This window comes from Saimiri boliviensis, chromosome 10 (genome assembly GCF_048565385.1).
Source record: "Saimiri boliviensis isolate mSaiBol1 chromosome 10, mSaiBol1.pri, whole genome shotgun sequence".
In the NCBI taxonomy this organism is placed as follows: domain Eukaryota; kingdom Metazoa; phylum Chordata; class Mammalia; order Primates; family Cebidae; genus Saimiri; species Saimiri boliviensis.
Window position 1 is genome coordinate 104,352,622 of NC_133458.1, and position 72,089 is coordinate 104,424,710.

Genomic DNA, 72,089 nt, shown 5'->3' on the forward strand with positions numbered 1-72,089 from the left:
TCTGAACTAGGAATTGGCAGAAAATTGAAACCCAATAAACATTTTAAAGCAGGTTAGCAGAATGAAAAAAAAACATTCGTTTTTTCAGGTGCTCCTGAAACTGTCAGAAAACAGATCACTAAGAAACATTCACAAGTTTAAGTTGCAAGGAAGTTAAAATCTTACAGGCAATATTCTTTGATTCAAATTCAATGAACTTAGATATTAAAACCGACTTTCACCTAGCTTTTAATGTTATTAAGAAACTCTTGGACGAGAGGATGATGTAGTTTGGATCTGTGCCTGCACCCAAATCTCAGGTTGAACTTAATCCCCGAAGTTGGAGGTGACTGAGTCCTGGGCGTGGCTTTCTCATGAGCAGCTTAGCACCATACCTTTCGTGCTGTTCCTGCGCTAGTGAGTTGTGACATCTGGCTGTTAAAAAGCTTTCTCTTTTAAAGAGACACCTTCTCTCTCTGTCTTTTGCTCCTGCTCGGGTCATGTGACATGCCTGTTCTCCCTTCACCTTCAGCCGTGAGTGTAAATTTTCTGAGGCCTCCCAGAAGCTGAGCAGATGCCACCACGCTTCCTGTACAGCCGGCAGCGCCACGAGCCAGTCTAATCTCTTTTCTTTATAAATGATTCAATCTCAAGTATTTTCTTTACAGCAATAAAGGAACAGACTAATATAGAGGGTGAAAATAAACAGAAATAACAGAATTTCTACCATTTAGAGATGTACTTCTAACATTATAGGGATCAGAACACTATACATCAGTTTAGATGGCCTTAAAGTAGTAACCAGAGAAAAACCTGAGAAAACTTGAAAAATGCATGATAATAAACATACACTAATATAAATAAATGAATTTGAATTCTTAAAGGCCCAAAAAATGAACAAACATGAATAACCCAAAATAGAACACAAGAAAGAAAATAATAAATGTAAAAACAGAAACTAATTACATAGATAATGACAGACAGTATATTAAGATTATAAATCAAACCTTCATTAAAAACAATTACAAAATGAATAAATTATTATTTAGTTTAATCAAGAGGATGAAACACAAGTATAAAAATTAGTAAATGCAAAGGAGGTTATGACTATCAACATAGAAAACTTAAATTAAAAAACCTTTAAACCATTACACCACACCTATGTCGAAAATAATTTGAAATTTTACATGAAATAAGTGATGTCTTAAAAATTATGGCTTAAATCACTTTTCATTTTAAAAAGAGATAATAATAAAGACAGTAGCCTCAGTTGCTGTCACAGGAGTAACTATTCTAACAAAAGGTGGAGCAAACAGTTTCAATGCCATACAAATGGTTTCAGGTAAAAGAAAATAAAACTGTCAAGTTCATTTGAAAAATTAAATATAATGTTAATACCTATATCTGATAGAGACAGCACTCCAAAAGGAAGTTTTAGCTGAATAACTCTCATAAACATTGGTGCAAAAATTGTAATTCTAAATAAAATACAGTGTGAATAGATTTCAGTGGAATATTATGAGAACAGTACATCATGACAAACCACAGAATATAAGAATAATGTCCAAAAGTTTCAATATGAGAAACTCTCTTTGCATACTTCATCATATCATTAGACCTAAGGGGGGGCTATAAAAAGACTTCCACAAAATTCAATAAACTTTCTTAAGAAAACATTCAAAAATATAGAAATGGAGACATTTCCTTAACATAAGGAGAAGTGTGGGGCATTCTATATATAAAATAACATATATGCTATACTGTGCATGCCAGCACAACTGTGTGTGTTTCCATCCTAAGGCCAGCATCTTACTGAATGGTAAATCACCACAGCCATTTCCATTAAGTCAGGCACAGTGTAAATATGCTCACTGTCCCAGTTACCAACTTAGCCTTGTACTGAGAAAACAATTGGAGGAATGTTGGAAATTCAAAAATTAATGAAATGTATCTCTTTGGCAGATTATGTGAGAATGTATCTGGGAAGCCAACTAATCAATAATAGAAATAACTCAAAAATATAATTATTCTGCAAGATGGCAAGAAAAGAATTCATAAGAAATGACCAACTCCTTTCATCTATCCAACTAACCAATTAGTACTAAATTTAACAAAGTTTTAGTAAAGAACAATTAATAAACTTGACTTTAAGAAACTTAAAATATATTCATGAAAATACACAGAACTCGGTGTGAACAAATGGAAAGTCATCGCTTGTTCTTTGATAGGTTGTCTCAATATCATCGATTAATTTGAAAAATTAATGTAATCTCTGTAACCATGCCAACAGCTTTTCTGGAGGTAGATGATTTCCTTCGAAAGTTATATGGAAAATTAATCATACAAAAAATAACTAAGAAAATAGAAAATATTTGAAGGGGAAGTAGTGAAAATGTAAATGTTTAATGATACACTTTTGTGGCAAGGCTTTGGGGCAATCTTATTTTGAACTCATATATTATGACAAAGGGCATGATATATATATGTTGGATACTAAGGATATACGTTGACATAATACCTAGGGAACTAAACTTAGCAATGTAAACACAGTTGCACATGCACTTACCTGTGACCTACCAATTCTACTTCTAGGAATTTACCCTGAATATATACCTTCAAAAATATGAAAATGCATATGTGTAAGTTTATATGTCAAAATATTGATAATTCCCTAAAGGCTCAAACATAGAAGATTGTGATATAAGCATGCAGGGTAGTACTGTGAAGCTTTAAAGGCAATGAAAATGTCTAGGTTGCATATGGGAAGATTGACAGGACATTTGCAAATTTTAAAATGATATATAGTATGTGACATATTACCTATTATCTAAAAAAGAAAAGGGTTAAATAAACATACACAAACCTGATTATTTTTGCAGAAAAACACGTGAAGCATAATGCATTGCTTACCCACAAAACCTAATGAATTGTAAATCATTGATTACAATAGGAATTCATGAGTTTATAGTTATAGTGAATAGATAATAACATCAAAAGATAAATAATAAATAAAGAAGCACACAAGTGAATAAATGTTGGAGAGGAGAGGAGTCCTTTGTATTGTAGATTTTCAACCATTTGCTGATAAAATGTATGCTGGAATTGAAAAATTCCCATTTTGCACCCATTATGATAAAGATGAACTCACTCAAGAATCATCAGTAGATGCTAAATTGGAGGCAAGGGAGTTGTTTGATTTGACTGAAGATTAGAATTTTGGACAGTCTCAAAGTGTGTCAATACAGATTGCACGCTATTTTTAATAGATAACATAGTAAATACTTTCCACAACAATAACAAAATACAACACAAAACCTTGACCAGATCATCAAATGTAACATCACCAGAAAATGACCAAATAATAACATGCGCCTCTGGACATTTTGAAAACATACTATTTTAATATACCAATGGGCCCCATAACCTACATCTAACCAAAAGAAAAACTTCAGACAAACTCAAATTGAAAGACACTACAAAATAAATGGCCCGTACTCTTTTAAAATATCAGTATTATGAAAAACAAAGAAAGGTTAAAAACCTGTCTCAGTTTAAAGTGTCCCCCAAAGTAGAAAACTACACGCATTACATAATCCTGAACAGCATCTTCCATTGGATGAAAAAAAAAAAAAAAAAAAAAAAAAAAAAAAAAAAAAAACATGTGAAAGACATTACTAGAACAATTTCAGGAAACTGTAATACGGAGGGTACATTAGGTGATAGGATGATCTCACATTAAGTTGCCTGAGTTTGGTAACTGCTCTGTGGCATTTGGAAAGCACACAGGGACATATTACGGGACAAAGGGCATGATATATTCAAGCTCATTAAAAGATAAAAGAATTCTAGGCCGGGCGCAGTAGCTCACGCCTATAATCCCAGCACTTTGGGAGGCCGAGGCGGGCGGATCACGAGGTCAAGAAATCGAGACCATCCTGGTCAACATGGTGAAACCCCATCTCTACTAAAAAAAAAAAAAAAAAAAAAAAAAAAAATCAGCTGGGCATAGTGGCGCGTGCCTGTAATCCCAGCTACTCAGGAGGCTGAGGCAGGAGAATTGCCTGAACCCAGGAGGCGGAGGTTGCGGTGAGCCGAGATCGCGCCATTGCACTCCAGCCTGGGTAACAAGAGCGAAACTCCGTCTCAAAAAAAAAAAAAAAAAAAAAAAAAAAAGAATTCTACATGTGTATTTTACTATTTAATATGGTATATGTATTACCTATCTGCTTATGCATCCTCTTATGTCTGTTTGGAGCGGATGGAAGAACAATTTTGGCAAAAAAGGAAAATTTGGTGAATCTGGGTAAAGGGTTTCTATTATTCTAGCAGCTTTTCTGCAATTTTTAAATATTCAAAAAAAAGATATTTATTGTGAAGCATGAACACAAACAACAGGACAAATTTGCAAAGGCAGTTTGGCAGAAATATTAATATATAATGAGTTGTTATGATTCAAAGAATTTGTATATACTGATAGAAAGGACAATAAATGACATGAATGGAAATGTTATGAAAGAAATCAAATGCATGTAACATCATGTTTTTTCACTACAGAAATCCAGTATTACAAAAAGAAAAAAAAAAATTGTCAGTGAAACTCACTAATTTGTTGTTCGCTTTATTTGTCAATGCTAAAATGTCTGTAAAGGTGCAGGTATATAATGCTCGTGGGAGCTTAATTCGCTACAAGCTTTGAAGAAAGCAATTTGGCAATATTTATCTGGATCATTAAAAATGTTTATGTACTTGAGTCAATCCCATTTCTGTAATTATTTTTTAAATAAAATGATCTAGAAGGCAATCAAAAGTCGGTTTACATAAAAACGTTCATTCTACAACTTCAATAATATGGAAGAAATGAAAATATACTACATATTTGTTGATCAATTATCTTATTAGGCTGTTCTAAAACAATGTAAAATAAAGTTGGAAGGAGATCAACAGATACAGCTGTATCTAATTTTTTGACTAAAATAATAGAATATTATAAAAATTCTAAAATAGCCTTTATATATAATAGTTATTCCTATAAACAATTTATTTTTTTGTGAAATAAATGACATAGTATAAGCAAACTATGTATATTTGTTCCTCCATATACAGAAGTACTGACTGGAAGGCAAAGTTGCTTCACTTCAGACAGAAGTATCAGGAAAAATTTAAATAGTAGCTACATGTGATTGGACATACTGTGTCTATTCCACAGGTAGAAATACAGCTCCGGTGGCTCAGGAGGACTTGCCATGTTATCTGCAAGAAACAGGTGAAAAGGGGGGTGCCGCATTGTATTAGCATTTTTGCAGCTGCAAGTGTAAATATAGCCAAGATCACAGGTGACACTCAACCAATAGAGTTGAATGCCCTCAAGGATGAAATTCTGACAACAGTTCAAGTTGCCGTGGATGCATGTCTTCCTTCGCTTATCACTGACTGTATAATGTATAATCATAACATAAAGCGAACGGAATTGCTGATGGACAACACCTGGTAGAGTCAGCATCTCCTGGAGGAAGGTCAGATCAAGAGTGTGGGAGGAGCTGGTACAGTATACAAAAAGTACAGTGAACTTCCAAGGTGTTATAGCTACCTTGGAAGAATTATAGACAGGAATGTTGTAGAGCTTACTCTTCTGATGTATGTTTTATTGATTGGTTTACTAGCACATGTAGCAAGATTGTGCTTTGACTATTCTCCAACCATTGGCCCCACCAAAAATACTTGAATCCACAAAAGGTAGGGCAAATGATTGGGAGAAGACCAACAGATATACCTGTATGTAAATTTTTGATGACCTATAATTCTATATTATGTGTGCTTGTCACACATGAAAATAATTTAAAATAGGTGATTTATTATGAATTGACTATCTCCAAAACTGCACTGTTTAATCAACTAATTTTTATTTAATTTTTAGTAGTTTCGCATTTGTAAAAAATTGAAATTTAAACTTTATGTAATATCCTAATGTCTTGACCACGTTCTCATTGCATCAATATACCCATATAATCATAAACATAGTAGAAGGAGACTATCTTCCCCATCTGTCTTCCCCCACTCCTGTCCCCAGAGAACCAGGCAGGAGGTGATGAGGAAATTTCCAGTAGAGGAACTCCTCAGCTTCACAATATGAACAAATCGTAAATTTTTAATCTGCTATTCCTGTTCCTCTAGTTCTTTACTTATTAACTCAGACACAGAAGAAGAGGAACAACCTGTTTTTGTATAAAAAGCAGTTAGCAATAGTGTATTTTATTTCATTATGCACAGGATTTAAAGTCTCATACAATGTTTGCTTTGATCCATTAATTTTTACTTCACAGGCAAGTGACATCTATTTAAAATTAGATTCTAGAATGGTGTTGTGAGACAGGTTAATCAGAAAGAAAGACATTTTGTAAGTCATTCTCTAAACTATGGCCCTGAATATACAGAGTCTGTCAGTTTCTTTGCAGTGACCTCATTAAGAATTATATTTGGCATCCGACCCGCACCGGATGACTGCCATTGCTGTATTCACATTGCCCCTCGCTCCCTTGCATATTTACAATTCATGGGGTTTTTGTTTTGTGAAATTCAATCCGATTCTTGTACAGCAGCCTATAAACTACAGTGTAGATTGTTTTGTCACTTGCGGCAATCAGTGCCTGTCCCTAGGGAGACATTCCACTCACATGTCTGTTCCTCGGTCTCATACATTGAGACTCTTCACAGTTCAGGCGCCAATGATTTCTGCCACCAAACCCTTATGTTAACACCATTTTAAAGGCAGATTTAAATCCTTGGGCAATTGGTCAAATGCTTCTTCTGGCTATTTTCTTGATAAGTAGGTTATTTTTCAGGAAAAAGGGGCTCAGAATCACATCATGTACTAAGAAAATAATTTTTTTATCCTTAACAGCATTACGAAATCACATACATACACACACATAAATTGAAATTTGCAGTAGCTCAAAATTACAAAAATGTGTTTGACTTTTATTATTATTGTGATATTTTTAGTGAATCTCTATAGAAATGGAACAGATGGCTTCATGTTATAATGAAAGAACAATTATCATTAAATGGGTAATGATCTACAACATGTGAGAAAGAGAAAAACATAAAATTATTTTTATAGGTTTTGATGAGACATTTCTTTCATGTATAGGTAATAATTCTGGTCACTGCTCTATAATTTTGGGGGGGTAATAGCAAAAACGGGATTGAAAATACGTGCAAAGCTTTACTCACAATGGTGTGAGTTGCCACCAATCTTCACACCCTCTATTACGCTATCACCGCAGCTTATGTTCTAGAGTCATTCAAAGAAATAAGCACAGGACAATGTGAGAATGGTGGCTGAAACCTTGTACAAAGCAGAAATACAGCACAGAGGAAAGATTCCGTCTGTTACAGGTTGTTGGCTGGGTGCAAGTCATGGATAACATTAGGTAGAAATTTGGAGGCAGCAGGGTGGAAGAAATCAGCTTAAGAACATTCAGTCAAATCGTGTTCAGTAACTGCAAATCGCAGGCATTGTTCACAGAGCATAGAAACCAAGGCTCTCTGCAGAAGAAGAGGGGAGCAAGAAACTGATGAAGCTGGAGAAGCAGTTCTCTTCTCAGTATTTCTCTGGGCTTAAAAATATTCTTGGCCCTCTTTCCCCACTGCCAAGTCATTTCTTGGCTACTGTCAAAACTTAACCTAGTTCTTCTGGCCCGCAATACCACCCGGAAGCAGCAGAGACTTTCCTCTGGAACCCACTGGGATACTAAAGCTGTCTGGGCCACGGCTACAGGCCAGGAAAACCATTTGCATATTTCTAGGGATTGGCATTCCAGAAGGAGGTAGAGGGAATCCATGGAGCCTGGAAAAAATATTAAATTTACCTAAGTGGGATTTTTGTAGCTCATGAGTCTTATGACTGTAACCCTTGGGCGCTGTCCAAATGATATGCTTTCCAAGGACTAGTCATTTTATAATCCAGAGTGCACTGTCGTTTCCCAGCTGTAGACTTTACTCCCAATCTCTAGTGTGCCCCAGGGAATGGTTATTTCACTCTAAGCAAACTTTCCTGAACTTTCACCTCTTCAGCAAATTTGAGACTTACGGCTTCACCTAAACTGAAACATTTTGACACCTTGCTTGAAATAAACCCTGTTTTCTCTAACCCTCCTGTACCACCTGGTGGGAAACAGGGCTGCCCTTTGCTGTGTGGGTCTCGACACAATGGAGGATTAATTAGGAGGCAAGCTAATGCAGAAATATCAACTTCTTGCCTTGCATATTGTTGTTTATTATTCGTGGACCATTTTTCTCTTGGTCACTTTTCTCATGCCCAGTCTTACCTTCCACTTTAATTCTTGAACAAGCTTGTTGACTGAATATCCAACATCTCCAGCATTTAGAAATCCTTAAATTGCATTTTCTAAACCTATTTTCAGAGCCACTTTGTGGATTTTGTTATTCCAAGCCTGTTCCACCTTTCAGATGTTAAATTGCTAAGTATTTCAGCCCTTTCTTCTTTCTTCAACCTTCAAAATGCTGCAATCCTATTTCAACATGTCCCAGGACTTCCTGAAGACACTCACTCCATTGCCCCTGTGATTTTTTTCCTTCCCTTCCTCCACAAGTTGGAATGGCATAACAGCTATTCGAACTATTCTCTTGCCTTTACCACTTTGATGATTTTTTGACATATATCTTAAAAACCTAAACACTGCCAATACCTGTGTGTTTATGGAAAAAACTGAAATAACCATTCAGGCTGTGGCCGCTGCAAATTATGCCCATTCTGAGTTGGGCATAATTACCTATTTGTCATTTTCTAAATTAATACACACTTTTCTCAGTCAGTTGTCCCAAATATTTTTGACACAAATTTCTCTACATAATTTAATGTTCTTCACCAGGCATCCCCAAACTTTTTACACAGGGGGCTAGTTCACTGTCCCTCAGACCGTGTGCTTGTCTCACTGACCACCAATGAAAGAGGTGCCCCTTCCTGAAGTGCGGTGGGGGGCCGGATAAATGGCCTCAGGGGGCCACATGCGTAGTTTGGGGACGCCTGTTCTTCACTATGACACAGATTAATAAATAGTTCATCTTCTAAGAACTATTTCACCTGCATGCAGGAAAGGCTAGGTACAAAGTCAATTAATATAATCCATTATATCAACAGACTAAAAACAAATTACAGGTAATTTTCTGTATCTATCATGTCAATAGATACAGAAAACAACGTGTCAAAATCCAGCACCTGCTCATGATAAAAACTCTTAGTAAACTAGGAATAGAGTTTGAATCTACAGAGGGGAACTTTCTCAACTTGATAAATAATATCTACAAGAAAACTATAGCTAACATCATATTTAATGATAAGAAACTCAAAGCTCCTTCTCTAAGATAAGGAACAAAGCAAGGCTATCTCCTGCCACCAATCTTTTCAGTATCATGCTGGAATACCAGCTTATACAAGAAGGAAAAAAAAAAGAGGGAAAATATAGATTTGGAAGAAAAATAAAACTGCCTTTATTCACAGAAGACATAATCCTCTGTGTAGAAAATCTGAAGAAATCAAGATCTAAACTCTTAGAATTAATAAGCCATTATTGCAAGACATATCAGCATGAACAAGTAGAATTTAAATTGAAAAATGCAATGCTGTGTACATTAGCACTTACACTAAAAAGAAGCACTTGTGTATGACAAAATACACACAAGAGATATTTAAGGAGAACTACAAAATTCTGATGAAAGAAATAAAAGAACTAAATAAATGAAGAGATATTCCATGTTTTGGATAAGAAAAATCATGATTGTCAAGATGTCTGTTCTTCCCAATGTGATATATAGAGTCAATGTCATCCCAATAAAATTTCCCACAAATCATTTTTTAGGTATCCACACATTGACACTAAAGTATATAAAAAGAGAGAAAAGACCCAGCATAGCCAACACAATGTTGAAGGAGAGCAAACTTAGAGGCTTGACACTATTGGGCTTTAAAATTTACTTTAGAGCACTGGTAATGAAGGCAGTGTAACACTGGTAAAAGAATAGAAAAATAGATCAATGGAACAAACTAGATATCCTAGAAACGGATCCACATTAATACAGTCTTTGTATGCATTATAATGATCTTTGACAAAGGAGAAAAGACAATATAATGCAGAAAAAATAGACTTTTCAACAAATGATGCTGGAATAAGTGGACATTCATATGCAAAAAAGGAAATTTAGACACAGGTCTTACACTCTTCACAAAAATTAACACAAATTGAATCAGAGACCTAAATGTAAAACACCAAGTTATGAAACTCCTAAAATATGACGTAGATGACCTAGAGTTTGGCATTTTTTAGATACATCAACCAACATACAATCTATGAAAGAAATAATAAACTGGACTTTATTATATATATATATATATATATATATATATGCTCTTTAAAAAACATTTTTAAGAGAATAAAAAGAAAAGTCACTGCCTGAAAGAAAATACTTGTAAATTACATATCTGATAAAGGGCTATTATCCAAAATATGCAAAGGGCACTTAAAACTCAATAATAAGAAAAACAGCTCTATTAAAAATTGGATGTAAGTCCTCAACAGACTCCTCACCAAAGAAGTTATACAGATGACAAATACACACATAAAAAGATGCTCCATGTCATATGCTATCAGGAGAATGTAAAACAAAATAAAAATAGAAACCCACTCCATACCTATTAGAATGACCAATATTCAAAACACCGGAAAGAGCAAATGCTGGCAAGGATGTGGAACAGGAACTCCCAGTAAGTGCTGATGGGAAGGCAAAATGGTGCTACTACCTTGGAAGACATTTGGTTGCTTCTTACAAAACTAAACATACTCATATATCACAATCCAAACATCATATTTATTGATATTTACACAAATAATTTAAATACTTATGTCCACATCAAACCCTCTACATGGATGTTTATAGCAGCTTTACCTCTAATTGTCAAAACTTGGAGGCAACCAGGATGTCCTTTAATAGATGAATGAATTAAACCTTGGTGGTACATTCAGAAAATAGAACAGCATTCAACAGCAAAAAGTGAGCTATCGTGTAATGAAAATACATGGAGGAAACTCAAATCTATATTGCTAATTGACAGAAGCCAATCTGAAAACGCTATATACGTATGATTCCAAATATATGACACTTTGGGAAATGCAAAACTACAGAGACAATAACAAGTTCAGTAATTCCAGAAATTAGGGATGAGGGAGAGAGGAATATGTAGAACACAGAAGACTTTTCACACAGGGAAATCACTGTGATGCTATAATGGTGAATACATGTCATTATACATTTGTTCAAACCTATAGAATGTACAACACCAAGAGTGACCTTCATATAAATTGTAGACTGGGTTTGAATGATGTGTGAATGTAGGTTGATCAATAGTAACAAATGTACAACTTTAGTGGGCAAGTTGATAGTGAAAGAAATTGTGCATGTGGTTGCAGGTGGTACACGAGAAATCTCCGTACCCTCTTCTCAATGTTGTTATAAAATTAAAACTACTCCAAGAAGCATTCTGTTAAAAGTAATAATTGGCCAGGTGCAGTGGCTCACACCTGTAATCCCAGCACTTGGGAACCCTGATGTGGGTGGATCACCTGAGGTCAGGTGTTTGAGACCAGCCTAGCCAACATGGTGAAACTCCATCTCTACTGAAAATAAAAAAATAGTGGGGCATGGTGGTGCATGGTTGTAATCCCAGCTACTCAAGAGGCTGAGGCAGGAGAATCACTTGAACCCAGGAGGCGGAGGTTGCGGCGAGCTGAGATTGTACCATTGCACTCCAGCCTGGGCAACAAGAGCAAAACTCTATCTCAAAACAAATAAAACAAATAAAATAAAAGTACAATTATTATAAGTGGTGAGGTTAGAATCACTAAAATGTGAAGCATCATATTGAGATTTAGTAGAGAGAGTACCATGCAGTCATCTCCTGATTCCTCTGTTGAGCTGCTGGAATGTCACTCAGTAAATCTCACTCTGGGTTAGAGATCATAGCTTTAGGAATATTTGCAAGGAAAGATTTTGAGTACTCTCGGGTGTATTGAATTAATGTACCTAAAGTGTCCCAATGTAAATGCACAGTAATCTACTGGATGTGCTCAACACATAATTGTCAGTTGCATACAGACAATTGAGATTTATAATAACTAATTAGGGCTTCATTTTGTCAGTGAGGGAAAGTTCATCCAGGAATTGTACATACAGTGAAGAGACAGCTTAATACAGAACTCTGAAGGTAACTGGCATTTAATGTTTGAAAGAAGGTAAAGGAGGTGGCATGGTGGTTCACCTATAATCCCAGCATCTGGGAAGGCTGAGGCAGGAGGATTGCTTGAGCCCAGAAGTTTGAGACCAGCCTGGCCAAATCCTAAATCCTATCTCTGAAAATTTTTTAAAATTAGCTGGCCGTGATGGCATGCACCTGTGGTCCCAGTTACTTGGGCAGCTGAGGTGGGAGGCTGAGGGCTTGAGCCCTGGAGACCCAGGTTGCAGTGAGCTGAGATGATACTACTGCACTCCAACCTGGGCTACAGAGTAAGATTCTATCTCAAAAACCCCCCAAAAAAAGAAAGAAGGAAAAGCACCCTACAAATGAGAGAGAAAAGTAATAGAATTAAAACCAAGAAAAATAAATTTGCATTACAATAAGAGGGAAGAGTTTGAGGAACAGGAGTGTCTCTATACAGCACCGAATACTGGAGGAAAGCATGGAGTTTTGTTCAGGACCATTCTTACTTTTAGCTATTCATGAGGCTTCTAGTTTGATATACCAAATAAAGAAATGAAAACTCAGTTCTAGAAATCTCAGCCTTTTGCTTTGAAATAATTTTGTTTTTTCAGAACAGATGCCAACATAGTTAAGAGTTTCTGTAAACGTGTCACCCAGCTTCCCCTGATGTTAACATCTTACATAACCCAGGAATATTTATCAAACTGAGAAATCAACACTGGCACAATATTAATGCAATACTAGCACCTTTATTCACATTTCATTTTTTCCACTAACGTCCTTTTCACTGATGTCCTTTGATGACCCAGGACACACTCCAGGATGAAACATTGTATTCACTTGTTATCTTTTATTCAGCTCTGTCTTTGCCAATCAGGCTGCCTTAAGAAACGTACCAAAGACGGAGTGTCTTAAAAAACCAACAGTTATTTGTCTTAGTTCTCGGGGCTGGGAAGTTCAAGATCAAGGCCCTGGAATACTTGGCAACTGGTGAGGACACTTTCTGGTTTGCAGATAGCTTTCTTCTCACGTTGTATCTTCCTATGGAAGGATCTGGTCCTGTCTCTTCTTTATAAATGCACCAGTCCCATGACCACAGTCATGACCACCTTACCCCTGCAGATCTCACCTCCTAGTGCCATCACACTGGGACTGAGGATTTCAGCATATGAGTTTGGGGGTGACATATTCAGTCCAGTTAACACCCTCCTGGTCTGTTACAGTTACTCTGTCTTTCCTAGTCTCTTATTGTTGATACTTTGGATGAATATTGGTAAGATATTTTGTAGAATGTCCTTCAGTATGGATTTGTCTAGTATTTTATAATTATTAGACTGAGGTTATGAATTTGGGGAAAGACAATCAGAAGTTGAGTGCTCTTCTTGTCATATCACATTCACATATAGGATATCAACACGTGTCACTGGTGATATGAACCGTGGTCAGCTGGTTAATGTCATATCTTCCAGCTTTTTTTCATTGTAAAGTTACTGGGGTTTTGTTTTGTTTTGTTTTGTTTTTTACTTTCCATGCATTATTCTTTGGAGTTATGTCATTAAGGAAGGGGTACTGATTTTATAAGCTCACTTTGAAATTATGGAATATGAACAGGAGCCAGAATACTATTTAAATGTGAAGATCTAAGCAGATTTCTAGCAAAAGAAAAAAATAAAGAAAGAAAGAAGAAGAAGAAAAGAAATAGGTTTTAAAAATAAAGAGAAATCTGGAATTAAGTATGAGATTCTGATTATGGAAATTAAACTTGTAATTACCAAATGAAAAGAAAGTTTCCTTCAAAGACAGGAAGATGAGCTCCAGATGAGAAAGGAGAATGCCCAGTCCCATCCCAAGACACTTTAAGATGTAAACCAAGAGTCACCAATTAAATGAATGCTGCCCAAGCATTAGAAAAATTTTAACCACATTGCTTAGGAAGAACCACAAGGAAACAAAGAATGGGGCCACTCAGTTAACAAAATATGTTAATTCTGTGCTCTCTTTCCCATTCCTTTACTTTTTACCTTAAACCATTTGATTAGAAAGAGGATTTTTTTCCAATGTTAAGGATGACAGAGAGAAAAAAAGTAATTCTATGTTTAGCCATTAAGTAGTTTTCTTGATTCTTTGGAACTCTAAACTTAAATGGTATTCCCAGTTTCTGGGATGATGTATCTTTATTACTCAGCCTTCTTATTACAATTTACCAGCTTGATTTTCATTTTCAGTGAAATCGACAATTCAGTTACAGACAATCATGGCCTGATGGACCATGTAACTGACAGAAATAACCCACCATCTAAAGATTTTGTTCTTCATCAATATGTATCTGATAATATCCTCTTCTGTGTGCATAGAGCCGTTTACTTCTAAAAAATCTCTATTCCCATGAGTTAACTTTATCATTTCTCCATAACTGGACTGAGGAAAACTATGAATCTCCTGTGGGTCACTAGGTGGTATTTCTCAGATTCTCAGTACAGACCACCACACAGGCTCCTGACCCGTTCATTCTCATCTGTCTGCAAATCTCAGGATGAAACTAATATCAGTAATTTGGTCAAAAACAATAATTCTAATATTGATCATATTTCAAAATTTTTTAACACAACTTTGTTCAAAATAAAATATTGCTTATAGAAATTTCAGAACCAAACTCATAGAACCCCTGACTAGTACATGAATTCACTACGCTTCATTGTATAGTAGGACTTTAATTTCCTTTTTTCTCCCCCCGTTTTATTTCATTTATTAAAGTTTACCTTGTTACTTGCATATTTACAAATCATCAAAAATCTGCATTTTGTTACAAAGATGAGTTATAAAAATAAATGAATAATTAGATATAGTTGAATAGATATATTGACACCACTGAATTCATTTAGATCAGAACATATTCTAATAAGATTGTGCTAATTAACTTTTCTTCTGAGGAAATCACCAGTCAGATTTCTCATCAAGGAGAAGTTAATTTAGTTCCCTATGGCCATGTTTAATGACCCAGTGCCATTTGCTTTAACATTATGGGCTTAGATATTCAAGGCTGGTGTTTCAGACGGTGGTTTATTTTTTTAAAAATCATTCTAACTACATCTTGAGGAGTAAGAACTAAGCAATAATTTTGTTTTCTAAATTAACAAATTGAACATAATTTAGCATGTCCTATGCAAATTGAGTTTCTAAAAAATAATGAAAAATGGCAAAATTATTCCTGTAACTAACACTTGTGGGAGTTTGTTTTTTTGTTTGTTTGTTTTGTTTTGTTTTCTTAAACACATTTTTTATTAATCTAGTCAAAGTCCTGCAAAGTCCTGATCTCAGATACTAGACATGGGCTCCAATCCCAGGACTCTGCTCTTACTTATTACACCTCCTACGCATTTTCATTCATCAGTGGTGGTCTGACTGATATGAGCAACATGTAAAATATCACTCATGATGCATGATACAGTACCTAATAAGGAGCTGACCACCCATTGTCTGCCAATCCTGCTGTGTTTATTAATGTATCACTCTATGTTGGCATTTTCTATTCAGCATTATATTTTCATTATTAATTATAATTTTCGCGTTCAGCTAGAAAAAAAATGTGTTTGCTTTTTAACCTATTTTGCAAATATCCTGTAGTGACTCCTTTTCATCTGTACTCTTATTTCGGAAGAAAGTAGTTACTTCATGACCCATGGTAGCACCTCCTGGCAGTTCTAAGGCTGAGAAACTGTCCTTGAATGCAACATGGATTTGGCCCCGTGGAATGTTTGGTCATGCATTCAGTCTTACACCTCCTAATTTTCTGACTCTGCAGGCCAGACCTCTTCAACTCTCTGGTCCACATTTGACAGGAAGATGGAGGCTTCCAATCTATCCTCTGCTCCAGGTGCCTTCATAATTTCTGGAATTTCTCCTTAAACTTCCTCTCTCAAATGGATAATACAATCTGTGCATGCAACACCTGAAATGGTACTAACTTTGAAAAAGCTGGTGACTTTGTCTACATTATGCCCCTGAGGTACAAGCTGTCGCTTAAACAGGCATAAGGGATTTTGCATGAATAGAATATTCGGAAGCAGTTTGTATGACACAACTGAAAAGATAACTTCTTTAAATGATGAACATGAAGTAAGTATCTGCATGACTGTGATCAAACCGTAAACCATTTTTCTCCACAACAGAGGCGAGTTGATATATTTTTGAAAATATGCAGCAGTTCTTTTATTTGAACTCTGGGGAATGCAGAGGTTAGTTACAACTGTGTTTTTCTTCCTTTTCTTAGTTTGTTTCAGTATCTTCATTGTTGACCTGGAATCACTGGGATGCCCATGGATCCATCTCAAATATCTTCCATCTCTCAAATCTAACTCAATGTTTTCACTTTTCCAGTGCTACTGACAATTTTTGTCTTTTACATTTATTGACCTGCATATATTTTAATGTGAAGTTGAGACTGTCTTTTTTTCGGAAGACAATTTCAACTGTAATTAATCTGATGCCTAGCTTCAGATTCTGCCTTTTTCTTGGAATTGTCCTGCATCCACATTTAGATTTCTTGGGGTGCAGTCAAAAAGGCTTGCCTCAGGGATTAAAAATTTGTTCTGAGAACCAGTCCAGTGTGCCTGATGGGCCCTGGCACACCCTCACAATTTGAAGCTATTAAGCTTATATTAAACACCTTGTATAGTTTAAAATAATTTATGTGGGGTTTTTATTTGCTATGTATATCAAAATGTATCATTGTTCTTAGAATCATTTAGTCTAAATATCAAAGTGAAAGATGAAGAATATTAAGAAACTGTGGGTAGCTCTTACTTCAGTATCAATTTTAGCTTTTCCAAGGAAGTGAAATTGCTATTGGATATTAGAGTAAATGATCTCTTACAGCGTAAACAAGGTGAAACGAAAATGACAACATTTATATAGTGATTTTTAGGATATCAGGGCATTTTCATAATAATAAAAAAGTGCAGTCATGTTTTGTGCAAAGATTAGGTCAGGCTCATTTATTTAAGCTGAATTTGGAATACAAAAGGATCATATCAAATGTTTTGATCAGTTTCAGTGCTATTTTTAATTCTTGTCAAGTACCCTTGGACCTTTGCTTTCATTTCATAAATGATAAATTCTAAACGTTTCTGCAACTTCATATTTTTTTCTATTTTTAAATATTCTCTCCAAATATATATTTTGTTTTATGCTAAGAAAATGGAAATTATTCACAGCAAATACTGTTGCGAAATACATGGAATCAATGTTTTGTTAATACTACACCTGATTTGATAACTAAACATGATTTAAGTAAATAAAGCCCTTGATAACTAAACATGATGTAAGTAAACAAAGGCAGAGGAGAACATAATGACTATTTTACAATTATTTAAAAGCTGATCTCTTACAGAAAATAAATAACAATTTGGCATAATAAAAATTATAATGCAGGGTAATTGGGTTGGAGTATAAATTTTTTTAAACAGTGTGTTAGTTGACTATTGCTGTAATAACAAATTACCACAAGCTTAGTGGCTTAACACAGCATGAATTTATTATCTTGCAGTTCTGAAAGTCAGAAGTCTGAAGGGAGTTTCAGAGGTTAGAATCTAGGTGTCAGCAGATCTGTGCTCCTCCAGAAGGCTCTACAGAAGAGCATCACCTTCTCCAGCTTCCAGTGGCTGCCCACATGCCTTGGCTTGTGGTCACCTCCTCACCCGCTGCCACCATGGTTAACTCTCCCACTGTGACTGAGACCTCCTGCCTGACTCAGGTAAGGACCCTGGTTACTACCTTGGATTCACCCATATAATCCAGAATAATCTCCCCTTTCCAAACTTCTTAGACTACTCTCATCTTTGAAGTCTTTCTGCCATGGAAGGCAACATATTCACAGGTTTCATAGATCAAGTTATCTTTGGGGGACGTTATCCTGCCAGTCACATAGTCAGCATATATTATCTCATGCATTATTAAAGGATGTCCTAAGAAAAACAATTGATTTATATGGGTGATATTATATGTGAAAGTTGGACAAAAGTCAGGGAAATAAATCAAACATATTTGCAAACCTTGATTTTAGATTTCTACCATTATTGTTATTTCATATATTTGTTTCACTTTCTTGATATGATTTTACCCTTTTAATTTATCATTTACCACGTTTATGTCCTAAAATATAATCATTTTGTGTTGGTCAGTTTGTAAATGAAAAAGTAAAGTGAAAATAAATTAAACATTTATAAAATAATATGAACAATCTCATTATTCTTATTTTTTCTTTAATTTGTAATTAACCGGGCTTCCATATTTCAGTGCCTGTTTTACCTTAAGAGTGGATAGAATCTCAATTATAATGAATAAACATGAGTTAATCAAATGTGCGAGTAGAGATTTTACTTTTTTGATGATATTGAGTTATTGATTTGCTAGTATTTTAACATATATTTCTTAAACTTTATCTTAGGAATAGTCTTAGTAGCTCAAGTGATCTATAGGATTAAGGATGTATTCCTTACTAATTCATTATTCAGGATTCAACACAATGCCACACATCCCAAATAGACAGATATCTGTTGAGACCATGCATGTGAGTCCCCAGGGGCAGGGGTTTTCCACTCAATTCCCCATTTCCTTCCCCTGTCCCTTAGGCTGTGCCTGGAACTCAGCTGTTGCTCTCAGATATTTGTTGAATAAAATATATCAAATATGATGATAATTCCACAAGAATATTTCGTTTTCTCAGTTCTTATTCGGTTGCTAGAAAACATTTTTTAAATGCTGTATTAACGAATGTATAAGTATTTCCTTGAGAAGAGGCATTTTTACTTGACAAAACAATGGCATATATTAAAGGTTTCAGCATAAATGCTGTGCTTTCTTTGAGCAGGTTAGAGTAATATTTATTATGGCTCATACCACTGAACAAAGACTTGATGTATCCTCAGTACATTCACAACAATAAACCCTACTTTTCTAAAAATGACTAATGAGATTTCAAGATATAATGGAAGTGCTATTAGTTCACTAAATGCCATGTTAACTCTTAAGGACAAAATACAAACAAATACAAAATTCAAAGCTGATATCCATGTTTGCATCATTTTCTGGTTCTTAATAAGGTGCTAACACACTTAGCAGGACACATCTTTAGGACTCTCCTGTGATCAACTGCCAGTTATTCAGCAAGATGTTTTATTACTGTTAGAATAATTGGCAAATAAAACTTTGTCAACGCATGTTGTTAGCATATATAAAATCTAACAGTAAATAAAGAGAACTGACAGTTTCAGAATGATTAGATATATATTCCTGTTTACTCTCAGAAGGCATGATTCAGTTATCTTGAAGTCTTTATTTCACAAGGATTTTGTCATTTTGTTTCTCTTATCTTCCAAAAGTTCTACATATTATAATATACTGTCAAAGCGTATCCTTGAGGAGAGAAATGTGGGATGCATTTAACTCCACTTGGTACTTAAGCAGAAAATTAATATGGCATACTTCCTGTAGCTTAGCAGAAGAAAAATACCCCACATTGTATTATTAGCTGAATAATGTAAAGCAATGCATCTTTCAGTAAATTGCGTAATTATTAATATCAAATTTAAACCAACAGTCTTCAACATTGTAGCAGAGAAGTTAAACTGTATCTCAATAAGGATACAGAATAAATTGGATATGACAGTTTGTCTTTAAAATAATTAATTGCAGAATGTCAAATAGTATGTTCTTGATTCATATTTTGAGTTACTGTTATATGCTCAAGAAAATATCAGTAAATGAAGGTTAAATAAATATATAACAAGCATTTTGAAAAGTGGGGAAGTATGGAATTCATCTATTTATGGAAATAGCTGATTTATTAACTTATGTTGTTTTTCATGGCAGACTGAATTTATTAGCAGATCCAGTTCATCAATTACCCAACACACACAATGAAAATTAGTTAACATTTGTAAGAGGAGTTTTGAGAGAAAAATAATTTTATAAAATACTTTGTCATTAGTTAGTGGTTATTTGTGGTATATCTTCACAGTATTTAAATAACTATTAATGAACTAAACAATTATGACAAATAAATTCATGGCACTTTTTTAAGTAGAAGGTGGTATTATTGTCCTTTCTATTTATGATGCAATAAGAACAGGTTGAAAGATTGCCTGTCCTTAAACATTGACTTCTCCAACATAATAAGCACCTGGTGTTTAACTCTTGCAAATAAAGTCAAATCTGTCAAATAGTAAAATCCTTTGAATACATAAGTGTCTGAGAAGAAGCAGAGTAAACAAGGATTAAGGGTCAGTGGGAACAACCCCAAGAGTGGGAGTGTGCTTGAATAAATTGTTCAATGACACAGCACAGACTAGGGCAGTTCTGTTGCTGTGGTGCTGGTGCGGGTGGTTTGCATGGAGGTACAAACTGAGCATGTTGGGGGAAGGGTGAGTGCCTTGGTAAGCACTTTTTACATATTGTCTCATTTAATATTTTTCAAAAGCAAGGTAGGTATCATTATTGCCATTTAACAAATGAATAAAGAAATATTCTGAGACGCAAAGCGTGTTGGGCAAGTTGCTAACCCATATTTTTAGGGTACACACAGATCCTTTTTAACAATTTCTTATTATTCATGGCTCTTCAGTTGCAAAGTCCTCATATCCAAGTTGAACTTGTTTGCATAAAATAACTTTGGTTTAAGTAAGTGGAACCAAAGAGCTGAAGGTTGGGGATCAAAGCAGACTGCGTGGACTCCCCTTCTCATGGCTGTTTCTTGTCTCTGTTTTCCTCAGCACATGAACTACCGTTCATGCCCATGAGACCAGGACCAGCATCCTGGAGAAGATGCAGCCAGTCCACAAACCCAGCTCGAGGTGAATCACTGCTGCCCGCCAATGTGATTTTCTCCCTCTGTACGTCAGTGCCATTGTCGCACTGTGGGACCAGAGCGTGTGCTGTCATACACAACAATAAACACTGGATGCTGTTAATTCATGGCTGCCTGGTGCACACACATACACACACACACGCACGCACACGCACACACACACACACACACACACACAGGAATCAATGCCTTTCTTTGTAAAATACAATTTAAATTCATTCCTTATTTTAATACAAAAAAGTTGCATATAATCAAAGCCACATCTGTTTCAAAACCACAACCAGCCAATAGAGGTAATTGTGAGTTTTAAATTTCTAAGTCTTTTTTTTTTCTTCTCAGAGACATGATTTTGCTCTGTCACCGAGAGCAAGAGTGCAGTGGCATGATTGAGGCTACCTGTAGCCTCGATCCTCCTACCTCGGTCTCCTGAATCTGGGACTACAGGTGTGCCCCACTGCACTGAAGTTTTTAAATTTTTAGTAGAGACCAGGTCTTGCTATGTTGCCCAGGCTGGTCTTGAACTCCTGGGCTCAATCAATCCTGTCACCTTGGCCTCCCAAAGTGTTGGATTACAACTGTGAGCCACGGCCCCCAACCAGTCATTTCTATTTCTCTCAGTCTGAACCTTGTGTGGCTTCTCATACATAACTTTGAAATCTATGAACTAACGGAAATGTTTATTTATTCTTAACATACCCAATGTAAAATAGTAAATAAAACACAAGACTTGTTCAAAGAAAACTGCCATTTAGAAAAGCAGAAAATGCGGAGAAAATTAAAGTGAGTTCCAGTCCAAATTATTCTTTCATTCATTCATTTTCATCCAGGTAAACAAGTCATTACAGAGGCTCCGCTGTATGTCAGGTCCCATTCTAGACTCTGGATAAAGTGCAGGGAGGAAAATAGGAAAGCCTTCTGCTCTAGTAGGGCCTTTCACTCTAGTAGGGGAATACAAATACTTAAGAAATAACTAACTAAGTAAATACAATTTGATCAGGGTAAGGAAGTAGAAGAGTTATTTATAAAATGACTGGGGGTGAGGTGTAAGGTTCAGATATCTTGGCAATTGAGAAAGGTGCCTTGGGGAAAGAGGACTTGACTGATGATCCCTGTGTGGATACATTGGGGAAGAGCATCTTAGGAAAGGAAATAAAATCTAAAAGCCATCAAGTTTGGTGCATTCCAGAAATGATTTTTAAAAAAGCAGTGAGTATGAAGACATGCCTGTGAAAAAGCAGGGCAGCAGCTGAGGTTTGAAAAGAAGCAGAGTCCTCCTAGGAATCAGTGATGTGTTAGAATTTGGGTTTTTCTCTAAGCACAAATTGGGAACCCAACGGAAGGTTGTAAGTAGAAAAGTAATACATCTGTTGGTATTTTTAAGTGGGTAATTGATCACTGTGTCAAATGTAAAAGCTGACATCCAGTAAGGATATAGGCCAGGCTAAAATAAATGGCTTCTAAGGTGATGTCAGTGATCGATGGAGAAGGAAAATATTTGCTACAGAAACAATAAAACCTGCTTAAGAATAGACACTAGTGGCTGCGTGATTCAGAGGTGAACCCTAGGTTTGAGGCCCGGAGTATTTAGTGAATGGTCTCATTCAAGGAGGAATATATTTATGGTATGTTGATTTCTACATACACAGTAGATAGAATAACGGAGCACACCAGAAGGCTAGTGCATACACAAGAAAAGTTTCCTTAAGGGAGAAATAGATGCCAGAGGTATGAATCGGGCACTATTAGCAAACACATTAGAATTTCCCAGATACAGTCAACAGAACAGGTTTTGTGAAGGTTGCAAAAATTCACTTTTCTGGTGCAGATTGTATTTTTTGGTCAGCAAATGTAGCTGTCCCAGATTCTACACAGTGAAGAGAACCCATCGGCCTATCATCCTTCACAGTGACACATACTAAGGTATCGTGAAGTCATGTATTGTAGACATCTAGTGATATTGTAACCAACTTGAGTGCTTTCGAGATATCAGCTATAGTATGGCACTCAGGAGAGACACTGGGTCAGGAGGGGAAGAGAGAGCTCACATGTTCAAATAAAAGAAGCTGACAGCAGAACACTGTAGACCATGAAGCTGAGGGTGTGACAAAGTTGAAAGTGGCCATGCCTGGTTGAAGGTTTCAGCTCTAACAGCAAGGTCTAAACATCCTATTATATTTGCTAAACCACCTTGTGGTCTCAGAAAAATGATATCTAACTCACTGTACCTAATAAACACATGTTGATTTGATTTTCCAATAGAGGAACATTAATATGGTCCCATTATCATTACAAAAGTAGTAGATGATTGAACTAGGGTTTAAATCTAATAATAATAAAATTCAAGGACATTCCAGCACATTACTCATAATCGAGGCTGCTAGAGATGTGAGGCCACGGAAATGAACACAGGATGCTGCTGCCTGGCAGATCCTCAGTGCGGTTCTCGGTCCTGGGTTTTTTATCCCCAGCAAACATATTCACAGTTCCCTCCTCAGGTTCTTTTCTGAGTGAACGCTCCAAGTGGCCTTCTGAAAGAGTCTCCATGTTTATGAATACGTGTTACTCAAGTAGCATCCACCTTCTTCCTGATTAGATACTCTAATTACCAAGTTCAGCATGATTAGCACATGTGGAAAGAATGGTAAGAAAGTCAGTGTATGGCTGTTTTCACATTTTTTCTTATAGGACATTGGTCCTCGTTCAGCTCAGATTTCTTGTTTTATGATCTTCGTCACCTACACCTAAGTATTGCAGACTGTAGCCTTTACTTGGCATTTTGATGCTACAGGATACACCATAATAATAAATTTGCTAAGAATAAACATTCTTGCTTTTCACACATACAGATTTCTTTACAAAACATTGTTATTGGGCCAAAGCCAATTAAAAGAAAGGTAAGCTGTTTTGGAGACGTACAGTTATTGAATCCTATCCTGTGTGGTGGTGTTTGCTGGCCCTGAAATGGTGAAAGGTATTAGGTTTGAAAGTTTAGTGCCCTTTCTAAGATCACCATTAATCCTAATTTCATCTCTCACTTCTCTGTGTCAATTAAAATGATGATGCAATGAAAGGCCAATTACACATATGAGAAAATTGCTGATAGATCAGCCACTTAGCAATCAGCCTGCTAAAGGTCTTCGGCTGGAGACGGAATGGTAGCCAGCGTGGTAGAAGTCTCTGACCTCCCCATGCCTAAGTCAAATGGAAGCAATATACCACGCTAAAAATAGCTGAATACATCACTCAGAATTTGCCATGTAATTCCAAATTGCTAGTGAAATTGAATATGCTTGCTTCCAGAAGAAAAGGGTTCTAGAATATCATGGAAAAAATGCTCAGTGACAAATAAAATTGACTAATGAAAAGAACGGTTAGAAGAGCAAAGAAATCATTAGATAAATTGTATTTTTAAGGATCCAGGCAGAAGTCAATTGTCTAGGGATTTTCGTGTTTAAGAAATGTGCCACTCTGAAAACAGAAGAATGAGCTAGGTGACATCCTACTCCCTCGGCTTAAAGACCAAAAGCTTAATTAGTGACATAATTGAAAATGCTTTAACTGCACCGTAAGAGGAAGTATATGCATATACAATGGGATTATCAGTACCAAGAAAGACAAGACATCCCAGGCTATTTCCAGACTCAAGTGACTATTTATCCTTATACTCAAGAATACTCACACAATTTGCATTGGACATGTTTTGATTTGTTCCTGTTTATCCTTAAGAAAATATTCTGTCTTAAATTCTAATCTCTCTAAAATGAAGTTTGAATTAAATATTATGTTTTTTGGGGAAACTGAACAAAATGTTTTCTGTTAAAGACAATGTGCCTGTATACAGGTGGGAATTTGAAGAAAAGATTGAAACAGGAAAAACTAGCCTTACAATGTATTAAAATATAACCTAAATCTCTAGTAAACAAGAGTATGACCTTTTTATTGAAACAAAATAAAATAAATAAAACTAAACTTATGGGCACATAAATATTTAAGATATAATAAAGCAGCATTTAAATTACTTTAAACCGATGGATTATTTTATAGATTCTATTGAGGAAAGGCCATTGATAATTACTGTAAACATGTGACATACATACGGATAACTCCCTTAAAGTTTTTTTTAAAAAATTACAACAAAAAATACAAACAACATTATAAATTAGCGGGCAAAAGAGGTAAACAAGCAGTTTACAAATTAAACAGGAAATATAATCACATAATAGGCCAGTGAAAAATGATACACAACATTAAAAAATGCAATAATTAAAATACAAATAACATTGCATTTTAATCTGTAAGTTTGGGAAAGATTAAAAATTACAATATCGTAGTTGGTAAGAGATTTTTAAAAATCACAGAACCCACTGTTTACTTGTTTACACACCTTCAAAATATGCCATAATTATATGTATCCATTTTATTTGTGCTGCCTTCTCAATTTTTTAAATTGTTTTATTTGGTATTCTAAGACTCTATTGCTTTCTTGAATGTCAGCAACCAGACAAAAAGAAAAAGTATCATGGACAGTAAATCAACTTATTTTGACCAATCTGTGACACGTGGGTGTTCACCATAAAAAAAAATTGGGAGAGTCTGTTTATCTTCTCAGGTTGCTCAAAATTTCTGAATAATGGTTGGGGTGACCCCATGCTACGCAAGTCTCTATTATTTACAGTCTTTCCATTCCTGTAGCAGAAGCACATAAGAGAGAATTCAGGCTTTTCAGTTCAGGCTGTCTAGAATCCCCAGACTACCTCAGAATGGAAGATAATTTGTGACTATGAAATATTGAACATTTCACTGATAGAAACCTCTCGACTAAGAAGTTAAATGATGTCTTCCTCCATCGCCACAAAGGTAAATTCCAGCAATGAGAGAAAGTAATTTTTAATGAATTTGGAATAAATTACTAGGGTTTTTTTCTTTACTTGCTCAAGGTGACTCACCTTAAGACATGGGTTTTAAAGAATGCTTTGCTGGCTTCACAACTCTTTTTGGAAGATCTCCGAAATGCTATTTTTTTTCTTCCAATAATTATATCAATTAGAGGCTACTGCTGCATGACTTCCCATGGCTCTGTCCTGTTCCTCACATCTTGTGAGCGGAGGTGCTGGCCACCCTCTGCCCTTGTTCTGGTCTGTCTTTTCAAGGATATTTGCAGAGTTAACAGCCTTGGAATAGAGTGAAAGTAGAAAAGGGCAAGTTGGTTTGCTCTCCAGTGTGAAAAACATGATGACCTCCAGAAAAGAAGCTAAAAAGGCTTTCTCTCTATTATAAGTGATTCAGGTTCCCAAACGGAGTTCCTTTCCTGTCGCTTCCTGAATGAACGGGCCATAAGTGGACCTCAGCTATACTGTCTGCTAATGGGAGGGAATTCCGTGGGTGAATGTACCCTCAGAGCTAGCAGCTGTCTGGACGGTTATGTTGTAGGCACCGTCAGCAGTGCTCCTGACTAATTTATGATGCAGATCCTGCTTGTAAACACTCTTTCAAGGGGTGTCTTTGGAAGGCACTCAGGTCTGCCTTAACTCACTGGCAAGGAAAGTTACAGACTACAGACTTGAGCTAAGCTTCTTCCCAGTGGGTCAAGGTGGAGACCGGACCATGGAGTATTGCCTAAGATCAAATGGAAACACCAACTTAGAAACGTAAAGAGCAAGTCACTTGGCTTGCAAAAATTGATCCTGATGGTTACTGAGTTTGTTGTTGTTGTTGTTGTTGTTGTTGTTGTTGTTTGTTGTTGTTGTTGTTTTTTAACTTGGTTGAATGCAAGACTCTGGGAGCATAAATGAAGTCAGTATTTCAAGTGGGACTCATCCTTCAACGTTGAGTCCCATTGAAAGCAGTCTTAATTAAATGACATTTGAGATACATTAAATAAATTCGATACCATCTTCTGCCAGTCAGATTAATTAGAGTGACTTTAAGAGTGGCAGACTCATGGGAAATTCTTCAGAAGCCAAGGCAGTGTAGAAACAAGGGGTACATATTACTGAGGAAAATTCTCCATGGGTCTGTCACATATTTGCATGTTTTGGGAGTGGGACTGCCTGGCTCTAGACTGAACTTTCTAAGGATGTTCATAAAGTGAATAACCTTGGAATATAGCATCTTCCCTACACCCCACACTCTTGCATCCCAGAGAAAAGTGTAGGTTTCTTTACGAGCCAGAATGACAAAGACAATACCTTTCTCTGAGCAAAAGTCAGGCAGACTTACAGTCTTTTAGAAAAGATTTGGTTTTCCTAAAATGGCAGTGCTTCTCTTAACACAACCTACTGTGTGCATGAGCATTGCTTGATACTCTGTGTCACCTGTGGGATCAGGGGCTTGAAGAATTGGCACCAAGGCAGATGCTTTAGCCATGGCTCTTGCTCTTAATAACAAATGGCCTTCTGTCTCTGACCCAGAAATGTTGCGTCTGCTGCCAGCATCCACAAAGTTGCACCAAACTAAGATATTGGCTTGCAAGTAAGGTAAATGCCCAGACACTTTCTGGTATTTGATAGAAGGTATTATTAATAAATCACAAAATGATTCATTGCATTTACCTAAATATATACTTTTTATTGCTTATCAAATGATCAACTCTCAGTGTGTAGAAATACAATATAATTTGGTACGAGGTGGTAGAAAGGTAAATTGGGTGATATTTATTTAAATTCTGATTGCAACAGATGTTTAGAATCAGTTCTTACATTGGACCTAAAATGTAGAACATGAAGGATTAATTATTTATAATAAAATACTTTTCTTAAGTCTTTTTTTTTTCTTTTCCATTTTCGCTCCCTATGAACCTAACCAGTGACCCTAAGTCATTGCAATGATGACTCTGGACAGCACAAAAAGTCTGCTCTGAGAAGTGATAGTAAATTCATGACAGTGGAAATGACTCCTGAGAGAGGGATGCAAAGCAAGATGCTCTTCGTCAAAGAGATCTTGGGAATGCTTTTAAGAACAAAGCAGAGGAGATAAAGTCCTTCAAAAAGATTGAACATAAACATTTTTAGAAAAAGACTGAACGAAGAAGGTGTAGCACCAAGGAAACAATAGAGAGTCTAAAAACAATGCAGGTTTGCAGCAGGGTCAAATACTGCCGGAAGGACAATTAGCATGAGAATGCCAAGGAGGCCAATGGGTTTGGCAGTTAGGAGGTCACTGATGACATTTAATCTTACAAGTCACTACATAAGCCAGCTAATGAAGACAAAGCTGCCAGCCCCCCCCCCAGTGTATCATAATATCAGCCCTGCAGTGAGTGATATTTTCCACAGGGTAACACTTAATGATGAATAGTAGTGTGATTAAATTGCCATAGAATACCAGTGGGAATGTTCATTGCAACCCTTTAAATACCAACAGCACTATTAATACTCTAGAACAGACATACAAGAAATAGTGGTTTGCCACTTACATCACTGTCAAATTTTATGTCACCTTCGGGGGTTTCTTGATGTGAAACGAAGTGCATTTATTCAAATAGAGTTAGTTCTGAGGAATAAGAACTTAATAAAATGGGATCATACATAAAGAAAAATGGAAATGCTCTTTAATATGCTCATGTTGGTACTATTCTGTAATTGCTAAGACTATTGTCTCCATAATGTAGAATATTCTTAAAAAAGAACTAAAATTACAATAGTCAGGTAGCAAATGTACCCTTAAGAAAGGTCATCTTTTTTGATCCCTTGAAAGAGTATATCCTATTATAGTTATTTTCTGTATTAACAACTTCAATTCTATGTCATTAAGTGTAATATTCACCTACTGTATTATGAAAGCATATTTCTTCCTTTTAAAAACTATATAAATTTATATATTTCACAGCTGCCTGTTATTTATTTTTATACTTTTTAGGAATAACCTTTAAGAGCTAGGCAGACCCGTAGTATATGACAGTAAATTGTCAATATTTTGTCTTATCAGTTGAGATTTGCTTTACATGTCAAAGGGGAATGCATATGTGTATGTGTGTCTGTTTAGATCAAGGGTGACAAACTATGTATGCAACAGTAAATATTTCCATCTTTGCCAGCCCTAAGTTTTCCATCTTCTTCTCTACTATTATGGTAAAAACTGCTCATAGTTTTTACAGACAAATGGGCCTAGCTGTATTCTAGTCACATGTCCTTTACCCTCACAGGCAAAGCAGGGCAAATTTGGCACGAGAGACTATAGCAGGTGTCCCCAAACTATGGCCTGCGGGCCGCATGTGGCCCCCTGAGGCCATTTATCCGGGCCCCGGCCGCACTTCAGGAAGGGGCACCTCTTTCATTGGTGGTCAGTGAGAGGAGCACAGTATGTGGCAGCCCTCCAACGGTCTGATGAGGGACAGTGAACTGGCCCCCTGTGTAAAAAGTTTGGGGACTCCTGGGCTATAGTTTGCTGAACTTTCTTATAGGTAACACAGAATGGCTCATTTTTGGCATTTGCTGTTATTGACAGTAAGACTGAATCGAGGATGTGTAAGGAACACCAAAACATATATATTAGGGTAATAGTAAAAGATATATGATTTTCAAATTATAAAACGGTGAGCAAACTAGTAAATTAAATAATCTATATAATATATGGCCAAAAATGATTATATAACACAGAAAGCATTCAAAAAAACTAATAGAAGTAAAACCTGTGTCATCAGTTAGTAAAATAAATGTAAACATGCACGTTATTATTTTTTCTAGGAAATTAACTGATGTTAATTCCTGCTTCTGAAACAAAATGATGTGTAAGAAAGCTATGTATATACATAGAGAGCTATTAATTGCTTAAGTATAAAGAAATATCAGCTAAATAAATATAGGCAGATAAAAAATCAAACGGCAAATGTAGTGAAATGGTAAAATCAGACTGCAAGGAAAACCAAAAGGTAGAACCAAGAAATAAATCTACTACAGAAATAAAATACTCAACAATAAATAATTTTTCATTAAGAACTTTGTGTGCCAAGTGTTGTAAGAGCTAATTATTTTAAAACGTTAAAAATGGAGAAATGTACGGATCTTAAATAGATAGTAAAACATAACTGAAGAAACGACAGAGGAATGATCATTTTTTACCAGATTTTAACTTTTGGGGAATACTCACAATTGTGTATGGGATATTCGTAAACATGTATTTTATAGTAGACCTCCATAAAATTCCTCAACAAATCAATGAAACTCAATTTGGGTTTGCTTTCTCAATATGGGTGATGAATTTATCCCTCATCTGTTCTTGAGCCCCACATGGCAAAGACATTGTGATGACTGGCTGAAAGGAGGGGCCAGAGGAGTGGAAATTAGGGCTTTCATGATATCGCAGAATTTCTCCACTAGCCCCTCTCTGTCCATCTCAGTGTTTCTGTTATGCAAAACAAACCAACAAACAACACAGCAACACATATTTTCAGTTAATCTATACCAATGTGTGTTTGTTGCATGCTGCAAATTGCAGCCCATAATGAAAACAGCATTGGTTATTTTTGCTCGAGTTCCAGTTCTCAGCTAAAGTTGGAATATTCTATTACCACCACATCTGAAATTCTGAGAGTGTAAACAGATTCAGCACAAGAAAAAGAAACAAAAAAGCAAGTCCACAGGCTTTCTGCCTCCATTCTGCCTCACACAGGTCTATTGGGATGGATATGCCCTCTCTTCAAGAACTCAGTTCGCCAAGGCCAAGCACCATTCTGTGTTTTACATGAGTGTTCTATGTTATACTACTGACCTGAAAGGCATGTATGAGGGGGAAAGTGGTCCAGAAGCTAGATTTCCAACTACCTAAAACATTACACATTTCAGGCAATGGGTGACATCCCAGTTGCTTTGGTTACAAACATCCTGCATTTCTTTTCTTTTTTTTTTTTTTTTGAGATGGAGTTTCACTCTTGTTACCCAGGCTGGAGTGCAATGGCGCAATCTCGGCTCACCGCAACCTCCGCCTCCTGGGTTCAGGCAATTCTCCTGCCTCAGCCTCCTGAGTAGCTGGGATTACAGGCACGCACCACCACGTCCAGCTAATTTTTAGTATTTTTAGTAGAGACAGGGTTTCACCTTGTTGACCAGAATGGTGTTGATCTCTTGTCCTTGTGATCCACTGGTCTTGGCCTCCCAAAGTGCTGGGATTACAGGCTTGAGCCACCTCGCCCGGCCCATCCTGCATTTCTTAATCAGAGAATAAACAATAGGGTGGCAACTGACGCTCTCACTGCTTATTTGCAAGCACTAAGATACTTCTGTTATTTTCCTTGTTTGAGGTCTGTGCCTCCAGTAGATAAACCTGCATTATGTACTAGAATTTTCTCATATAGGTAGTTAGGCTAGTGGAAACTTTCACAGTCATGGGCAATGATTGGATGAATTGTTACTGTTTTTAAAAATTTTGTATAATTTTTGAATTTACATTTAAACTTTAGGGACATTCATAGCAATTATCAGGTTTCCCTAGTCAAAGATCATTTTCAATGGTTCAAAAACTTCTAAATTTGCCACATGACCCAGCAATTCCATTCTTAGGAATATACCTAAGTGTAATAAAGTACACCCTATAAAAACTATTTTCTAAACATAAATGACAGCATTATTTATAATAGTCAAAATGAGAACAGAATCCAAATGTTGATCAACTGGTGAATGAGTCAACAAAATGCCTTATACCTGTGCGATAGGATATCATAAAGAAAAAAATACTCATTCATGCTGTATCATTGACAACCCTAAAAATTGTCGTGCTAAATGAAGGAAACTAGATGCAAAAGATAACATGAAATATCTGAACAGGAAAATCTGTACAACTGAAAGTGTTTTGTCTTTTGTTTTTGTCGCAGGGTCTCCCTCTGCCACCCAGACCAGCGTGCAGTCAGGCACTCTATGAAGTTCCATGCAGTAAGTCGTGAGAATTATAGATAGGATTTAAACAGCAGAGAATCTTGGTCTGAGAGACCCAAACCCCACTCCCATTCTTACTGGTTACTTGACCTCTGATACTTAGTTTCCATGGCCTCCATTTCCTCATCGTCAATGGCCTTGGATGTGCCTCCTAACCAATCTTACTTGCACAGTTCGAAATACTTACAGAATGTCCGACATGCAGTGGATGACCATTTATTATTACTAGGATTTGGTCTGATGGAAACAAGACTAAAATCTAGTTATTGAAATACGATGCAACAAATAAGTGTGGTTTTGAAGAAGGAAGCCGAATTTCACTCACCTGGAAACTGTGGGAAATATGCACATGGCCCCATCACTAGGACTGATCAAGTGTTTCTCACAGCCATCCATGTTTTCAGTCTTGGGTCCTGCAATGTGATATTTACAGTGATGCTGATGAAACCAGACCTCTAAGCTCTGTAAAATTAATCAGGGAAGAAGGGAGAGGGAGAAATGAGAATCACCCATTGCAGCACACTCAGCATTCATTATGAGGTCACCCTGCTCTCTCCTGCTTCCTCATAGTTGTTTGGTGCCTGTTGCCTCAGAATCAGATAGACCCTGTTACAAGATGATAGTTACCCATAACTGCCCTGTACATAACAACCTGAACAGGTCCCTACACACCAGGGAAACCACTGACTCCAGCTGGTCTGAAGGACCCCGTAGGAGGCTGACTCCCTAAAGAATGAAGCTTCAGCCTCCAGATAATTTCATCCCCCTCACTACAACCAATCAATGACCCCAATTTTCCAGTCTCACCCTTTCCATGATCCCCTTAAAAGTCTCAGACTAGAACTCGCCAGGTATTTGGACTTGAGTGGCTTTTCCCATCTCCTTGCTATGTGCCCTGCAATCACTGAACTCTGCTGCAAACCCTACTGTCTCAGCGTATCGGTCTGTGACTGCACAGCAGGCGTACATACCTTTTGGACCTATGACACTAAATGTGTACTTATTTTTCAGTAGCACTAAAGGGTGTCATTTTCTATATTGGGCAGTGCTGGGGACTGAAACTCAATCTTGTAAAATATGCACATGGAGACAAAGTGTATTCATAATTGCCATAACTTGGAAGCCACTAAAATGCCCTTCAGTAGGTGAATAAGTAATCTGTGGCATATCCGGAGAATGGAGTATCAGAGCACTGAAAGGAAATTGTTTATCAAGCCATGGCAAGACCCAGAGAAACCCTAAATACATGTTACTAAGTGAAAGAAACCAGCCCCAAAAGGTTACGTGCTGTATGATTCCAACTATATGACATCCTGAAAAAGGCAAAGCCGGAGACAGTAAAAGATTAGTGTTTGCGGGAGTTACTGGGAACGATGAGTTAACAGGCGGAGTACAGAGGATTTTCAGACAGTGAAACTACTCTGTGTGACACCATAACAGTGGCTACGTGTCATTCTATGTTTGTCCAAACCCATAAAATGTACAATACCAAGAGAGACCCAAATGTGAACTATGGACTTTGAGTGATAATAATGTGGCAACCTGATTTTACAGATTGTGACAAATGCCTCACTCTGGTATTAGATGTGGATGGTGGGAGGGGCTGTGTATATGAGGTACAGGAATTATGGGGATCTCTGTGTTCCATGAACTTTTGCCGTGAACCTAAAACTGCTCTGAAAAATGAAATATATTTAAAAACAAACACACAATACCCAATTCTAACCAAATGGAAGCTCTTTTGGGGACACTTGATGCTCATCTCCAAGTCATTGTACTTTTGCTTCTATAAGAAAAAAACATGCAAACCTTTACAAGATTGTGTGATGTCTCTATATTGTGTATCACTTAATTTCAGGGCCTCGCCATCATTCACTTGTATTCTAGTCGTTTAGCAAAAATCTTGAACTGTACATTATATGGTGAGTTGTTGTATACCTTTAAACTTCTTTATGATACCAGAAGTCCTCCAAGACTCACATGGTAGGTTAAAAAATGCCCCCACCCCCAAAGATATACATGTCCTAATCTCTGGAATCTGTGAAGGTTATATTATATATCAAAAAGAGAGAAAGAAGGAAGGTGTTTGCAGGTGTGATTAAAAGTTAAGGATTTTAAGATAGGGACATTCTCCTAGCTTAGCTGAGTGGCCCTAAAAGTAATCACACCTCCTTCTAAGAGGGAGGTAAAGGGAAATTTCACACACAGACACACATGGAGAAGGTGACAGGAAGATGCAACAGAAGGAAATTAGAAGACATTTGTCCTGAAGTTTGGAGTAACATAGAGTAATGAGGCAACCACCAGAAATCAAACGTGGCAAGAAATTCAGAGAGCACTGGCCCACCAACATTTTGATTTCTGCCCAGGGATGCAGATTTTTAATTCCCAGCCTCCAGGACTCTGGGGGAATAAATGTCTTGTTTCAAGCCATGGAGTGTGTCACCATTTGTTACAGCAACAATGGGAAAACAGTACAGCTCCCCAAATTGTTTTGGGAAAAAAATGCTATAAAACTACTGACCCTAAAACAAGGTCACTGAGCTGATCCCTCCCATCTATTTCCAAATTCCTTTTCTGATTGATCATATCTGGAGATAGTATTTTTCTCAGACAAGGCCTTCAAAATATTATAGATTGACCTTAAATCCATTCATCTTAGTGTTCTACTGGGTTGGGCTTAAAGTTGCCTCAATCTCAGTATCCTAAGGTCAGTTGTGTGTGTACATGTGTCAGGGGTGGTGTGGGGTGGGGTGTACGTGTGTGTATGAGTGTGAGTGGGGGAGGGTGTGTGGGAATGTGTGTAGGGGATGCCTGCTGCTTCTCTGATTTATACTGCTGAGTCAGTAAAGGGATGTAGTGTGTGCAGAAAGTGAAATGTATACGTGATACAAACATATTCTTGCCAAAGAAGTCATTTATGGGTATCCGTGCTCTATAGAGCATTTCCTCTCATTTATTTGAGAAGAGTAACAGACACATTCCTTTTACCCCTTAGGCATTTTTCCAGTCAAGTAAATCAAATCGTATTTGTATCTCCTAGTCTTTCAATTATTTTTATTGCTTGCTTTACACCTCTCTCCAATTTATTTTTTCCCATTTAAAACTGGAAAATGAAAATTAGCCAGTGAATTTAGCCTGCATTAGCGTTTGCCTGCCCCATACAGATGAGGTACATGACTTGCCTAGTATCACTGGAGAGTTCTTTATTTTGCTGTTTGATCAGTAATAAGACTCAATTTTTAAATAATCATAACAGCACATACCTAAACAGAAAAACATGGTTCTTTGAAGTAGTTACATCAGACAATAAACTTATTCTGATGATACTTCCACTCCTCAAAATAATTTCACATATCCTTTACAGAAATGGCCTTAGAGTCAGTTTTAAGGTGAAACAATAAAATGGGCATCTCATTATTTACAAGTCATGTTCTTATTTTAGGCAAAGACAATAGGATCCAAATGCATTAACCATAAATTTTTTTCCATTTATAAAATTTCAATCTATATTTTAGAGATTTCTATTTACCATATTTGAAATTATCTCAAATGAGGATTTTACCTTAAAATGCTCTGACTTTTCTTCAGATGGTTAAACAGAAATGGTTTTCTCCTGTAATAGAATCTTTAGATCCAGGAAAGGGTACCCTGGTTTTGGAGAAGAGTCTAGGAAATTTTTCAAGCCCTCCTTGAGTGTCTGGGACCAGCCATTCCCATTGCAGTCTGGGTAGGGTGCTCTGGGCACCTACTGGGGGTGCATGTCCCACTCTGTCTCTCCCTGTGGGAGCTCTCTCCAGCTTCCCGTCCCCAGTCTTTGCTGTGCTTTCAGGGACATCCAGATGTTCAAGAGATCAGGAGGCTGCCCGTATTATATGATATTATATTACATGGGCTGGTGCCTGGCCTGGAATATTTGGGCTCCAATGGACGATCCTGGCAAACAGATGATGTGGGATTGGGACACCAACATGGTGCAGACACTCTGATTTTGGGTGACACTCAATCATTGTGGAGGTAGGGCCAAGTCAGTGCTCCGGGTTGGGGCTGCATGTGTAGGCAGGTGTTCAAGCCTTCTCTCATCCCTTTCTGCCCGTGCTGCCCATGGTGGCATAAGGCTGACATCAGCCTCTGCCTCCCCAGGTTCCGCCCACAGGCCCAGGCCTTCCTTCCCACTCTGATGGTGTGTGGACATCCAGGGATTCTCAACAGTGAAAGAGGTCTCAGGCAAGGCTCTGATTACAGCCTACAAAGTCCAAGAGAAGACACGTTTAAGAGAACATGTGTTGTTCTAGGTTTACACAATAGAATCATAGAATTTCCAATGGAAAAATGAACATGGAAAAATGAATTGCCTTTTACATTTTCCTGCACATTCTGCATAAGAACTGCCCTTGGCATTAGCATCAGGAAAAACAGTGATGATGTTTGAGAGAGTGGGCATCATGACGTCATGAGTAGCAATGTAACCAGCGTAAAATAAAGGCTATTAGGGAACCATAAAGGCAAGAAGATACGTATTGTTTTAATATAAACAGTGCCCAGTGAACCATGAGATGAGTAACAGGAGTGCAGCCATCTTGGTCGTGGGGAAGAGAGTTGAAATTAGCAAGAAATGGTGCTCTTGACAAGAAAGAACGTGAAGAGATGGTCCTAAGATCTGAATGGTATGAGATGGTGGCTGGTAACTATGAAGACTCTTCATCTGCACTGATTAGATGATAAACAGATATGTAAGCACCTTTCTGTATGCATTATTTTACATCTTCATCAATAAATCACTATACTTTTCATAAGCCTATGGATTAAATGTTTTAATAAATATTTTATAGACAAAAGTCCTACACACAAAATAATCTGATTCCACCCCTACAGGCTCTACAGGCAGCCTCGTACTACAGATCATTAAATATATTGACTCCAGATTCACGTGATGCTATCATTCATCCGTCTAATAAATAATCATTGAGCTCCCACTAAGTGCCAGAAACCACTTGTTGGAGGCAGTAAAAATAAATGTATTTTACAGGAAAATTGTATTAGTCAGGGCTCTCTAGAGAGACAGAGCTAGTAGGATATATGTAAATGTGAAGTGAGTTTATTAAGGAGAATTGATTCACACAATCACAAGGTGGAGTCCCATAACAGGCCATCTGCAAGTTGAGGAGCAAGGAAGTGGCTCAGTCCATGTCCCGAAACCTGAAAAGTAGGGAAGGCTGTAGTGCAGCTTTCAGTCTGTGGCTGAAGACCCAGGAGCCCCTGACAATCCACTGGTATAAGTCTAAATGTCCAAAAACCGAAGCAGTTGAAGTCTGATGTTTGAGGACTGGATGCATTCAGCATGGGAGAAAGATGAAGGCCAGAAGACTCAGCAAGTCACCTTTTGCCACCTTTTTCCACCTGCTTTTCTTTTCTTTTTTCTTTCTTTTTTTTAATTTTTATTTTAAAAGCAGGGTTTCACCATGTTGGTCAGGCTGGTCTTGAACTCCCGACCTCAGGTGATCCGCCCGCCTTGGGCTCCAAAGTGCTTGGATTACAGGCGTTTGCCACCACACCAGGCCGTGGATGGATCACGAGGTCAAGAGATCCACCTGCTTTTCTAGCCACACTGGCAGCTGATTGGATGGTGCCCACCACATGGGTGGGTTTTCTTGAAAGTGGGTCTTCCTCTCCCAGTCCACTGACTCAAATGGGGTCAGAAGTTCCAGACCAGCCTGGGCAACATGGTGTGAAACCCCGTCTGTACTAGAAATACAAAAATTAGCCAGGTGTGGTGGTATATGCCTATAATCCCAGCTATTCAAATGGCTGAGGCAGGAGAATGGCTTGAACCCAGGAGGTGAGATTGCAGTGAGCCGAGACAGCACCATTGCACTCCAGCCTGGGTGGCAGAGGGAGATTCTATCTCAAAAACAGAAACAAAACAAAACAACAAAAAAAGTACTGACCCACTGACCCTTTTTTTTTTCTTTTTCTTTTTTTTTTTTTTTTTTTTTTTTTGAGATGGAGTCTTGCTCTGTCACCAGGCTGGACTGTAGTGGCACGATTTTAGCTCACTGCATCCTGCCTCCTTCAAGTGATTCTCATGCCTTAGCCTCTGGAATAGCGGGGACTACAGGCACACACCACCATGCCCAGCTAATTTTTGCATTTTTACTAGAGATGGGGTTTCAGACCCAACTTTTGATGAATCAGTGAGGGACAGCATTTGTGGTGGTGGTTTAAGTCAAGGAGTAAATGCTTACAAAGCTAAAAATTAAAAGGATATATTGCTCCCACATGCAGTTCAAAATCAGGTAAGTATGGTGCCTCACCAAGCACCTTCTTACCTCATTATTTATTGTCCTGCATTTGTGTGATTATTATATACTTAGCAAATTTTTATTTACAGTAATTTGTAAAATAACTTATTCATTTTCCAAACCACTACTAATTCCAGTTCAGGGTCACGGATGGGGGGAGCCTCTTCCTGCAGCTGAGGACGAAAGGTGGAAATCAGCCTTCTGGTGGTCCCCATCCTATGGCAGGTGCACTCAAACACACACACTCACAGTCACCCACACAGGGACCATGTAGACACGCCAAGAAATTGACAGGCACAGCTTTGGGATGTGGAGGGACACCGGAGTACCCAGAAAAAAATCTCACAACCACATGGGAGAACGTGAAGACTCCACACAGACAGTGGCTCCAGCTGGGAATCACCTTTTTTTTTATCGACGTTATAACAAAATGGTGTCGAACGAAATGACCTTGTTTGAGAGCCTGCTTTCTCTATTAATAAGAGAACAGATGTGTAGTGCTACCAGTAAAATATTGAAAATGTCCATGATTAAAATAAATTGCGTTGAGCAAAAGAAGAATCTCCTATCATTGACAGCAAATGTTCCTTTCTGAATATGAAGTTAAACTAAAATGAGTGGCAGTCCCTTCTTTAATTTGGTAATCACAATTACAAATTGTTGAAGAGGGACACTCTTCTTGAAGTAGCTACCAGTGTAGAATGGACCTGGTATAACTATGTTCCAGGTCATACTTTTGTCATCTGTAGTCTGGGAGGTATGTGGAGAAAGACTTAAAAAAGAGACTTAATTCTAGCTCTAGGCAGGAACTAGGGCAACTGACTTTTAATCCCGGTTTTCCAACTAATGCCTGCAGGAGCAGCTTTCTCTCTCTCTCTCTCTCTCTCTCTCTCTCTCTATCTCTCTCTCTCTCTCTCTCTCTCTCTCTGTCTATCTCTCTCTGTCTTTCTCCAGAAGTGCACCTCCAGATCCTGGGGGACCAGACACACAATGGACATTAGGAGTCATTGTCATTGTTAGTCCATATATTCTCCACCACCATAGTCATGCAGGTCACGGTTAGATGGAAAACATCCTATCCTACACCAAGTGTTGAGATAGGAGGAGATGAGTGTGCTGTCCTATCCTGTGCCACTTTCTCTCTAGTGAAGGTGTTTCCTCTAAGAACAAAAGCACATAGCATCCTAAATACAGAGAGTGTGTGTGTGTGTGTGTGTCTGGTTTTAAGAAGCAGAGAGTTTAATAGGCAAGAAAGAAATGAGAAGGCAGAAGGAAGAGGCTCTCTCATACAGAGACAGAGGGAGGGGGCATCCAAAGTGCAAACAGGGGGTTCCCAAGTGCGGTGGACACCAGACAGGTATATGTGCAGAGGCTGGAGGAGGTGGTGTCTGATTTGCATAGGGCTCAGGGGATTGGTTTGACCGGGCATGTCATTCACATAGTCCTTGAAAAAGTGGGTCCTCTCACTCTCGCTTTTTAGTATGCAAATTCAGGGCACCATGATGTTCTACATACACGTGGACATGTGAGGGTGACCATGTTGCCAGGAACATGTGGGCAAAGGGCAAGGAGGTCGGAGAAATCGCCGTGTTTGGGTGGATCCAGATGCTAATGGACTTCATTTGCATATCAAAGGTTGCCAGCCTGGCCACACAGGTTGGCTAGAAGTAGGGAACAGAGTGGTTTCCTGCTGTATCATTCACATTTTTCTAAATTAGCTCCAGGATTTAAAGTGTGCTAAGTGAGAGGTCCAGGATTTAAAGTGTGCTAAGAAGTGAGCGTCACCTAGGCACACTTGGAAAGTCAGTGCACACCACAGGTCATGTGATCCATGGAACACTGGGTTTAGCACAGGACTTGTTATTCAGAATGGCAATCCAGTCAATTTTATCACACTAAACAACTTACTGAGTTTCTCATATGACTCCTCTGCCATCTCTAGGAAGACACCTTATTTTAATTGTATCTTACTCTCTCTGAGCCAAGATCCAGCCCTTAAATGGTTCCTCATATGACCCCTCTGCCCTCGCTAGAAAGACACATATTTTCATTACATCTTATTCCCTCTGAACCAAGATCCAGTCCTCATGAAAGAGCAACTTAAAATGTAATGATGACACATCTTCACAGAACAAGGCATCATATTAAGAAAAACCACAATTGTTAAGTCTCTCTAGCATAGAAGTATTAGAATTAACATTTCGGACACAGACAATGCATGTGAACGTGAAGATAAAAGTCCCAGCCTCCTCTCTAGGCCCTTTTCTCTGGCCTGGCTAGGCATGTGGCACCAGCGCGTAACCTGCAGGTAGCTGCAGGAAATTAGAAAGGAGGTCTTGACTGAAAATATGAATCAGTGACTCATCAGCATATAGGTGTTATTTAAGAACACAGGGCGTTATATCTTTAGTATGCTAAGTGAAATAAACCAGGCACAGAGAGAAAAGTACTGCATAATCTCACATATATGTGGAATCTAAAAAAAGCTAAGCTCCGAAGAGTAGAATAGAATGGTGGATGCCAGAGTGACAGGGCTGGCCGGGAAGGGAGAGATGCTGGTGACATGGTACAAAGTTTCAGTTAAACAGGAGGAGCAGCTGTACTGATCTATTTCAATAATTTAATAATAAAGCACTGTATATTTCAAAACTGCTAAAATAATAGATTTGAAATCTCACCACAAGGAAGTAAGTAGGTGGATGATAGAAATGTTAATTAGCTTGATTTAATCATTCTGCAATGTATACAGGTATCTGAACATCACACTGTACCTCATAAATATATATAATTACTATTTATCAGTTAAAATTAAATTTAAAATATGCTTTAAAAGCAGGAGGTCATAACTGATAAAGGAAGTACCTACAAAATATAATTTAAAATAAGCATCCAAAAACTAGGAAAAAAAAAATCAAGAGAGATGCTATCAAGAAAACCAAAATGAGAATGTGTCAAGAATACAAGTCCTCTATATTCTATGGGAGCATGAAAGAAGTGAGCTCCTCACTTTGGCATAAGGGGAAAAAAACGGAGAGCCATATTCTCTTCCCAAAGCTGGAGGCTGCTGTTGAGCTCCCTAACTGGTCTGCACTGAAAAAGAGCTATAGGTTCTATGCAGCTGCCCTCTAAGGAGGCGTCATGGCACAGACAATTTATCACAGATAGGGTGGAGACCACTGGCTTGCTATCAGATCTGCACTATCCTCAAGATAACCGTTTAGCAAAAGTTTCAAGATATCCGTAAAAAAAATTGGTTCGCAGGCAAAGTGGAGACATCTATAAAGCAACCAAACTAGAAGAGAAAAACAGGAAAAGAGTTATAAACTAAATAAGACAACAAAAATGAGACAATAATGTTCACTTAGGTTGCAGCTTTACGTTTTGAAAATATCTAGAGAATATTAACCTTAAAAATAAAACCCAATAGTACCCACAATAATAGACTAATGTACTCCATAGCCAATGAAAATAATAAAAAAAAAACTGAGACGACTTGAAAATAAACATATTCAAGAGTCTCAAAGAGATAAAGACAAATAGTCTATAAAAAGGAAATATGAAATCATGCAACAGGAAGAAAAGGAAGAAAAGGATACTAAAATATTTTGTTAATTTCAGTAAATTATAATTACATATATTTTTTCTTTTTAAAAAAGCTAACTGTCACAATAAACTGTATGCAAGACTGGAAACAGTGGGCATAGTAATCTGCAGGACTGAGTGCCGAGCACCACAATACAGCAAGGGTATACTTAGCAAGAAATGTCAAAGACGATGCTCACAGACTACTTCAGGAAACACAGGTTTGCCAAGGACAAGGTTTGGTATATTAAAGACTAGTCCAAGCAAATAATAAATACACATACACATAAGTCAGTTAACTAAAATCACTGTAAAAACTTGACTAAGGTTTTATGTTTAGAAGGCAACAACCCTCTTGACAATAATAACTGAGAACATAATGGCAGAAAGGATGTCTACAAGAACTTAAATTTTGCTAAGTTTCTTATTTTACTCAGGAGTAGGAAGGAATTGCTGAGTAATTTTAGACTTTGTTAGAAACACTGAAAAATTAATTAAATGTGTTAAAATTTTAAAGGTAACATAAATTATTGAAGATTTCTTTATACCTTCCAAATAAAAAGACAGAAATACAACGAAGGGAAACTATAACTCCTTTATCAATGCAAGCTCAAGCAAGATAAATAGAAAAGAAGTCAAGAAACATGGAGACTAAGAAACACAGACACAGGGAAGGGAGCATCACACACTGAGGTCTGTGGGTGGGAACTAGAGGGACAGCGCGGGGTGGGGAGTTGGGGAGGGATAACATGGGGAGAAATGCCAGATATAGATGATGGGGAGGAAGGCAGCAAATCACACTGCCATGTACCCCCATACCTACGCAACAATCCTGCATGTTCTTCACATGTACCCCAGAACCTAAAATGCAATAAAAAAAAATTTAAAAAATAAAAAATAATAATAATTGCAAATACATGGATAAATACATACACGGCAACTCCATCCATTAAAACAGCCAGACTGCATAAAAAATTAAAATTAAAATGCAGCTAAACAATGTTTACATGGACATAGCTAATAAACAATATTCATCTTTTATAACTTAAAGACTGAAATATGTAAGTTTGAAAAATACTATTGTCAGGAGTTTCATGTCAGTTTGGCTAAGGAAAAGTGCCCAGATAATTCTGGATATTTCTGTGACAGTGTTTTTGAATGACATTCATATTTAAATCAGGATTTTGAGTAGAGCAGATTATCTCTATAACGCGGGTGGACTTCATTCAATTGAAGGTCTTAATAGAACAAAGATTAACATATATAGGCAGAGAAAGAGAGAGAGAGGGAGAGAGATAGATCAACTGCAGGGATTTGTCTTATGCAGTTGAAGAAGCTGGTTGAGCCATTTGTCTGAGCCTGTTGTCTTCCTGTCTGACGCTTGAGGCTCACAGGGCAGATACTTGCATGGTGTATTAGTCAGGGTTCTCCAGACGGACAGCACCGAAAGGGTCTATGTATGTACCAAAGGGAGTTTACTGGGAGAACTGCCTCACACAATTACAAGGCAAAGTCCCATCTGCAAGCTGGGGAAGAGAGAGGCCGAAGTGAGTGGTGGCTCAGTCCAAGTCCCAAAGCCTGAAAACCATGAACATGGACCGTGGAGCCCTCAGTATGGTTGAAGGCCCAAGAGCCCCGGGAAAGGTGCTGGTGCAAGTCCCAGAGTCCCAAGGCTGAAGAACCCAGAGCCTGATGTCCAAGGGCAGGAGGAGCAGATGGAAGTGTCCAGCTCAGGAAGACAAAAGTCAGAAGCCCCAGCAAGCAGAGCTATCCCATATCCTTCCTCCTGCTTTGCTCCAGCTGCTGGTAGCCCGCGGGGCAGTGCCCACCCACACCGAGGGTGGGTCTTCCTCTTCCAGTCCACACTCCTGTCAGTCTCCTCTGGCAACACCCTCACGGACACGCCCAGAAACAATGCTTCCCCCGCCATCGGGCATCCCTGAATCCAACCAAGTGGAGGCCTAATATTCAACATCACAGATGGGAAGATGGATGGAATGTTGGGAAGATGACGAACAGGCTGAACCCCACAGCAGGAGCTGGCGACCCCCACTGGTGACTCACAGAACCATACCCATCCCCATGGCCTCTGATCTGGGTGGTGTGGGCAGAAGTCAAGACACAGGCACCTGACCCAGGACTAAGAGGCTGAGGGAAGACCAAGGCCCAGTTAGGGCCACTCTAGGGCCCACTGCCGAGTCAGGCCAGGCGTGCATCAGCCCAACATCCTGAGCGTAACTCCGGGATAAGAGGCACAGAACCTCCAGACCCTCTAGTGGGAAACGGTGGTCTTGCGTTGTATTTATGCAAAGGAGGAACAGCTGAAGTAAGTGTTCCAAAAGAGATTTTTTTATTTTCCGAACAAAAAGACAAAAATCTTCCAAGATTAACTTCCTTTCCTCTCAGTCCTTTTGAATTCTAGCCCATTCTCTGTTCCTCGGCCTGGAATGCTGCTGCAAGTCAGGGCACTGAGCAGCTGGTTTCGAGATCTGAAGACAAAAGTGTCATGCTTAAGTCCTTCCTAACGTCTTTGCGAAGACGCACCGATGCTAGCGTTCGACTTCTGGATATTTTATTTTATTTTATTGTGAATATGAATCCCTGCTTTAGCAACAGTAATCTGGATGTACTGGTGCCTAAAATACTCATTCTGTTCTCAGTAGTTCTGCTGCCACAGAGAATTACAAAGCCAGGCCATCAGCTCAGAGGGAGTATGGAGGTGGAAGAGTTAGCTGTTCAAAGAGGAGAGGGCAGGAGGGCACGGATAGCCGCTTTCCTGACTGTACTCCAGCCAGGACCTTCTGAGCCCTCTTCTCAAAGAGCACGCAACTTATCCAGTAAAGACCTGAGCAGCAAGACTGCATCCCTAGGATAACCCGAGCCCTGCTGAAGGTGCCTGCCCGGGACAATCTGGCCGCCCAGAGGACTGAGTGTTGATTCTAGCCAAACTCTGCGGTGGAGCAGGGTGGGGGGCTGTCCCTCAGCCTGTATGAGCCTCTGCAGGAAGGCAGGGGCCTAACTCTGATGAGTGCCAGTCAGCAAACAAAGGCAGAGTTCATGTGGGCAAAGGCCTTTTTCCACTTTTTACAATTTTTCTCTTCTCTGCCTCTACTGAGCCGCCGCTTTCACCTTCCCCTATTCCCTCACTGTCCCCTAAGAAGCCTAATGCCTGTTTTATAAAGATAAGTTCAATTTATAACGGACATTTTTCCCTAATTAAATAGCACATTGACCATTTAAATCTGTCCTTGCTCCTTTAACTAGTAGGTGGCTTTATTTATTTATTTTTAAAATAGATTTAGGGGGTAGAATTGCAAATTTATTGCATACATATATTGTGTAGAGGGGAAGTCTGGGCTTTTAGTGTGCCCATAATCCAAGAAGTGAATACTGTACCCAATTTTTTCAAATCTCAGCTTCCCAGCTTTTGTAGTCTTCAATGCCTGTTATTCCACTTCATATGCCCACGTGTACTCAGTAATTGGTTCCCACTATGTTGAGTAAGAATGGTAAAAGTTGGTATCTGCGTCTTATTCCATTATATAGGGAGCATGCTTTCAAAGCTTCCCCAGCCAGTACAATGTTGCCTGTGGGTTTTTCATTTCTGGCTTTCATTAGTTTGAGTCACGTTCCTTCAATGCCTAGTTTGTTAAGGGTTTTTATCTTGAAGAGATGACGTATTATATTGAAAGCTTTTTCTACATTTATTGAGATGATCAGATGGTTTTTGTTTTTAATTTGGTTTTTCTGGTGTGTATGTTGAACAATCCTTACGTCCCTAAAATAAAGCCCATTTGATTGTGGGGTAGTAACTCTTTGATGTCGTTCTGGATTTGGTTTGCTAGTATTTTGTTAAAGACTTTTGCTCCTATATTCAACAGGGATTTGGGCCTGAAGTTTTCTGTTTTTGTTGTACCAATATGCAGCTTTGGTGTCAGGGTGACTCTGGGTTTATAGAATGGATTAGGGAGGATTCCCTCTCCTTTTACTTTTTGGAACGGTTTTTAGTAGAATAGGGACCAATTCTTCGTATATCTGGTAGAATTTGGCTGTCAACCATCTGGTCCTAGGCTTTTTTTTTTTTTTTTTTTCCAGGCTAGGGGAACATAGCATAATGACTGGGCCACAGGATGGTCCTCTCAGTGTTGCTGGCTCTGATTTAAAGGGGAATCAACCAATGTGATCGTGCTTTTCTAATTCAGACACCTGCAAACAAAATCAGAGAACATACTGCTCTAATTTTTGCCAGGATAACAACGAAATGCATGTGTGAATTTGTAACGAAGATGATGTGGCCACCTCTGGCATTGGCAATTTTGGTTTCCCACTCGCTTCTTGAAATCATGTTGGTTATTATGGCTTGGGATCTTTTTGTTAATCCCCCCTTACACAGTTTTCACAAAGGAAAAATAACAGACAAAAACAAAGACGGCAGCAGCCCTTCATAATAGAAAAAGCAAACACAACAAAAACAACAACACAACTTATCAGTATTGAGCTAGCTACACAAAGCAGACAGTCAATGGAACATTTTGCAGATGAAGCACAGCTCCTCAGGGCCCTGTATTTACTTATGCTTTAACCTGCACCCCTGACTCAGCATGCCTTCAGCCCTCCACGTGCAGGTGTGACTGCCAACCTCAGCACGTTCTTGATTGTCAATTGCGAAGGCAGATAAGTCTGAGACCAATTCTGAGTTTTCCCCAATATTTGACCCAAACTCAGCCCAACATGTTTCTGATGACCAGTTTCCCTGCTCTACCTGATGACTTCTATCTGGGCAATTATAAAACCCAAAAAAATAAACCAATGTCCCATCAGGTATTTAAGATAGGTTACATATATAATATATATGTACACATACTTACATATATGCACAACTGTTCATATATCTATAATATATATTATATGTTATATAATATATATAATATATTTTATATATCAAAATACCACTCAATCTAAAGACATGTATGCATAGAAATATATAAAAAGCTATACATATGTGCATATATTTGTGTATAACATAGCCCACCACTCAAGAAAAAGAGAATATATATTTTATTGTGATGTAACTGCACCATTCACGGACACTGATCAATATTAGATTAAAAAGTAACTACCCATCATTTTCAGAAGCTACTTAGAATACAGAATTATACTTTGAGATTTCAATGCAGTTATGTTTAAAAACAAAATATGCTGTTAAGAAAAACATAAACTGCAAGTAACTCATAAATGGGGGTTGGTGTAGATTGATTGCAAAATTGTGGCAGTGGTTTCATGATTATACATTTGTAGCATTTGCTGAGTTACGGCCTATAAGGGATAAATTGTATTCCAGGTAAATTGTACTGAAAACAGACTAAACAAAGCCTCATGTTCAAAAACCTAAAAGGGAGGTCTGAAGTAATAAACTGGGTAAAAAGAGAAATATGAAATTATAAAATATTTATAACTGCACAATAAATAAAGTTATATATGTCAAGGCTTATGAGATTAAAATACTAATTAGAAATTTGTTTATCTCTTTGTGTATGATATGATTGCTTACTCAGAGAATTCCGGGAAAAGTAGCCCTAAAACTGGAAAGCAGAGAGTTTGTTAATACAAACTTGTTGAATGCAGGATGAACATAAACTAACAAAAATAAGAATATATGCTGGAAAGATTTTTAAAGGGGCAAGAATAACCAATATGAATTTTTAAAACTGGATAGGATAGTGTCATCTTTCTATTTAGGTGTCAAACATTACTATAAGTGAATCAGTACATATTGGGTCAGGGTAGACTAATAAATCAGTGGAACCTATTAAAGCATCTGGAAGCAGACCCACACCTAGAAAACACTTGGTATGTGCATAAGACCTCCTTGCAAATCACTGAGAAATTAAAGGCAATTTAACAATGGCTGTCAATTGAGTATACATATGACAAACAAACAAACAAACAATTTTCATCTGCAACTTTTGTCCTATAAAATAACTTTAAATAAATTAATTTGAATTTTAAAAAAATGTTAGCAAAGAGGTTTATGAAATATTACCAAATGTTATTATATAAGAATGTAAAGCATTCATCTGAAAAAAAAAGACACAGTTTAATTTTAAAAGCAAGGATTCAGACTACAAGAAGATATTTCAAGGTATCTAGTCAATAAAGCATTAATTCCCAGACTATGTAAATCAATCCTAGATGTAGACAAAGGCACACAATTTAACAAGTGGCAGTCAGTGCAAAAGTAATTCACTGAAGAGCAAGCCCAAATTCCCAGTGTATGGAAACATTTCAAAAGTCTGATTGTATCATATGTTGTTCTGATGGAGAAAAGTGAGCCTTCACAGAGCTGGTGGTAATGGAAATTGATACAACCAACTTAGAAAATAATTTGACAGCATCTTCTTAAGTTGGGAATAAGCATATTAAATAAGAAAGTAATGCATATCCTTGGTATTTAAGGGGAACATGTCACATATGACTTTTGGACAGGCAGGTAGACTTTCATTACAGCAAGATTTGGTGTAAAGAAAAACAGAAGCAACCTTACTTTTCATCAAAAGAAATAACCAAAACATAAACATCTCTTTCAATGGAATAGTCTAAAGTGTCTTAAATGAATGATATAATTATAATTCTACATAGGTTGGTGACAATAAATCCCTAAAGCATAAAATGTATACTCTGTAACATATGTCTATACTCTGTGTATAGATTCAATCAAATGCAGTGAAAGTATAAAAATAAAGGTTAGACTAAAATTTCAAAATCTTAGCTATCTTTAGAGGGACCAGAGAAGGTAGTGGATCCCAGAAGGGTGCACTTGCATTTCTAGTAATACACATTTATTTCTATTTTAAAGATAAAATCTGAAGCAACTATTTGCAAAATATTAACAAATATGAAATCTCAGTAGTAGTAACATAGCTGGTAGTTATACAGTCACCTGGACTTTCTATTTGAGTGAAATATTTCATATTTCAGAATGATGGAAAATGGTAAGACCATGTAGACTGTTTGATTAGAAAGCACTTGACTTAGGTAGACATGGAATTTAGTTTTATTGTTAAGGGAGAATGTGAACTAAGGAGTTGAAGTGTTGCTTTTGCAATTCCTTTGATTTAAAGATAGGGAATTATGGAGCACTGTTTAGATTTTAATGAGAACCAGTCAATAGAGAGAAAGAGTGAAACAGGCTGAATTTTCCAACAAGCTGGATGCCCATAGAAATGAAGCTTGAGGAACTTACATTTGCACAATGAGAAGCACCTGCTGCCTGTAGACCAATTATTCTTCTTTGTCCCTCCTGTTTTCCTTTCTGGAAACATAAACTCTTTACTTACTGGGGAGAAGGGGTGGATTTAAGTCTCGTCTCCTGTCTCTCCAGCTGACACCACCCATAATAAAGCCTTCTTTTCTGGCAATACTTGTTGTCTCAGTGATTGGCTTTCTGTGTGGTGAGCACAGAACCTAGGCTGAATTCCAGGTATTCAATGACAAGGAATTGAAAGCGTGTTTGTGTGTGTGGTGGGGGGGTGGTGAGGGGGAGGTGTACCATCCCCCAGAACTAGGCCCACTTGGGTTATAGGAAAGATGGTGCCCACAAATCAGCAGGCTGGTTCCCAATAGGAGGATATTCTCTTCCAGGATATCAACAATCCTTAAGGAGGACAAGCAGAGAGGCAATACATTTATGCATGGTGGACAGAAAATGAGGAAAATCCTAACTTAGAAGTTCTGATTCTGTAAAGCCTATGCAGAATTATCTTCTGAAGAAAGGAGTGGAGGGCAGTTGTGTTAAATTGTAACATAGTCATTGAAGATTGTGGGAGAATTCATTTACTGGGATAAATCTGTGAGCTTTCCAGACAACCCTGGGTGCAGATGTGAAGTTGTAATCATTCATGTATAATCCTACCATCATTGCATTATTTATTCAATTGTTTATTTTCTAGGAGTGATAGGCAAACAGGAAGGAAGGAGGCTACAGTGTGAAATATATATTAATTATTATAGGGTTTTTATTCATTTTGGAAAATTATGTGTGAATGCTTCTTTGCTATAAATGTTTTCCTATGTATTTTTAAACTGTGCTGTTTATTTATGGTAATAAATGCAATTTTTTATAATTAAATTCAAATACCAGATTTTCTAATTTTCTGAATACTCTCCCCTACTTGAATTTATTGTTTATTCACACACATAATTCATTTAACACAATATCCCTATTTATCCATTTGTCACTGTGTGCATCTTAATCTCGTGGACTTAGATGTTAGACTAATTGATTTGTTTTAGCATTGCTCCTACTTTAGCAAATGATTATCCACAATTACAGCAGATTAAGTGAGTGAAGAGTTCAGCTGAGTAGCAAGCTTCTCTGCCTTTCATGTTCCATGTTTTGGTAAAATGTGCAAGATATTTCTCTCAACATGCAGAAAGAATATAGTCCCAGCAGGGCTTTGTAGCAGCTGAGCACATAAAATCATTATTGTCTAGGAAAACATTCACATCTACTAGTTCTTGATTAATTGTAAATAAGTGGCTTTTGGAATCTTACAATGAACAGACATTGTTGGAAGTAACTTCCAGCCTACAAGGAATACTTTTTAAGAGTTTGAATCATAAATGAATGCACTAAACAATGCAGGAGATGATTTACTTTAAGGAAGTATCCTAAAACAACTACCAAGGGCTGATAATCACTATGTAGCACAGGCAAGTCAGTTTCTCCTTTCTAAGTCCAAATATCCTCACAGATAGAGAGGGCTAATTTTATGAGGCTACCAATTTGACAGCATAGAGGTTAGGAGAAAAGAAATTTTTATATATGAATAATTTTTAAAAAAGAAGTTGTTATACAAGAATAAAGAAGCCTCCCTGTAATGCATGTAGGATGCCTTATATTAACTCCACAGAATTTTTTTTACCCGTCTAAAATTACCTCAAAATCCTGGGAAGGTAAGGAATGTGGTATAACCTTTAAATATTTTACACACCATAATATTTACATGAATTCTCATATTTATACTACTGTGCTGTTTCATCAGTAATGTTAGTACCCTATACTATCAAAATAATTCTAAATCCTCCCTCTCAGACCTTCCACCATTACTATATTTCACTTATCTGCATATGCACACGTACCTGAAACTAGCATATGTAATCTAGTACATTGTAGAGATTTTTCAGAAGTTATCTGTTCGATCAATTAAGAATTAGAAAAATGAACATTTTTATTTTACCTTAACTTCTTCCTTCTTTGCTCAAAGTTGGATGTAATTCTTGTACTTGATCCTCAAAACATAAAGCTTTTTCCCCTTCAAAAAAAAAAGATAAAAAACATTTTGATTGTAGTTATCTAACGTATATAAAGTAGTATAGTTTACTGCTGAGAACTGGAGGCAAATCCTCTTGGACAGTCTAAATAACTCCCACATTTGTAAAATATACAGTCATTGAAGAAGTACAGGAAATGAAGCAAAATGTTAAATGTGGTAAGCTTAGGTGGCACAGTTATTGGTGAATTTTATTTTCATCATTTTTCACCATTTCTGTAGTTAACTTGTAGTACTTTTATAAAGAAAAAGCAAATTTACCCCAAAAATTGCAACATTGAATAGTTTAAATTAGTTTTGCATTAAAGAACTAAAACAGATTTACAAGAAAAAAAAAACAAACCCATTCAAAAGTGGGCAAAGAATATGAACAGACACTTTTCAAAAGAAGACATTAATGAGGCCAAAAAAAATATGAAAAAATGCTGATCATCACTGGTCATTAGATAAATGCAAATCAAAACCACATTGAGATACCATCTCATGCCAGGTCGAACGGCAATCATTAAAAATCTGGAGACAATAGATGCTGGAGAGGATGTGGAGAAAAAGGAAGACTTTTACACTGTTGGTGGGAGTGTAAATTAGTTCAACCATTGTGAAAGACAGTGTGGCAATTCCTCAAGAACATAGAAACAGAAATTCCATTTGACCCAGCAATCCCATTACTGGGTATATATCCAAAAGATTATAAATCATTCTACTATAAGGACACATGCACACAAATGTTCATTGCAGCACTGTTTACAATAGCAAAGATCTGATGGACCCAAATGTCCATCAGTGATAGACTGGACAAGGAAAATGTGGCACATACACACCATGGAATACTATGCAGTCATAAAAAACGATGAGTTTGTGTCCTTTGCAGGGACATGGATGAATCTGGAAACCGTAATTTTCAGCAAACTGACACAATAACAGAAAATCAAACACTGCATGTTCTCACTCACAGGTGGGTGTTAAACAACAAGAACACATGGACACAGGGAGAGGAGCATCACCCACTGGGGTCTGTTGGTGGAGAATAAGGGAGGGACAGCAGGGGGTAGGGAAGTTGGGGAGGGATATCATGGGGAGAAATGCCAGATATAGGTGACAAGGGGATGGAGGCAGCAAACCACATTGCCATGTAGGTACCTATGCAACAATCCTGAATGTTCTGCAAGTGTACCCCAGAATCTAAAGTGCAATTTTAGACATATATATATATATATATATATATATATTTAAAAAGTTACAGCATCAATGTTCTCTAGAGGAGAGTATAAGCACTATTATTACATCGACATACACCGACAAAATGGGATATTTTAATAAAAAAAGAAATTCATAAGATTGGATCATCACTGCATACATTATCTGAGATGTAGTTGTACGGTTCAATTACTTTTAATACAATAAGTGTACGATCATCTTCTCAAAGTACAGTGGTATACAACAGGCTTTCTAAAGAGAATGGAGGCTTACTTCCTGCCTCCCCAAGTGCGCATTCTCTGTGCACATTCTGTTTTAAGTGACTCCTTTTACTAAACATCATATTCATGGTAAAACAAATCATCAGTATCCTAACAGCCACAAACATGTAAATGTCTGCAATGTAACAGATGCCAACAGCAGCGACCATATGGAGCTTGCAAACCAAGTGATTTTTTTTCTTTTAAAGAGGACTTTCAAAATTATGAACCCAGATTTATCAATAATGACCCTTATTCTATTTTTAGGGAAAATGTGTGAACAGCTGCACTGATGAAGCTCCTAACAATCCATGGGGGTATTCAGATATTTCTTGAAAATTACTCACACTCAGACCTGGCAAGATGAAAGTACATTTTTTTCCAGCACTAGGGAATACATACTTTAAAACTTAAAAAAAAATAGCTTTCAATGAAATGTTGAAGATGCACATACAGAGGGTTCACTCAGACCTTCTCTCCTATGCCGTGATGTCATCAAACTTCCATAACCGTTATATAATTATCAAAGCCAGGAAATTAATACATAGGTTTCTTATTTTTCCCTCTGGGCCTTTTTAAAGGGATTCCAAGTTTTCCATCCATAAGGTATAGCCTCTGGTGATTCACTGCTTAGGTGGAGAATAACTCAAAGAAAAAGTAGCTAATGAATTTCAGATTACAGTCAATGCTTAGAGGTGCTTTCAACACAGAGGCAATGACCTTCATCTTTGAGAGACAACTAATCATACCCCATCTATTGATTCCTCTGACCCTCTTCCCCTTTTAAGGTAATTCCATTCTCCAAAGTGAGAATTCTGGTTTCCTTTATTTACTTTCAATCTATTGATGTAGTTGCTCAAGGCTAGACACAGAGAACACAGGTTCAGAACTGCTGATTCAAATCACTTTAAAAAGCAAGCTTCTCTCTGAAGTTCAGTATTTTTTATAGTTCTATTTTTATAATGTACACTTGCTATGTGTGAAATTTTTACACATCTTAAATGCACAATTTGATTAATTTGGACACATGCATTGATGAAGTGATCCATTGAAACCAGCCAAACTGTCCTATAGAACCAATGTTTGTAATTTCTCTTGAATAAACAGAAATTGAACATCCCAGTGTTAAAATTTGAAAAAGTTACATTTGTCTTCTCTGAGTTCCTTTCTCAGGAAACCAGGCATCAGGCCTCCCAGACAGTGTCAAGGATCTGAAACTTACCGGATAACTGCATTTGGACAATAAGAGGCCAACCCCCTCTTCATTCATGATTGCCTAGCTGACCACCTGCTCCTTGTTGACAAATTCCTTTTCCTTCCCCCTCCCTAACTCGTTTTCCTGCAGATCATTGAATTTCTCTCCTGCTGTATAATCCCTGGATTTCAGTTGGTCAAGGAGATGGATTTGAAACTGATATCCCATCACCTTGGTTGCAGCATCTGATTAAAGCCTTGTCCCCTGGCAATACTCATTATCTCAGTGATTGACTTTCTGTATGCCAAGCAAAAGGACCTAAACCAACCATTGGTGTTTTGGTAACACCATAAACTTCTCAAAATACATAGATTCATGAAAATGTTTTGTGCAGACACAGGTTTTCATTTTCCTGAGTAAGTATGTGGAGATTTCTGGATCGTAAGGTAAGTATGTAGGTAAATTTATAAGAAATTGACAAAAATGTCAAATTGGCTGAACCATTTCACATTCCCACTAGCAGTGTATGAGGTTTCCAGTTTATCCATGTCCTTACCAACATTTGTTCTTTTCTGTCTTTTGTTTTAGCCATCCTCGTGTGTTTAAAGTAATAATTATACTGGGGTTATAATTTGCATTTCTCATAGCTAATGGTATTGATATGCTTTTATGTGCTTACTGGCTATTTGTACATCTTTGGTAAAATGTTTATTAAAATGTTTTGCCTATTAAAAAACTGGGTTGTCATAGTTTAAAGGATTTATTATACACCTTGCATATAAGGTTTTTATCAGATATGTTATCTGCAATTATTCTCTCTCCTTCTTTGGTTTGTCTTTACTCTTTCTTTCTCTCTCTCTCTCTTTCTTTCCTTTCTTTTTTAAGATGGAGTTTTGCTCTTGTCACCAACGCTGTAGTACAATGGTGCAATCTTGGTTCACTACAAGAGACCTCCTGGGTTCAAGTGATTCTCCTGCCTTAGCCTCCCAAGTAGCTGCGATTACAGGTACCCATGACCATGTCCAGGTAACTTTTGTATTTTTAGGAACTACAAGGTTTCACCATGTTGGCCAGGCTGGTCTTGAACTCCTGACTTCAGGTGATCCACTCACCTTGGCCCCCCAAAGTGCTACCATTACAGAAATAAGCTACCATGCCCTGCCATCTTTTTACATTCTTAATGATGCTTCTTGAAAAGCAGAAGTTTTTTGTTGATGAAGTTCAATTGACTCATTTTATTTTCTTTCATCATTTATGCATTTATCTTATATAGAAGTATTTACCAAACTTCAGGCCATTAAGATTTACTTCTATGTTTTCTTTGAAGAGTTTAATAATTTCATTTATTGCATTTAGGTCTATTATTCATTTTTGTTAAATTTTATGTATTATATGGGGCAAGATTTAAGTTATAAGTTGGCAAAATTCATCTATACAGGGCTAGATACATATTTTGGGTTTGCAGATACTATGCAGTATCTGCCCTGTGCTACTCCATGGCACTGGTGCAATGTAGATGAGCAGTCAATTATTTTGGTGGGGTTTCCATATAGATTTGGGGCTTCTTGTGACATCATCCTTCCAGGAATTTCTGCCAAAAGCCTTGATCTTTGTTCTCTGATTTCTCAAGCCAGTAAGGCTGACACTTTTTAATTCCAAATTGTTGATCCAACAGTGAGAACTGGGATTGCATAATCTAGTAAATATATAAACAATTAGTGCCATTTCTTTACGTTTCTTCTCCTTTGTAATTTCTAAATGTGTTGGTAGCTTTCTAGTGTCTTCACATAGTTATTTATTTATGTATTTAGATTTGAGACCCAACCTTGCTCTGTAGCACAGGCTGGAGTGCAGTGGTACGATCTCAACTCACAGCAACCTCTGCCCCCCCAGGTTCAAGCAATTCTCCTGCCTCAACCTCCTTAGTAGCTGCGATTACAGTCATGTGCCACCATGCCCAAGTAATTTTTGTACGTTTAGTAGAGATGGGTTTCCGTCATCTTGGGTAGGCTGGTCTCAAACACCTGAACATAGGTGATCCACCCACCTCAGCCCGCCTCAGCCTCCCAAAGTGCTAGGATTACAAGCATGAGCCACCATGTCGGAAGTTGTGTTTTAAGACCAAATAACTGTTATCTATTAGAGAGAAAGCTGATCCAAGTTAATCTCTACTGTGATTTCCAATAGCAGAGCCCCATTCTACCAAAATTGGAAAATCCAGATTCAATTTTTAACTATCTTATTTTGTATTTTTTTCTGCTATCCTTGTTTCTGTGAACCACTTCTATGGACTGTTAGGTCCCATAGGTAATTATGGAGTTTCTACTTCAATCATATCTAGGGCTACCTCTTATGGCTCTATGCTATTGTTTATTTATTGACCTGTTTTTTCCTCAGTTTAGATACCCAAATGAACAATATGTTCTCTGTCATTTATAAGCCAGATTAATAAATAGAACAAACACTCCAAACTGTAAACAGTATAAATAGGAATGATATTGCTTCTTTTACCCCACCTGAATATAACTTTTATCCCCTACAAACTGCTTTACACTTTACAACAGCCACTCAGGTGTGCAGACCATCCCATACTCACCCTGCTACTCAAGTAATGTGATTAAGAGCTAAAAGAACAACCCCAAGTGAACACATAAAATGCTACATTATGTATTTTTCTCTAGTTACTAATCACATTCATGATATCATATGATAGATAAGTTAGTTTCAGATTTTTTATGAGATGTAATTTACCACAAGTAGAATGAGTTTTTTTAAAAGACCCATAGTTATTGTCAAACTAACAGAATTCATGGCTACTCTATACTTTATCAGTGTAGCATATTGACCCAAATATAATCCCAAGAATTTGGCAAAACTATTATATCTAAAAATACGGTACAGTAAAATTGGCAAGGTGCAATATATTTGAAGTTATTTGGTAGCTCCATGAATCTTCCTTAACTTTATATGGACTTACAACTGACTGCTGTTACATGAAGCACTAAACTACTCATATATTCCTTTGTCTTTAGATCTTATTGTAGAATAAGAAATTTTAAAAATATAGGTCCTCTCTGAACACTGATAGGATCTGAAAGGAGGTTTGACGTCAGAGTTGCTTTTTTGTTCTCTAAGGTCGGCAGCGGTTATCCAAACAAAATTTCAGATGCTTTATTTTCTCTGCATTGTGATATTAGGAAGTAGTTACTGAATGTGAAAAAAAGACGAGTTCCTCAATAATAAGAATATCCAGTTCCAGAGAGAATGCATGCCTTCCACCTCCTCACCACATAAGCCATTCTCAAAGCTGCCTAAACTAGATTTTACAGTGTATAGTTAGTTCAAAGTCTGAGCTTATGTTTCTTCCTTTCTTTAGTAAAATTAGAGAGTGATTACACTATGAAAATGTGTAAAACAGCTGTTAATTTATATTTATGAAATTTGTTTCAGATTTATGAAAGTAGTTAATTTGCTCTGTTTATGAAATGAAGCTTAAAGTATTTAATCTACCCCAAGTCTGAAGTTGGAGGGCCACCCTTTCCTATTCACAGAAATATAAAGAAACATTTGGTTATCTTTAATGCCCTTATTTTCTCCAGTCTACCTTAACCAATAACCTTGGTGATTGTTTTTATTCTGCAAAAAATAGTTAATAGTACACAGGCTCAGCAGGGAACAAGGATTAGTCAGGCGAACCCATCTTCTCAGAGGTTCCTAAGGGAATGACTTTTCAAGTATCTCTTTGAATATTCCAAAGGTCAAAGTTTTATGTGTGCTATCTCTTCTGTTATACTTCTCTTACTAAGATACTTTCATTCAATTTTTAGAACAGTTTTGACCATAGTATAATTGATTAAATATTTTGAATATACGCTATTCAACATGATGCTTTGAAATACAGAGATCAAGGCTGCTGTAACACTTACATGTAGAATTAGAAATATAGAATTGTGCTGAAATTGTACATGTATCATTTTGTAGGGTAATTCTAAGTTCTCTTTTATAGGGAATTTTAAATTTTATCGTTCTTATTTTTTTGTCATCTGTGACTCTGCAGTGTCTAGAGCAAATAAATAAACAAAATATGTTCTTTTTCCATTCCAGTTTTGTCTGAATTTTCTTTTATTATGAGCTGCAACTTGATACTCAATATGAGACTTAATTTTCATTGCTAGAATAGCACATAGTGTTTCCTTGCCTTCTATCTTTTTGCATATATCTAATGCCTCTTCTATATAATATGCTGTATATTTTTTAGAAAGTGATATGTAATTATTTAAATTTTTTGAGGAGCATTTTAAAATCAGCCCCTTCTTCATAACTTAGTCCTTCTTTCTTACCATTTTCCTTCCTTTCCATTCTTTCTTCTTCATGTTTCAGGCATTATTTCATTTTTAAAAAGATATAAATTTAAAGGAAGTGTAGAAGTCATACCCCCAGCCATGTTCATATATAATCAAAATCCTGAAACCTATATTTTTTCGTTTATAACTTTACAAAGTTACTTTACATGCAATATAATTTTTTATTGTGTTTTTATGTGTTCATTTATGTGTGTCTGCATATGATACAGTATTGTAGGTCTTGAAAGTTTATACACATGGTATGATGCAGTACATTGCATTAGTAGCTGGCAATTTGGTCAAAAAGAACAAATTAAAAGATTTTCTAAAATGTATTCAAGAAGAGCCCTCTGGCTCTTGCTCTCTTATTTTAGATGCAAGCCCTCTAGCTCTTGCTCTCTTATTTTATATTTCTTCAAGATATATATGAACCATATTTTAAAGACTTCTGGCAGAAGTCTTTAAAATATGGTTCATATATATCTTGAAGAAATATATTTCTAGATCATCAAAATTATTATCATATTGTTTTTCCTAAAAGTAACCCTCCTGGGAATAAATTATTGGTTAAAGTCAAGGTGTTCCTTTGTCAATCATCTTTCTCTTTTTATTTTTTTTTTATTTTTATTTTTTTATTTTTTTTTTTTTTGAGACGGAGTTTCACTCTTGTTACCCAGGCTGGAGTGCAATGGCGCGACCTCGGCTCACCGCAACCTCCGCCTCCTGGGTTCAGGCAATTCTCCTGCCTCAGCCTCCTGAGTAGCTGGGATAACAGGCACGTGCCACCATGCCCAGCTAATTTTTTGTATTTTTAGTAGAGACGGGGTTTCACCATGTTGACCGGGATGGTCTCGATCTCTCGACCCCGTGATCCACCCGCCTCGGCCTCCCAAAGTGCTGGGATTACAGGCTTGAGCCACCGCGCCCGGCCATCTTTCTCTTTTTAAATAAAATAATTGCAAATCATTGTATACAATTATTTTTTGAGTAATTTGGTTTAATTTTTTTCCATAATATTGGAGGAGGAGCTAATCAAGCTGTTAGCTACTAGACCACTGAAAGTAATTATTCATAATAAGCCCCACTATGTCATTTTTGGAATATATCTAAAAAGAAATTCCAAAATTGAATGAAACTGTAATGAGAAAAACCCCCACATGAACATCTATTTATTTTTGTGAATGCATACAGTGCCTGTAGCCAGATAAATTATGCTGAACTTTGACTCATTTAAGCAGCAAGTAGAGCTCATTCAGACACAGAAATATAATTTGAAATAAATCTTGATGTTGCTCATTAAGATATGCAGATTCAGTTAGGTAACATTTCATTTTTATATATACGATGTATTAAAATTCATAATAGAATTTTACAGTATGCTCGTTTTAATACTAGCTATAATGTATCCACCCACATTATTTCATAACTTAGAAAAATGGAGAATTTTAAAAAATCAACTTTCATACGTAACTTTGCGGAAGAGAAATAATAGAATGATTAATTAATTTCAAGTATAATGCATATTATAATGAAATTCTGTAAAAAAATTGAATGAGGTAATATTAAAGGAAAAAGATACAAAACGAAATTTCTAATTTTCTTTTTCTTTTCTTTCTTTTTTTTTTTCTTTTTTTTTGAGACAGGGTCTCTCCCTGTCACCCAGGCTGGAGTGCAATGGCACAGTCTCGGCTCACTGCAACCCCTGCCTCCTGGCTTCAAGCAATTCACCTTCCTCAGCCTCCCAAAATGTCTATTTTCAAAGAAATGGTTGCACAGGGAAGTCACTTTAGTATTTAGATTCTTTTGGAGAGATTTCAAAGACTAATGTGAAAGTTTTTTTCTTTTCAGAATGTTTAATCACGCCAGACATTTCATCCTCTGTGATACCCTAAACGTCTGATGAAATAATGTAATTTGCCATCTCGATAGCATCTAAGGTAGTATATTCGTTCTCAAAATCCTTCTACTATAAAACATAACACTGAGGAAATCCAGTAATTAGTACTTCTTTGCATGTTTTTAATATATTCTGTTGTGGTAATTTTTTAATAGCTCACAATTTTCCTGCATATTGCAAAATTTGCCTCTATCATATTTCAAATTCTTATGTTGACACTGGTTTCTGAGCTCAATAGTTTTAATTGGTTTACTTGCTTGTTTCTGCATTAAAATCATGCTATTTTATTTTTACAGTCGATACTTGATAGGTCAAAATTTTCTTCTTTATCCTTCTTCAAAATTTTGTAAGTAGAGTTTGTTCATTCACAGAAATACTCAAATTGGCTCATAAAGTTATTGTTTTTTAAAGCACTCAAAAGTTTGATTGAAAAATACCTTGGTGGAAAGAATTTAACATACATATATATATATATATATATATATATATATGTATATACATATATATATATATATATTTTCTATCAGTGGACATAATTTACCTCTCTATTTAGTTAAGCAACATTTATATCCTTAAATATATCATACTCTTCAAAAAACCAGTTCCTGGATTTATTGATTTTTTTGAAGGGGTTTTGTGTCTCTATCTCCTTCAGTTCTGCTCTGATCTTAGTTATTTCTTGTCTTCTGTTATCTTTTGAGATTTTTGATCTTGCTCCTCTAGCTCTTTCAATTTTGATGATAGGGTGTTGATTTTAGATCTTTCCTTGCTTCTCATGTGGGCATTTATTGATATAAATTTCCCTCTAGACACTGCTTTAAATGTGTCCCAGAGATTCTGGTATGTTGTTACTTTGTTCTCGTTGGTTATGAAGAACATCTTTATTTCTGCCTTCATTTCATTGTTTATCCAGTCAACATTCAAGAACCAGTTATTCAGTTTCCATGAAGCTGTGGGGTTCTGAGTTAGTTTCTGCATTCTGAGTTCTAACTCCATTGCACTGTGGTCTGAGAGACTGTTTGTTAAGATTTCTGTTCTTTTGCATTTGCTGAGGGGTGTTTTACTTCCAATTATGTGGTCAATTTTAGAGTAGGTGTGATGTGGTGCTGAGAAGAATGTATATTCTGTGGATTTGGGGTGGAGAGTTCTGTAAATGTCTATGAGGTTTGCTTGGTCCAGGTCTGAGTTCAAGTCCTGGATATCCTTGTTAATTTTGTCTCATTGATCTGTCTAATATTGACAGTGGAGTGTTAAAGTCTCCCACTATTATTATGTGGGAGTCTAAGTCTCTTTGTAGGTCATTAAGAACTTGCTTTATGTATCTGGGTGCTCCTGTATTGGGCACATATATATTTAGGATTGTTAGCTCTTCTTGTTACATTGATCCTTTTACCATTTTGTAATGCCCTTTTTTGTCTCTTTTCATCTTTGTTGGTTTAAAGTCTATTTTATCAGAGACTAGGATTGCAACTCTTGCTTTTCTTTTCTCTCCATTTGCTAACTAGGTCTTCCTCCATCCCTTTATTTTGAGCTTATGTGTATCCTTGCACAGGAGATGGGTTTCCTGGATATAGCACATCGATGGGTTTTGACTTATTATTCAATTTGCCAGTCCATGTCTTTTGATTGGGGCATTTAGCCCATTTACATTTAAGGTTAGCATTGTTATGTGTGAATTTGATCCTCCCATTTTGATGCTAGCTGGTTGTTTTTACCATTAGTTGATGCACAGACCACTAGCCAGATTAATAAAAAAGAAAAGAGAGAAGTAACAAATAGATGCAATAAAAAACGATAAAGGGGATATTACCACAGATTCCACATAAATACAAACAACCATCAGAGATTACTACAAACAACTCTATGCACCTAAACCAGTAAACCTGGAAGAAATGGATAAATTCCTGAACACTTGCACCCTCCCAAGCCTAAACCAGGAAGAAGTTGAATCCCTGAATAGACCAACAACAAGGGCTGAAGTTAAGGCAGCAATTAATAGCCTACCAACCAAAAACAGCCCAGGTCTGGATGGGTTCACAGCCGAATTCTACCAGGCATACAAGAAGGAGCTGGTACCACGCCTTCTGAAACTATTCCAGGCAACCCAAAAGGAGGGAATCCTCCTCCAATCATTTTATGAGACCAACATCATTCTGATACAAAAACCCAGCAGAGACTCAACAAGAAATGAAAACTTCAGGCCAATATCCATGATGAACGTAGATGCAAAAATTTTCAGTAAAATGCTGGCAAAGCAATTGCAACAACACATCAAAAAGCTCATCCATGACTATCAAGTAGGCTTCATCCCAGGGATGCAAGGCTGGTTCAACATTCTCAAGTCTATAAACATAATTCACCACATAAGCAAAACCAAAGACAAAAGCCATATGATTATCTCAATAGATGCAAAGAAGGCCTGCACGTTCTTCACATGTACCCCAGAACCTAAAATGCAAAATATATGTATATAAAATATATATATATATATATAAAATACTTTTATCTCGAGTTTTCTTTAATTTCATTTATTTGATTTATTCCTCAGAATCTTAGCATTAATATTGCCTTATTAATCATTGTTGGTTACAGAATATTGAGTTTTGTTGATGGTATGCACTCAGCAACCTTACTTAACTCCTTCAGTAGCTAACAATGTCAGTAACTCAATGTCTGCTTTCAAATTGTTTTTATTTCTATACATTTCTTGGGTTTTTTCCTACACAAAATTAATTTATCTGCAAAGCAATTTAATTATGCTTCTGTTTCTAGGCTTTTCTGTTTTGTCTTTTTATTGTATGGGGTAAGGGCTCTAATTCATTGTTCAACATTTGAGTTGACAAACTACATCAGGGCCTGCCCTGTAAGTCAGTGTTAATGGAACACAGCCACATGCATTTGTTTACATTTGTTATAGCTGGTATAAAGGAGGCCCTTTGAGATACCTAAACCTTGGAAATCTTGAGGAGATGAGAGACGCAGGGTCAATTCTCTATCTGCAGTTACCACTGCCCAATCCATTCACCCATTCTCCTCAGGTTTATTTTAATCCTGATACAGAGAAGAATTGTGACTTTGCTCATGTGTCTCTGATTAGATGTGATGCCCAGGATTACCTGTCACTGTGAGGAGGTACGTGCAGATACCACAAGAAAGCGCCACACCATTGGGGCTGTAGAAACCGACAGCCTGCTTGAGATGATGAGCCTGCATAGACATGGTAAAAAAAAATCAGAGCAGATAGTCACCTCTGACATTTTTAAATGTAAACAAAAGAGATAATACTGTATTAAAAGTGGCATATAGACCACTTTTAGTATTTTCTCAGATTACAAGAGTAGGAAGGCAGAATGCAGGAGAGGAAATGAAGGATGTAAACACAAAAGGCAGACAATGTAATATTGTGTAGCTATGACATGGTAAGAAAGAGAAGAAATATGGAAAGAATGATTTTCTGAAGATGATTTTATTGATTGTAGAAAAATCTGATACTTTTGTACAAAAGAGTGTGCTAACTTATGAATACATGATTGAAAATAATAGTCACAATAGCATACATTCATGAAACTTCTGAATGTGAATGTCACTGATACAAGGAAAGCTCATGAAACTACAAGAGAGAGAAAATAATACATGTAGAAGAAGGAGAATCCGAGTCACAAGAGCATTTTCATACAAAACAGGGAAGATTAAGGCTATAATAAAATACAGCAATATTTACAGAAAACAGAAATCTTAATGGCTTACAAGGCTGGAATTATAATTTTAAGGTACTTTTATGTTTGAAAAATAGAAAACACATTTTCAGGCATGCAAAAACTAAGACTTGCTATCATTTTAATGCCATTTTCACTAAATAAACAAAACAAACCAATACTGTAGATTTGAAACATGAGTGTACTTAAAAATTAAAGAATGATGTTTTAAATCTTTAATTCCTCTGGAGTTAATTTTTATGTAAGGTGTAAGAAATGGGCTCAGTTTCAGCTTTCTGCACATGACTAGCCAGTTTTCCCAACATCACTTATTAAACGGGGAATCTTTTCCCCATTGCTTGTTTTTGACAGGTTTGTCAAAGATCAGATGGTTGTAGATGTGCAGTGTTACTTCCAAGCCTCTGTTCTGTTCTACTGGTCTATATCTCTGTTTTGGTACGAGTATCATGCTGTTTTGATTACTGTAGCCTCATAGTATAGTTTGAAGTAAGGTAGCATGATGCCTCCAGCTTTGCTCTTTTTGCTTAGGATTCTCTTGGCTAAACAGGCTCTTTTTTGGTTCCATGTGAAGTTGAAAGTGTTTTTCTCCAGTTCTGTGAAGAAGGTCATTGGTAGCTTGATGGCGATAGCATTGAATCTATAAATTACTTAGGGCAGTATGGCCATTTTCACAATATTGATTCTTCCTAACCGTAAGCATGGAATGTTTCTCCATCTGTTTGTGTCCTCTCTTATTTCCTTGAGGAGTGGTTTGTAGTTCTCCTTGAAAAGGTCCTTCACATTCTTTGTTAGTTGTATTCCTAGGTATTTTATTCCCTTTGTAGCAATTCTGAAAGGGAGTTCAGTCATGATTCAGCTCTCTGTTTGTCTGTTATTGGTGTACAGGCATGCTTGTTATTTCTACACGTTAATTTTGTATCCTGAGACTTTGCTGAAGTTGCTTATCATCTAAGGAGATTTTGGGCTGAGACCATGCGGTCTTCTAAATATAAAATCATGTGGTCTCCAAGTAGTGACAATTTTACTTTCTCTTTTCCTAATTGAATATTCTGTATTTGTTTTTCTTGCCTGATTGCTCTGGCTAGAATTTCCAATACTATGTTGAATAGGAATGGTGAGAGAGGGCACCCTTGTCTAGTGCCAGTTTTCAAAGGGAATGCTTCCAGTTATTGCCCATTTAGTATGGTATTGGCTGTGGATTTGTCATAAATAGCTTTTATTATTTTGAGATATGTTCCATCGATATCTAGTTTATTGAGAGTTTTTAGCATAAAGATCTGTTGAATTTTGTTGAAGGCCTTACACCTTACACAAAAATTAACTCCAGATGGATTAAAGATTTAAACATAAGACTTACAACTATAAAAACCCTAGAAGAAAACCTAGGCAATACCATTCAGGACATAGGCATAGGCAAGGACTTCATGACTAAAACACCAAAAGCAATGGCAACAAAAGCCAAAATAGGCAAATGGGATCTAATTAAACTCCAGAGCTTCTGCACAGCAAAAGAAATAATCATGAGTGAACCAGCAACCAACAGAATGGGAAAAAATTTTTGCAAGCTACCCATCTGACAACAGGTTAATATCCAGAGTCTACAAAGAACTAAAGCAGATTTACAAGAAAAAAATAAACAACCCAACCCAAAATTGGGCAAAGGATATGAACAGACACTTTTCAAAAGAAGACATTAATGAGGCCAACAAACATATGAAAAAAAGCTCATCATCACTGGTCATTAGAGAAATGCAAATAAAACCCACATTGAGATGCAATCTCATACCAGTTAGAATGGCGATCATTAAAAAATCTGGAGACAACAGATGCTGGAGAGGATGTGGAGAAAAAGGAACACTTTTACACCGTTGGTGGGACTGTAAATTGATTCAACCATTGTGGAAGACAATGTGGCCATTCCTCAAGGATCTAGATCTAGAAATACTATTTGACCCAGTAATCTCATTTCTGGGTATATATTCAAAGGATTATAAATCATTCTACTATAAAGACACATGCACACATATGTTCATTGCAGCACTGTTTACAATAGTGAAGACCTGGAACCAACCCAAATGCCCATCGATGATAGACTGGACAGGGAAAATGTGGCAGATATACACCATGGAATACTATGCAGCCATAAAAACGGATGACTTCATGTCCTTTGTAGGAACACTAATGAATCTGGAAAGCACCATTCTCAGCAAACTGGCACAAGAACAGAAAACCAAACACCACATTTTCTCACTCACAGGTGGGTGTGGACAATGAGAACACATGGACACAGAGAGGGGAACATCACACACTGGGGTCTGTTGAGGGTTGGGGTGCTAGGGGAGGGATAGCAGGGGATGCAGAGGTTGGAGAGGGATGACATTGGGAGAAATGTCTGATGTAGGTGATGGGGAGGATGGAGGCAGCACACCACCATGGCATGTGTGTACCTATGCAACTGCAACAGTCTTGCAAGATCTGCACAGGTACTCCAGAACGTAAAGCGTATTTAATAAAAAAGTGATGGAATGATTGTCATCACAAATTTAATTAAGTGTTGTTTTAGAAGTTTGCGCAGCAAAGTAAAGCAGGAGATTTTAAAAAAAGAGAAAGAGAAGAAAAGAAAGAAAAATATCAAACTGTCATTATTAAAGATGTTAATTCTTTTCATATTCATCCAAGATTAAATGGAAGAAATATCGATGAAATCTAAATAGACAGCTTTGAGGCAGCATCGACCGGCTCATTCTGAAGCTTACGTGGAAAAATCAAAGGGACAATAGACAAGGCCCTCTGGAAAAGAAGAAAAAGATATAAGGTATATTTATTTTAGAGCCTACATTTAAGGCATCAGGTTCTGTCAGGATGTAGTAGCCCCTTCTTCCTGGGCTGTCCCCTTACTGTCAAAGAGCCCTGGGGATAACACAGTAAACAAGCAGAGCATCTGACATGGCCAAGGGACCTTGAAACTTGGAGAAAGTCTGTGCTCCTTCCGTGCCTATCCAACAGGGTGCTGCAGAAGCCTGCAACACAGTACCTGTAATAGGAGCAGACAAGTGCTCCAAGAAATCCTTTACTCTAAGACAAAAGGGACCCAACAACAGGTAACAGATAACCAGGCCTTGTTCAATCAAACACCAATGAACAAATATCGCCCTCACAAGGTTCCAGTTGGGACCCAGAAGGAAATTGACTTACTCTCCCACCTTTCGCTCTACCCCACCATGCCTTCTCTGCATAAGAAGCAGGCATCAGTGCTTAGATCCCATCGATTGCTGTCAGCCTGCTTGGCCGGGAGCTGATCTCATAACCCCTACATGATGGTAATGGGAGGTGCTTCTGTTTCTTTCCCGAGGCAGTGTTTGTGGAGCTGAGTGGGAAGTTGAGTTTTATCTCCTGCTAGAAAACGTAGTAGGTGCTGAGATCATCTCGTAAAGATATCATCAGCAGAGCCCAGTGTTAAGCTGAGCTTCTACCTCTAATTAGCAGTAACAAGTTTTAACTGAGATGATGCAAGGTGGCATTCACCATCACCTGGCTTCATAATTTCCTTCTCTGTCCACTGCCATATCATCTACCCACCGTAGGTAATTGAGACTGAACAAGGTGGTTCATGCCAGGGCCAGAAAGCACTGCAATTTCCCTTCCAGCTCCACCACTGGTGACTGTGAGTCCCATGGAGTACCTGAAGCTCCATACCCAACTGACAGCAAAAAGACTGAAGGAAGAACATAACAGTGGCGACCACTGCTCCTGTCCTTTCCTTCAAACATTGATGTCAGAAAATCCAAGAAGGATGCTGTGTCCCCAACCCACCTAGCATCACCCAGGCACAATGAGTTGAACCAGGCAGGGTAGTGAACACTTAGCTTCCAACTTTCCCTGCCCAAAGCAGGGCCATTGAGGAGCTGAGTCATCACCTTCAGCTTGCATTAAGGAGGCCAGCAACTCCATACTCAGGGCTTCCCCACTTGTACTCCCTGAGAGATTGTAGGGTCCAGTTTCTGGAGTCAGGGTAGAAAATCAATCAGTGTGAGTCATCCCTTTGTTTCTACCTTCCCTGATGACACTGGGACCCAGGAAGGAACTCATTTTCGAACCTCATTTGAAGTTGGTCCAAGTCAACGTCCACAGTGAAGGTGGTGGTGGTGGGGCCCTGTGAGAAGTAAATGGTGCATATACACACAGCTGGCTCTCATACTACACCTCACTAGGAAAGTGCTCTCTAATGAAAAGAAATATGTGTGTGTGTGTGTGTGTGTATATATATATATATATATATATATATAAAACAGAATCTCATGCTACAGAATGTTATCCAAAATGTTCAAGATACAGGTGAAAATCACTTGTCATATCGAAAACCAGAAAAATGACAAAATGACTGAGAAAAGACAATCAACAGACGGCAACACCAAGATAAATTAAATGTTGAAATTATCTGACAAGGATTTTAAAGCAATCATCATTACAGTATTTTGACAAGTAATTACGAATTCTTAAAACAGATGAGTAATTGGAAAGTCTCAAGAAAGGAATAAAGTTATAGCCAAAAACCAAATGGAAATTATAGACTAAAAAATATGACCAAAATAGATCACTCACTGGATGGTCTCAATGTAGAAGAGATATGGCAGAGGATCTAATCAATGAAGAACAGATAAATAAAATTATTCAATCTAAAAAAATTTTAAATGATCATAGGTACAGGGACATATAGGAAAAGAGCAGAAGACCTAAAATTCCTATCGTCAAATATTCAAGAGAGATAAGAGAGAATGGGACTGAAAAGTACTTAAAGAAATAATGGCTGAAATTTCTCAAATTTGTCAAAAGTCATAAACTCAAGGAGTTGAGTGAAGCCTAAATTAGATAACTCTAAAAAACATCATATCATGCCATATCATAATTAAACTTTTAAAAATCTTAAAGAAAGGAAATATCTTGAAGGCAGCCAGAAAGAAATGGTGCATTATTTAGGGTAGAACACCAATTTAAATGACAGCAATTCATAATCAGAAACAATACAGGCAAAAAGAAAGTAGCAAAACATTTGCAAATAATGAAAGGATAGAACTGTTAAATGTGAATTCCATAACTAACAAAAATATCCTTCAGGAACGAAGAAGAAAAAACACATCGAATGAAGAAAAGTTAGATAATTTCTTTTTTACTGGTGCATCCACCTTTAAAGAATGATTATGAAATGATGTCCAAAATTAAAGGAACTGATAACAAAAAAGCTTGAAACATTAAAAAGAAAAACAGAAGATTGGAATTTTTTTTAAAGGAATACATATATTATCCTTTTCCTGAGGGGTATCATAAATCACATTTGGTGGTTTTGGCAAAATTATAATACCAATTAGTGTGAAATTAATATATACAGAGGAAAAACAATTATATTTTTAAAGTCAAGAGGCTAAGTGGACCTGCACTTTACGCAAAATAGTAAAACATTGATACCAGTGGACTGTAACACATTATATATTAATAATTTAATACTTGCAGTAACCATCAAGAAAACTATAGAAATTGATATACCCAAAACACTATAAGTAAATTAAGATTTAACCATAAAAATAAGTTCAAATAACCCACAGTATGATAATAAAAGCAGAGGAACAAAAACAGAGGAAATAAACAGAAAATAACTAATACTATGGCAACGTTAAGCATGAACATGTTAATAATCACATGTAATTGTTTAAAATACAACAGTTAAACAACATAGGTTGGTAAAGTAGATTTAAAAAAAAAACCATGATTCAACAATATGCCATGTATCTACAAGAAACTTCAAAAACAGTATCATAGGTAGGTTAAATGTAAAAGGACTAAAATATATACCATGCAAATCTTAACAAAAAAAAGTGTCTGAATCAACATCAGATAAAGCAGACTTCACAGTGCAGAAAATGACTAGGTACTAAGAGGTATGTCAGATTATGATAAAAAATCCAACAGAACAACATAGTAATCTTAAATGTGTATACACCACACAAAACAGCCTCCAAAAGTTGAGCTGAAGGGAGAAAGAAACAAATCCAGGATTTGGTCGGGAACATCAACACCCTGCTCTCAGCAACTGGTATAACTACCAGGTATAATAATCAGGAATAGAGAACTGGATAACACAACCAACCAACAAGATTCAACTGACAAATGTAGGATATTCAACCCAAAACAGCAGAAAATACATTTTTCAAACACTCATAGACATTTAGCAACATAGATCATACCCTGTGCTACAAAGCATACTTCACCAAATTTAAATCAACCTAAATCTTATATGGTATGTTCTTTGACCAATATGGAATCAAACTATTATAAATCAATAACAGAAAGACAACAGAAAAATATTTGAAAACTTAGATATAAATAGTACCCTTCTAAATAGTACGTGGGTCAAAGAAGAAGTCACAGAGGAAATTTTTTAAACAGTTAAAACTGAATGACAGTGAAATACAACAAAAAATGTGTCAGATTCAGATTAAGCAACTCTGAGAAGGAAGTTTATAGCACTGTTTCTATTAGAAAAGTGGCAAGGTCATAAATAAACTATCTAAATTGCTAACTCAGCCAAACTAGAAAAAGAGAAAAATCAAATTGCAAAGTAAGTAGATTGCAAAATAAAGTAAAATTAGAACAGACATCAGTGATATCTAAACTGCAAAAAAAAAAGAAAAAAAAACACAAAAAAACTAGATCTTTGAATCTGTATTTTTACAATTTATAAACCTGTAGCAATATTGACAAGAATAAAAAGAGAATAAAAATAACCAAGATCCACAATAAAAGAACAGGTAATAAACATGTGGAAACAAAAATTTAAAATCCAATAAAATTTAGATTCACTCCAAAGAACATGAAATTTTTACATGTAAAGTTGTCAAAATATACAGGAATTATATGCAGAAAAATCACAAAAAAAAAAGATCAAATAAATAAAAGATCTAAATAGACAGACATAGTGAGTCCACAGATTGGAAGAACCAATATAAAGGAGATGGAAAATCTCCTCAAACTGATATTTAGATTTATTAAAATATTTACTTAAAAAGTGCTTTGTAGACAGAGAGGAATGTTCTAAGACTTGCATGGAAAGCAAATTTGCTAGAATAGCTAAGACAATTTTTGAAAAACCAAAATTTAGTGGGCCGAATCTATGTGACTTTGAGACTTATTTTACAGCTACAGTAATTAAATTGGCATAGGAATAGACTCAAAGATGAATAGAACAGAGTAAAGAACCCACAAGCAACCCACAAAAATATATTGACTGATTGTGGCAAAGTACAAGAGCAGTTCAATGTTGGAATGACAGCTCTTTCCACAAATTATGTTGGACTAATTGGACAATCATGGGGGCAGAGAACCTTAAGGTATAAGTCACACTGTACAAAAATGAGCTCAAAATGCATTACAAACTGTGATGGTTAATTTTATGTGTCAACTTGACTAGGCCATTTTACCCAGATATTTGGTAAAACATTACTCTGGATGTTTCTGTGAGGGTGTTGTTTTTGTTCTGTTATGAAGATCCGGTCTCACTCTATTGTCCAGGCAGAGTGCCGTGGTGCCATGATAGCTTACTGCAACCTGAAATTCCTAGGCTCAAACAATCCTCCCACCTCAGACTTCCAAAATGCTGGGATTACAGGCATGAACCACTGCAATCAGCCAGAAAAGGCGTTTTTTGTTTGTTTGTTTGAGACAGAGTCTCACTGTCTTCCAGGCTGAAGCGCAGTGGTGTGATCTCGGTTCTCTGCAGCATCTGCCTCCCAGGTTCAAGCAATTCTCCTGTCTTAGCTTCCTCAGTAGCTGGGACTTCAGTCGTACACCACCATACCTGATTAATTTTTGTATTTTTAGTAGAGACTGGGTTTCACCATATTGGGCAGGCTGGTCTCAAACTCCTGATCTCAGGTGATCTACCCGCTTTGGCCTCCCAAAGGGCTGGGATTCCAGGCGTGAGCCACCACGCCCAACCAGTAAGGGTGTTTTAATGAGATTTAAATTTAAATTGGTGGACTTTGAGTAAAGTAAATTACCCTTCTTAATGTGAGTTGGCCTCATCCAATGAGTTCAAGGTCTGATTAGAGCAAAAAATACCATACTACCTTAATTAATGTAGATTTTAAATGAAAATTTTAGTATTGATATAATTGAAGATTCACATGCAGGTGTAAAAAATAAGAAAGATCTTATGTACCATTTATTTATCTAGATTCCTTCAAAGGCAACATCTTAATATATTACAATTCCACAATCAGAATATTTATAT